General features: G+C 43.2%; 1 protein-coding gene across 1 annotated transcript; it reads left to right on the top strand.

The window, feature by feature from the left end:
- Positions 1–17,213: 17,213 nt before the first annotated feature.
- Positions 17,214–60,489, top strand: LOC140727217 (guanylate cyclase soluble subunit beta-2-like). The gene is made up of 16 exons (XM_073044483.1): positions 17,214–17,261; positions 19,967–20,040; positions 21,336–21,430; positions 22,430–22,590; positions 24,697–24,796; positions 25,865–26,049; positions 31,434–31,530; positions 33,483–33,586; positions 35,077–35,293; positions 37,129–37,449; positions 41,208–41,356; positions 43,550–43,696; positions 51,610–51,764; positions 52,486–52,682; positions 53,493–53,588; positions 60,341–60,489. The coding sequence occupies exons 1-16, from the start codon at positions 17,259–17,261 to the stop codon at positions 60,487–60,489; spliced, it is 2,250 nt and encodes a 749-aa protein (XP_072900584.1). The 5' UTR covers positions 17,214–17,258.
- Positions 60,490–61,798: the final 1,309 nt, after the last annotated feature.

The following is a 61,798-nucleotide window of genomic DNA, read 5'->3' on the forward strand; positions in this document are numbered from 1 at the left end:
GGCAGCATCTATAGATGCTGCGTTCCACCAGCATTTTGTGTGTGTTGCTTGAATTTCCAGCATCTGCAGATTTCCTCGTGTTTGTCTTAGATTTACCTTATTTTTAAAAAAATCTACAAAAAATACATCAATGAGATTACAGTAATAATATTTGCACTTGATACTTGAACCTTAACTTCCATGTGGAAAGAAAGGACCATCAGCAAACTTAGAATATAAAACAAATAGTGTTGATAATTGAACAATACAACACAGGACAGGCTCTTCAGCCCAAGATGTTGTGTAGAGTTAATTAAACCAATGACTACTAATTAATGTAATCCTTCACCCTGCATATTAACCATATCCTTCCGTTCACTGTATATTCATGCACCTTTCTAAGTGACTCTTCAATCCTGCAATGAATTCCATAAATTCACCACCTTCTGGATAAAGAAATGGTAAAGAAAATCTCTGTTCTAAAGGGACGTCCATATACTCTAAGGCCATATTCTCTGGTTTGAGACTCCTCCACTATAGGAAGAATCTTCCCCATGCCCATTCTGTCTAGCCCTTTCAATATTCAATAGGTTTCAATGAGATCCATTCATTCTCCTAAACTCCATTGAAGACAGGCACAGAACCATTATGTACTGCTCATGCGTTAACCCTTTCATTCCCAGGATCATTCACGTGTATCTCTTCTGTATGTTCTTAAATGCCAGCACATTGTTTCCTAGAAAAGGGGCCCAAAACTGTGTACAATGCACTAAGTGCAGTCAAATCAATTTGTTATAAAGCCTCCGCACTATATCCTTGCTTAAATATTCTAGTCATCTTGAAATGAAGGCAAACACTGCTTTTGCCTTCCTTACTATTGACTCAACCTGCAAGTTAACCTTTAGGGATTTCTGCACAAGGACTCTCTTTTGCTCTTCTGATTTCTGAATTTTCTCCCCACTTAGAAAATAGTCTACACATTTATTCCTTCTAGCAAAGTGCATGACCATACACTTCTCTGCACTATATTTCATCTGCCACTTCTTTGCCCATTCCCTTAATCTGTCTAACTCTTTTTGCAGTCCTCAACACTTCCTGGTCCTCCACCTACATTTGTATGATCTAGGAACTTACCACAAAGCCATCAGTTCCAGCAACCAAATCATTGACATATAACATGATAAGCCGCAGTCCCAAAACCAGTAGTCAGCAGCAGCCAACCAGAAAAGGCTCCCTGTATTCCCATTCTTTCCCTTCTGTCATTCAGCCGATCCTCTGTCCATGCCGGTATCTTTCATAAGTCTTGTTTAGCAGACTTATGTACAGCTCCTTGTCTAAGACCTTCTGAAAATCTGAGTACACAACATCAATTGACACTCCATTGTTTATCCTGCTTGTTATTTTGCTCAACAGATTAATCAAGCAAAAGTTCCCCTTAAAGAAACCATGCTGACTTTGGCTTATTTTATCATGTGCCTCCAAGTACCCTGAAACCTCAGCTTTAACAATGGACTCCAGCATCTTCCCAACCACTGAAGTCAGACTAACTGGCCTATAAATGTGTGTTTGTTTGCCTCCCTCCCTTCTTAACGAGTGGAATGACATTTACAATTCTCCAGTCCTCCAGAACCATTCCAGAATCTAGTGACTCTTGAAAGATCATTACTAATGCCTCCACAGTGTCTTCAACCACCTCTGTCAGAACCCTGGGGTGTAGTCCATCTGGGGCTCAGGTGGCTTATCTACTTTCAGACCTTTCAGCACCCCAAGCTTCTCCTTAGGAATAGTGACTATGCTCACCTCTGTCCCCTGACGCTCTTGAATTTCAGGCATACTGCCAGTGTTTTCCACAGTGAAGACTGACACAAAATACTTATTCAGTTCATCTGCTATTTCTTTGCCCTCCCTCATTACTACCTCTCCAGCATCATTTTCCAGTGGTCTGATATCCACTCTCACCTCTCTTTTACTCTCTATATATCCAAAAAGCTTCTGGCATCCTCTTTTATATTATTGTCTAGCTTACCTTCATATTTCATCTTACCTCTCCTTATTGCTTTTTATTTGCTTTCTGTTGTTTTTTTTAAGCTTCTAGCTTCCCACTAATTTTTGCTATATTATGTGTCCCCTCTCACCTTAAATGCAGACCACCTGGTATTGGACATTTCACTCCTGGGAGAAAGAGACTGGTTGTCCATGCCTCATACAATTTTATAAGCTTCGATCAAATCTCCACTCAGGCTCCACCGCTCTAGAGAACTTGATCACATTCTCAGCTTGGGGCTAGGAGGTCGTAGGTTGTAGGCCAGATTCCAGGTGAACCCTAGTGTGTGCTGAATGTCTTTTTGATGTGCATTAACCCTGTGGCCGTCTGCCCTTTCTGCTAGATGTTCTTATTGAACAGTGGAATGGAAATTGCAAAGAGCTGATGCGAAGCAGGTATGGATGTCTCGATACACCTTGCCAACCAGGGCAAGAGGGTGCTGTCCTACCACAAGAACATCTCCACGACTGTCTGCTTGCACTTCCTCTCTGCTCCTCTAGCAGCACTTTGACTGGTTGATGTAATGAGGTTGGGTAGGACGTTCCCTGATGGTTGGGCCACTGTTCTGGTACACAGTGTCCACGAAGGAACCCAAAGGATGAGATTGTTTGGCTATCTCAGCCTGCCTCACATTTGGCCTGTATGTGGCATTGCGTTACACAAGAGTGTAATGTGTGCAGCTACATTCAAAACCCTACCCGCCTTCTGGAGTTAAACATTACCTGCCATCTAATGAAATAACCTGAGAACAGCCATAGCCCTTTGAGTCTCCTCTGTATTGAACTAGATCTTATTTTCCTGTACCCGAACTCCAGTTACCTATCTTCGTTCCTCAATAATCTCCCTAACTGCAGCCATCCCATCCCTGAGTATTGCTGTTTTCAACACACCTGATTCAAGTTGTTGACATTGTAGTCTTGCAGAAATGGAGGGATTTTGCATTGGGGTAGGTGGAGGTGGATAGAAATTATTTTGGGTGGGAGGCTGTGAACAGGGTCACAAACTAATCCAAGCTGTAGCTGCCTGTTGGATCCCAGGACGTTGTACAAAATGACAAAAACTCAGTATAACAGGATAAAGAAAATACAATTTCTGCTAATTACCCAATCTGAACTCTGAACGGTAAACTCTGAAGCCCATAGCTCTGCCACAAGTAGTCCCAGCGATAAGAAGCTAGACTGACCTACCTAGAGCATTCCCTAAGCTGGCCCCTGGTGCCCAGGCCTAGTATTGTATGTGCCTTGTGACCTGACGTCAGTCGGGCAACAACCCTGGCATGTTCCAAGCCTGGCATTTGGTCACCATAATGGCTGCTCTAGAAGCCTGTCTGTGTATGTCCTGAGTCTGGCACCAGGGTGGCTTGAGAACCAGAGTCCAGGGAAAAGACCGGCAGCGCTGGGGAGCTCTTCCCTCAATCTTCAACTGCATTGTCCACAGTTCCTCAGATCTTCACGTATCACCAGCCTTTCATGTAAACAGTGATGACATCACCAACCGTTCCCACTGGGGAATTGTGCAATTTCCCTTCAGATGAAGTTTTGCAAGAGTTGAATTTATTGCCAGATGTACAGGTATACGTATGCACAGGTGCAATGAAAGCTGATCTGCATCAGCATCACAGGCTCACCGTGCATTACATAATATGGGAGCACTGTCTCATTAAATCCTCAGCAGATTTCCAGACCTCCCCTCACTTTGTCTGAAGAAGCAACATGGCCCTCGAGTGGTGTAGCTCAGTTTGGTGTGTTCCTTGCACAGTATCCCCCACTCGTACTCCTCAAACACTTCACTCGCAGTACCCTTCCAATTTCTTTCACACTATAAAACCAACATAGTTCAGCCAATAAAATTCCGGTATTATTCTGGTAAATCTGTACTCTGTCCCGTTCCACACCCAATATTTGTGGCTCAGCCAGTGTGTATAACACCAATCAATTACCTCATTCCAGCTATGAGTTCCATCCAGCAGACTAATCACATTCCGACATCAGACTGTCTTTCAAGAGGCTGAACCCTCACAAGGCGACTGTCCCTGATGGAGTACCAGATAGGGCTCTGAAAACCTGTGCCAACTAACTGGTTGGCGTGTTCAAAGACATTATCAACTTCTCATTGCTACAGTCGCCACGGTTCAAAACGGTAACAATTTTACCGGTACCGGCCCAAGAAGAGCAGGGTGAGCTGCCTTAATGACCGTTGTCCAGTAGCACTCACATCGACAGTGATGAAATGCTTTGAGAGGTTGGTCATGACTAGACTGAACTCCTGCCTCAGCAAGGACCTGGACCCACTGCAGTTTGCCTATCGCCACAATAGGACTGTGGCATACGTGATCTCATTGGCTCTCCATGTGGCCTTGGATCACCTGGACAATTCAATTACCGATGCCAGGATGCTGTTTATTGTCAACAGCTCAGCACTTAATCCCATCATTCCCACAGTTCTGATCGAAAAGCTCCAGCACCTGAGTCTCTGTACCACCCCTCTGCAACTGGGAGCTTGACTTCCTAACCTGTGCGGATTGGAAATAATATCTCCACCTCTCTGATAATCAACACTGGCACACCTCAGGGACGTGTGCTTAGCCCACTGCTCTCCTCCCTATACACCCACGACTGTGGCTAGGCACAGCTCAAGTGCCATCTATAAATTTGCTGATGATATAACCATTGTTGGCAGAATCTCAGATGATGATGTGTGGCCGTACAGGAGCGAGATAGACCAGCTCGTTGAGTGGTGTCGCAGAAACAACCTTGCACTCAATGACAGTAAGATCAAAGAAATGAGTGTGGTCTTCAGAAAAGGTTAGATGAGGGAACACACACCAATCCTCATAGAAGGATCAGAAGTGGAAAGAGTGAGCAAGTTCAAGTTCCTGAGTGTCAGTATCTCTGAGCATCTACCCTGGGCCCAACATATCGATGCAGTTGTAAAAGGCAAGACAGTGGCTATATTTCATTATGAGCTTGAGAAGGTTTGGTATGTCACTAAAAATACTCAAATTTCTACAGGTGTACCATGGAGAGCATTCTAACTGGCTGTACCTCCATCTGGTATGGGGGCAGGGGTGGGAGGTGGTACTGCACAGGATCGAAATAAGCTGCAGAGAGTTGTAAAACCAGTCAGCTCCATCATGGGCACTAGCCTCCGTAGTATCCAGGACATCTTCAAGGAGTGATGCCTCAGAAAAGTGACATCCATCATTAAGGACCTCCACCACCCAGGACATGCCCTCTTCTCATTGCTATCACCAGGAAGGAGGTACAGAAGTCTGAGGGCACACACTCAACAATTCAGGAACAGCTTCTTCCCCTCTGCCGTCCAATTTCTAAATGGACATTAAACCCATGAACACCACCTCACTACTTTGCTATTTCCTATTTTTGCACTACTTATTTAACTGCTTTATATATATATTTACTGTAGTTCACAGTTTTTTCTCTCTTTTATCACGTATTGTATTGTACTGCTGTCACAAATTTAACAGTGTCATGACATTTGCCAGTGATATTAAATCTGATTGTGATTCTGATTCTCTGGGTGATTGCAAACAGCAGGATTACATTATTTTAGCACTGAGGGAGGGCCACGTGGTCCGAGACCATATGCATTCTCTTAGGAGACGTAAAAGAGCCTAAGACATAGGAAGAACAAGTGAATTCCTCTGGTATCCTGACTGAGAGAGCTTCTTCAGAAACCACCAAGGGAAGGTTATCAAGTTACCTCAATGCTGTTTGTGGGAACTTTGACATTCCCAAGTTGTCTGCCTACCCTTGCTACATTCTAATGCTTCTAAGGTGATTTGTGACTGCAAGGTCCTTTGGAATATTCCAAACCTCACATAAATGCACCTGCTTCCTTTCCAAAGATTTTTGTTATTATTTGGAGATACAGTGTGGTGACAGGCCTTTCCAGCTCACTGTAATGAGCCATTCTGGCCCAGTGATTCTGTGCACCCCACTTTCAATTATCCTACTAACTGGTATGTCTTTGGAATGTGGGAGGAAATTGGAGCAGCTGGAGGAAGCCCAGATAGTCACAGGGAGAAAGTACAGCCCCCTTACAAACAGTGGTGGAATTGAACCCCGTTCGAAGGCACTGTAACGGCAATACATTAACTGCCTCGCTACCCTGCTGCCCCAAATTGTTGTTACCATTGTAATTCAGCATATCAGACACAAGGAACTTCAGGACATTCAGTGGAATATAGCAAAAAACACAAGTCCTGAGCTTCCTGCCAGAGGCAATTCTCCCTGACAGTGCATACCTCATTACTATCACAAGAGGTCTGTCCTTTGTTGGCAGCACTGTAGACATCGCCATAAATATTTCAACAATCCAACAATATTTAAGTTACATTTACTATTCGTATACTCAAAAACTGCCTCTGGACCCAGACTTTTATTTCAGTGGTGTCAATACTTCTGATCCTGACATAGCAGAAATGGCATGTGAGCACCCTACGAAACCAGATTGTTGGTTAGAGGGCTCTTTTGTTTAAATGGACAAGCCTCATCCTGTAACACTGATCCTTCCCAATCAGTGATTCAGTGATCCCTTAATTATGGATTGGGAAGACTGATGTGGCAGACAGACTTCACTAAATCATGTGTCTCTGTTGCACACATCCTCCTATTATTTACTGAGGATTCATTTGAATTAGATCAAGAGTGAAGTCCTATTTCAGCAACATGGAGGGTTTAGGCTGATACTCCAGTCCTGAGCAGAACCAGAAGGTTAGAAGTTCCACTCGGTGACCCAGAGAAAATTTACAAGGATGTTGCTGGGACTTGAGGAACTGAGTTATAGGGGAAGGTTGAAAAGGTTAGGACTTTATTCCTTGGAGCACTGAAAATGAGATCATAAGACCATAAAACATAGGAGTAGAATTAGGCCATTTGGCCCATCAAGTCTGCTCCACCATTCAGTCATGCCTGATCCTTTTTTACCCTCCTCAGTGCCACTCCCTGGCCTTTTCCCCATATCCTTTGATGCCATGTCCAATCAAGAATCTATCAATCTCTGCCTTAAATACACCCAATGACTTGGCCTCCATTGCTGCCCGTGGTAACAAATTCCACAAATTCACCACTCTCTGGCTAAAGAAATTTTTTCCACATCTCTGTTTTAAATGGATGCCCCTTTATCGCGAGGCTATGCTGTCTTGTTCTAGACTCCCCCACCATGGGAAACATCCTTTCCACATCTACTCTGTCTAGGCCTTTCAACATTCGAAAGGTTTCAATGAAATCCACCCCCCCCCATCCTTTGAAATTCCAACAAGTACAGGCTCAGAGCTATCAAACTGTCCTCATATGATAACCCTTTCATTCCCAAAATCATCTTTGTGAACCTCCTCTGAACCCTCTCCATATCCAGCACAGATTTTCTTAGATAAAGAACCCAAAACTGTTCCAATACTCAAGGTCAGGCCTCACCAGTGCCCTATAAAACCTCAGCATCACATCCCTGTTCTTATATTCTAGACCTCTTGAAATGAATGCTAACATTGCATTTGCCTTCCTCACCACCGACTCTACCTGCAAGTTAGCCTTTAGGATGTTCTGCACAAGGACTCCCATGTCCCTTTCCATCTCAGCTTTTTGGATTTTCTCTCCATTTAGAAAATAGTCTACACATTTATTTCTTATACCAAAGTGCATGACTGTGCATTTTCCAACATTATATTTCATTTGCCACTTTCTTGCCCATTCCCCTAATCTGTCTAAGTCCTTCTGCATCCTACCTGTTTCCTCAACACTATCTGCCCCTCCACCAATCTCCGTACCATCTGCAAACTTGGCAACAAAGCCATTTATTCCATCATCTAAATCATTGATATACAGCATAAAAAGAAGCGGACCCAACACCGACCCCTGCAGAACAGCACTAGACACTGGCAGCCAATCAGAAAATGATCCTCGCTGCCTCCTACCAATCAGCCAATGTTCTAACCATGCTAATTACTTTCCTCTAATACCATAGGTGCTTAACTTGGTAAGGAGCCGCATGTGGCACCTTGTCAAATGCCTTCAGAAAATCCAAATATGTAACATCCACTACATCCCTTTTATCTATCCTACTTATACCAACGTGTCTCCTGCTCCACTAGAGGCCCGAATATACTTGACCACTGCTACACAGCAGTCAAGGATGCCTACCGTTCCGTCCCACAACCTCACTTCGGAAAATCGGACCATCAGGCCGTACTCCTCCTCCCGGCTTACAAACAGAAACTGAAGCGGGAGGTCACGATGTCAAAAGTGGTGTCGCTTTGGACAGAGGAAACGGATGAGGTTCTCCATGACTGCTTTGAATCGGTGGACTGGTCAGTATTCAAGGACTGGGCAGCTAACCTTGATGAGTACGCCTCAGCTGTCACGGACTTTATCTGGAAATGCGCAGAGGACTTTGTGTCTCGCAAGACGATCCGAGTATTCCCTAACTGGAAACCTTGGATGAATTATGAAGTCCAATCCCTTTTGAAGGCAAGAGCTGCAGCTTTTAGGTCCTGAGATACCAGTTACTACACAGAATCCAGGGGTGAACTCCGGAAAGCCATTAAGGGCGCCAAGAGGCAATATCGAGCCAAGTTGGAAGCCCAGGCTAACCAGAGGGATGCCAGTAGACTATGGCAGGGTCTAAATGAGATCACTTGGTGCAAAGAAAAGGCTGGGAATATCAATAACTGTAGCGCTTCTCTTCCTGACGAACTTCATGTATTCTATGCAAGATTCGAACAGAAGAGGAGCATCCCACCCCCTCCGGATGAACCGGACCTGGTGGCATCAAGATTCATCGTCACTGATGAAGACGTTAGAAGAGCCTTCCTGAAGATAAATCCAAGGAAGGCGATGGGCCCAGATGGCGTCCCGGGACGGGTTCTCCGGGCTTGTGCAAGCGAGCTAGCTGGAGTGTTTGCTGACATCTTCAACTGCTCCCTGCCTCAGTCTAAGATCCCCTTATGTTTTAAGAAGGCAATGATAATCCCGGTGCTGAAGAAAAGCAAGGTGGCATGCCTGAATGACTATCGACCTGTGGCTCTGACATCAATTGCTATGAAGTGCTTCGAGCGATTGGTTATGGCACACATCAACCATAACCTACCGGTCAACCTCAACACTTTGCAATTCGCCTACCAGAGCAACAGGTCAACGGCAGATGCCATCTCTCTGGCACTACATTTCTCCTTAGAACACCTGGAGAATAAAGACGCATAGGTAGGACTCCTTTTCATTGATGACAGCTCTGCCCTTAATACCATCATTCCAAATAAACTGATTCCTAAGCTCCGGAACCTGGGTCTCAGCACTCAGATCTGCAGCTGGATCTTCAGCTTCCTCACAGACAGGACCCAGGCTGTAAAGATAGGGGACAAGCTCTCCTCTACAATCACTCTGAGCACCGGTGCCCCACAAGGCTGTGTACTCAGCCCCCTGCTGTACTCACTGTACACCCATGATTGTGTAGCTAAGTTTCCATCGAATGCAATATATAAGTTTGCTGATGACACCACAATTGTAGGCCACATCTTGGGTAATGATGAGTCTGAGTACAGAGACGAAATTAAGAACCTGGTGGTGTGGTGCGAAGACAATAACCTATCCCTCAACGTCAGCAAGACGAAGGAATTGGTTGTTGACTTCAGAAGGAGTAGCGGACCGCACAGCCCCATCTACACTGGTGGTGCGCAGGTGGAACAGGTCAAAAGCTTTAAGTTCCTCGAGGGGAATATCACAAATGACCTGACTTGGTCTAACCAAGCAGAGTCCATTGCCAAGAATGCCCACAAGTGCCTTTACTTCCTGAGAAAGCTGAAGAAATTTGGCCTGTCCCCTAAAACCCTCACTAATTTTTATAGATGCACTATAGAAAGCACTCTTCTAGGGTGCGTCACAACCTGGTATGGAAGTTGTCCTGGCCAAGACCGGAAGAAGCTGCAGAAGTTCGTGAACATAGCCCAGCACATCACACAAACCAATCTTCCATCCTTGGACTCACTTTACACCACACGCTGCCAGAGCAGTGCTGCCAGGATAATCAAGGATAAGTCCCACCCAGCCAACACACTTTTTGTCCCTCTTCCCTCCGGGAGAAGGTTCAGGAGCTTGAAGATTCATACGGCAAGATTTGGGAACAGCTTCTTTCCAACTGTGATAAGACTGCTGAACATATCCTGACCCAGATCTGGGCCATACCTTCCAAATATCCGGACCTGACTTGCACTACCTTACTTTCCCTTTTCTATTTTCTAATTATGATTTATAATTTAAATTTTTATTGTATTTACTTCGACTTGTACTTCAGGGAGCACGAAGTGCAGAAACAAATATCACTGTGATGATTGTATGCTCTAGTATCAATTGTTTGGTGACAATAAAGTACTTGTATTTGTATTAAAGAATTCCAACAGGTTCATCAGTAAGATTTTCCCTTGAGGAAACCATGCTGACTTTGTCCTATCTTGTCCTGTGTCACCAAGTAGTCCATCACCTTGTCTTTAACAATTGACTCTAACATCTTCCCAACACTGAGATCAGGCTAACTGGCCTATAATTTCCTCTTTGCTGCCTCCCTCCTTTCGTAAAGAGTGGAGTGACATTTGCAATTTTTCAGTCCCTGGAACCATGCAAAGTGAGGGGAGATTTGACAGAGGTGCACAAAGTTATGAGGGGTAAAGATAGAATAAATACAAACAGGCTTTCCCCACTGAGATTGTGAGACTAGAACTAGAGGTCATAGGTTAGGGGGTAAAAGGGTAAAATATTTAAGGGGAACCTGAGGGGGAACATTTTCACTCAAAGGGTGGTGAGAGCGTGGAACAAGCTGCCAGTACAGGTGGTGGATGTGAGTTCGATTTCAACATTGAAGAGGAATTTGGATAAGTACATGGATGGGAGGGGTACAGAGGGCTACAATCTAGGTGCAGGTCGATGGATCTAGAAAGAATAATACCTTGGCAAGTATGCGATGGGCTGAAGGGCCTGTTTCTGTGAAGTAATGCTCTATGACTCAATGGTCCATGGTAGTGTGTGACATTGGGAAAAGGAAAGCTCCAGGATGCCCTGGACAAGAGTTTGCCTTCAAACACACTTAAAATCACATTATCCAGCTGTCGGAAGTGAATGAACAGCCGGTTTTTGGCCGAGGTCCTCCATCAGGACTGGAAAAGAAGTGTGAAGGGAGGGGAAGGAGTACAAGCTAGAAGGTGAGAAGTGAGGCCAGATGAGTAGGGAACAGGGAACGAAGTAAGGTGGAAAAGATAAAAGGCTGGAGAAGAAGGAGTCTGATCGGAGAGGAGAGTGGACCATTGGAGAAAAGGAAGGAGGAGGGGCAACGGGGAAGGAAATAGGCACGTGAGGAAAAGAGGTAACGGGTGGTCAGAGTGGGGCATAGAAGAAGAGTGAAAGGAGGGAGGGAAAATTACCGCAGCTTGGACTGTCAGACAGTAGTAGAGATCACAGAATGGAAGCATCATGAGAGGGTCTCACTAAACTCCCGTCCAAGAGAATATTGCACTTCTTCAGGGTAGGCATACCTCGAGGCGATGACCCCCCTCACTCCCCCCCCGTGATTTCTGCCTTGCCAACTTCTGGTGATTTTTCTCTCCCCTTTCCTACTTCATCAATTCCCCATTTTGGCCCTCCCTTACCACTTCTCGTCTCCTCACCTGCCTATCACCTCCTCCTGGTGACCCTCCTCCTTCCCTTTCCCCTTACGTTCTACTCTCCTCTCCTATCACATTCCTCCTTCTTCAACCCTTTACCTTTTCCACCTATCTCCTCCCGGCTTCTTAACTTCATCCTCCCTCCCCCACCTACCTGGCTTCATCTATCACCTGCTAGCAGGTATGCCTTCCCCTCCCCCTATCTTCCCCGCTTCCTTTTCATTCCCGATACGATCACAAGATATAGGAGCAGAATTAGATCATTTGGTCCATCGAGTCTGCTCTGCCATTTCATCATTTCCCTCTCAGGCCCAGTCTCCTGCCTTCTCCCCATACCCCATCATGAATCTATCAACCTCTGTCCCAATGACGTGGCCTGCTCAGCTGTCTGACTAAATAACTTCCTCCTCATCTCCATCCTAAATGGACACCTCTCTATTATGAGGCTGTGTCCTCTGGTCTTAGACTCCTCCAGCAGAGGAAACATTCTCTCCACACCCACTCTATCCAGGTCTTTGAACATTAAATAGGTTTCAAAGAGCTACCCCCCCCGCCCCGTTCTAAATTCTAGTGATGAAGGATCTCGGCTTGGCCCGAAACATCAACTATGTATTCATATCCAAGTATGCTGTCTAACCTGCTGAGCTCTTCCAGCATTTTGTGTGTGTTGTGCTGGACTTCCAGCATCTGCAGAATCTGTGGTGTTTATCCAATCATTGTTGTTTCTGGAGTCTTTCTGTGCATAATTCAGTTGTTGCATTTCTTAACTTGCATTAATGCAAACAGCATTGATGCCGGGTCTTTGTCCAAAATGTTTTCCACTCTTCTGCATTGATGTATGCTGCTCGACTAGCGAGTTCCTCCAGCAGTATTTTTTTGCTATCACACACTGCCCGAGGAATAGCAATGCCACACTTTCACCACATGGTGTCAGCACATTGCTCAAATAGAAAACCATTCAACAAAGTGTGCAAAGCAAAACTACCTTCTACAAGGGTCAAGTCAAGTAAAGTCAAGTCACTTTTTATTGTCATTTCTACAATAACTGCTATGTACAGTACATAGTAAAAATGAGACAACATTTTTCAGGACCATGGTGTTACATAACACAGTCCAAAAACTAGACTGAACTACGTAAAAAACAACACAAAGAGAAAAAAAAACAACTACACTAGACTACGGACCTACACATAAAGTGCACAAAACAGTGCAGGCATTACAATAAATAATGGGTGTACACACTCAAGGGATTCTGCAGATGCTGGAAATCTGGTGCAAAATACACAAAGTGCTGTAGATGTAGATCAAGAAAGGCAAGAGAAGTGTCAAAAACGGGCCAGGTAAATTTGAGGGCAGGTTGGAAGTTGGAGGCAAATGTGATGAAATTGCCAAGCTGAGCAAGGGTGCAGGAAGCAGCACCAATGCAGTGTAGTGGAGAACGAGCTTGGGACTGATACCAGTACAGCTTGCTGCATGGGCTGTTTCAGGCAGGCAGGGCTGGGACCAATGCAAGTGCTTATGGCTACAGCTTTGGGCTGGAGAAAGCGAGAGGAGCTGAATGAGAAGTTGTGAAGAGTGCTCTGCCAGATAGAGCAGGGTGACGATAGAGGGGAACCGGTTGAGTGGAATTGGATGCAGAGGCAAGTGGGCCCCCCCCAGCACATCATTCTCTGCAACTTCAGCTATCACCAACAGAATCCAGCCACCAGGTACACCTTCTCCTTCCCTCCTCTGACCACTTTCCACAGGGATCACTGCCTTCAAGACTCGCTTATCCGCTTGTCCCTCTCCACTGTTCCCCCTCCTGACACTTTTCCCAATATCAGTGGTAAGTGTGACATCTGCTCCTACAACTCCTCCCCCATCACCCTAAGGTGCCTTCCAGGTGACCCACAACATCAGACGTGAATCCATTGGTGCCATTTATTGTATCCAATGCTCCTGGTGCTTCCTCCTCTACATTGGTGAAACCTGACACAGTGTGTGGGACAAGTTCATTGAGTATCTTTGCTCTGTCCACCCTAATGGCCAGGATCTCCCAGTGGCCAGCCATTTTAATTCCACTTCCCATTCCTACAACAAGTCTGTCCATGGACTCTTCTACTGCCAAGTTGAGGCTAGACCCAGATTAGAGGAACACCTTGGCTCCTCCATCCTCCACCCCATTTGTTTTCACTTATTCCTTTGGGTCCTTCACCCCTTCTCTTTCCCCTCCCCTGTCCTCATGACTTGTCCATCACATATTCCTTCTTCCCTCTTGCCTACTGATCATTCACTCCCTAATAATATCAGCACCTTTTATGCATGCTTTGAAAGACCATAAGACCATAAGGTATAGGAGCAGAAGTAGGCCATTTGGCCCATCAAGTCCACTCTGTCATTCAATCATGAGCTGATCCAATTCTTCCAATTCCACTCCCCTGCCTTCACCCTATACCCTTTAGAACTTATCTATCTCTGCCTTAAATATACTCAATGACTTGAAAGGGAGAATAAAACTACCCCTGTGTGAATCCCTGCAGTAATCTCCGTCTCAGAGGCTGATGTCAGAACATCTTTCAAGAGGATGAACCCTTGCAAGTAGTTAGGTCCCAGTGGTGTGGGTCACAAAAAACCTGTGCCAACCAACTGGCAGGAATGTTCAAGGACATCTTCAATCTCTCACTGCTGCAGTCAAAGGTCCCTATCTGCTTCAAAAGGCCACCAATCATACCAGCAGCCAAGAAAAGCAGGGTGAGTGCCTCAGTGACTATCCCCCCTCTTGCACTCATGCCTACTGGGATCAAGATTTGGTATGACACCAAAGAATTTCTCCAGATATACCATGTGGAGCATTCTAACTGGCTGCATCACTATCTGGTAGGAGGGGCCACTGCACAGGATTGGGAAAAACTCAGCCAGCTCCATCATGGGCACTGGCCTCCCCAGCATCAAGGACATCTTCAAAAGGCGATGCCTCAAAAAGGCAGCCTCCATCTTTAAGGACCCCCATCACCCATGCCATACCCTCTTCTTATTACTACCTTCAACAATGAAATACAGGAGCCTGAAGACACGCATTCAATGTTTTAAGGACAGTTTCTTCTTGTCTGTCAACAGATTTCTGAATGGACAATAAACTCTAACTCACTAATCTTTCTCTCTTTTTGCACTACGTATTTAATTTATTTTATATACCTATACCTCTTGTTGCAGTTCATAGTTTTTATTATTACATATTGCACTGTACTGCTGCCACAACAGATTTCACATTATACAGTATGTCAGCCATATTAAACCTGAATCTGATACTGATCCTCCTGTTCTCCACGTTCTTCCCTTTATCATCTGGTTCCTGTCCTCTCCTATCAGATTCCATCTTGTTCAGCCCATTACCCCTTCCCCCTACCACCTCCCAGCTTCTCACACCATTCCCACTTCCCTCTTTCTCCACTTACCTACCTCCCCCCTCTGACCTGCATTCACCTACCTATCACCCACCAGCACCTGCTCTTCACCCTCACCCTACCCGTTAATCTGCTTCCAGATGTGACGAAAGTTCTTGGTTCCAAATTTTGACTGTTGATTCCCCTCTATAGATGCTGCCTGACCCACTAAGCTCCTCCAACTCTTTTTTGTGCGTTGCTTCAGCAAGTGTGTTCCTTCACTTGGGAGGGGTTTGGGGGTTGCGGTCTTCCATTATTCATGTCTCCTTTAAACTCTGGGGAAAGGATCTATTTTAATTGGGTGTCAGTCATAGATCTTATCAATAAATCCTTGGATAACCTTATTATCAAAAATATGGCGAGGGATTGTTTCTAAGCAAAATACAGCTCTTTTTCAACTTCTCAACTTATTAACTTTTGCAATAAATGATTATAGCATTGTTTAATTCCAGCTTTGTGTGACTGTGCCATGTTATGATTCATTTATCATTATCTAATTTCAATACTATTTAACATTATACATTATTATGGTAGTGATGGATGGAGATATTTCAGCATTGTAGTGTTAATAATACGTGAAGTTAAATTGCGTTAAAACACTTGCTTGTACAAGTGTGACTATTAGCTGTATTCCATTATGCTGTGTAATGGTTAATGTTGGACAAGCAGCTACTTACAGTGTTGTTGGATGCCATTTTCCAGCAGCCTCTCTGACCCTAGTATTGCCTATTGGAGCCATGTCACGACAGTATCACAATTGGTCAAGAAGCAATATAATTAAAAAAAAAAACACATGCTAGAAATCTGAAACAAAAACAGAAAATTCTGGGTGTATTCAGCAGATCTGGAAGGAAGAAGCGGTGGATGCTTCAGGTTGGAAAGTAATTGAAGCATGAACTTGAGAATCTTCAGCACCTTCCGTCTTCTATCACAAACTGTGGTATAGTTTGCAGTTTCTCATACCTGGACTTTCAATTTTGTGCTTTATATTCTGTGCTTTCCACTCGTTTTTTGCCGTTTGCACGAGTTGCATTTTTGCACGGGGTGGGGTGGGGAGGGGGGGGGGGGTTGGTAGATAATTTTCTTTGAACAGGTTCCATGGATTTCTTTGTTGTGTGGCTGTGCGAAGCGAATCTCAGGGTTGTATACTACATACATACTTTGATAATAAATGTACTCTGAATCTAGTATTGAGTGATTGTAACGTCGTTTATTTGTAGGATTTTGTTATTAAATATAGTTCGAGTGGGACATCTACTGGGCACAATTGTAGTGTTAATTATAATATTAGTTTATTGCAATATTTGATTATAACACTGTTTGATGATATTAAGTTGTATATTTAGTACTATTTATTCCGCGGTCTGAGAGTTACATGAATTGAGTGGATCCTGGTAGCGCCGCAGCGTTGAATGATTCTGTCATGGTATGACTACAGGTAAAAACAGATACGATCAAATGTTATTTGATGTGGCGCTTTAGCACTTCATCGTAATATTGGTTAAATTACTTTGCAGCGTGTGGTATTATTTGATGGCTAGATTTTCACTGTAATTATTTTAATTATGATATAATTTAGTTTTAATTTTGTCTTAATTTAAATAATATTTTCATTATAATATTGCTTCAATTGCACTATTAATTTAATGATAATATTGTTTAATTAGTTTAATTATAATGTTCGAATTATTTTTAGTACAAATTGCCGCAAGCAAATTCTGCATTCAACCTGTGCCTCACGGTATTCGTGCCATGGTCCTGATAAAGCTGGCTACTGGCTTCGATAAGTTTGAAGGTTTTGGCGAGGACTGGCCGTTCGCGAAGAGCAGGAGGGGCTCCGGAATTTCTGCTCTGCGGTAGTTTCACCAGGGTGGTGGATCCGTACCCGGTTTAAAGACACTTTGAATGGGCGATATACGCACAAGGGAATGAAAGCCGGCCTTCCTCACGCCTCTTTCCCCAGCAGGTTGTCCCATAGCGAGGAAACGCGCGCTGAGGGACACAGTCAAAGCAAGAGGCGGAGAAAGCGAGAGAGGCAGAGCAAATCTGAAGTGTTGTCTGAAGAGCGGGAACGCGATTTACCGTTTAGTCCACTCTACTCACCCACGGGCCTGAGGCAACAGCGCGGCGGAGAGCGGACGACATGGTACGTGTAGCTCGACTCTCATGTAGACCTGTCCCAACTTCCAATTCCCGCTCTCATTCTCCCCCACCCACCCCCGATTCCGACTAGGGTTCTCTCGACCTTCCTGCCCTCGCAGACGGTGGTTTGTGTCGTTTAGACCACGGGCTGGAGCCCGGAGCACAGGGCGCGGTATTAACACAGATCGGTGAAAGGTTAGGAGAGCTGGTTCAGGTCTCCTTCAGTCGGTACAAAGGCTGAGTGAAGAAGGCACGCTGGAGGGGGACATAATGGTGGTCCATCGTTGAATATCTGACTAAAATAAATTATCTGCAGAGAACCAGCGGGAAGTTTCAAATTGTCCAAAACTGCACTGTCAACAGTTGATTCACAAACAACGGGGTCCGCTGGTGTGTAGTCCCCATAAGATTTACACTATTGTTACTTGCACAATCTGCACCAACGTTTCAAGCGTTGGATTTGGCGCAGCACACGAAGAGCGGGAGGAACTCGGCGGCTTCGCGATTCCAGCGCCTGCAGTCGCTTTTATCTCTAATGTTAGATTTGGTCTGGCGGGTTAGTTTATCCAGCCTACTTAAACTGGAAGGTGTCCACGTCAAGCGAAGCCAGAGTTACTTGTGCAAAGTAATTTCCAGAAAACACAAGGAGGTATTGAGGCTGAGGGCTTGGAGTTTATTGATTAGTTTTGAGGGGATGATGGTATTGAATGCTGAGCTGTATAGTTGATAAAGAGCATCCTGATGTTTGCATCTTTGCTGTCCAGATGTTCCAGGGTTGAGTGACGAGCCAATGAGATGGCATCTGCTGTAGATTGTTGTGCTGGTAGGCAAATTGTTGCAGATCCAAGTCGCTTCTGGGGCAGGAGTGGATATGCTTTATGGCCAAGCTCTCTAAGCACCTCATCGCAGTGGATGTAAAATGCTGCTGGACGATTGACGTGGAGGCAGGTCAACACGTTTTTCATCGGCATTGGTGTAAATAAAGCTTGCTTGGAGCAGGTGGGTACTTTAGACGGCCGAAGGCTGAAGATGTCAGTGAACACCCCAGCCAGCTGATCAGCGCAGGCCTTTAGTATTTGGCCAGGTACCCTGCCTGGGCTGGATGTCTTTCCTGGGTTCACCCTCCTGAAGGCTGCTTACACCTCAGCCTCAGAGACTGAAATCCCAGGATTATCGGGGGCTGTGGGAGTTGGTAAAGTTTCTTCCGAGTGTTGACGGTCAAAGCGAGCATAGAAGGCATTGAGCTCACTTAGAATCGAAGCGCTGCTGTCGCCCATGTCACTTGGTGTAACTTTATAAGAGGTGATTATATTCAAGCCCTATCACAGCTGTCGAGCATCCTTCGATGATTCAGGTTTGATCCGGGAGTGCCACTTCACCTGTAAGATGGCTTTCCGGAGATCATTCCTGGACCTCCTGTAACTTTCTTGGTCGTCAGACTTGAATGCCTCTGATCTGGCCCTCGGCAGATTACTGATTTCACGGTTCATCCAGGGCTTCTGATTGCGGATGTGTCTGAATGAGTTCGTGGGGACACCCTTGTCTTTGCCTAGCTCCATCGCAACTCCGGCAGATTGTTACTTTCACCCTCCCGCGCCGCGTCGTCAGGGTCCTTCTGCCGACCGAATGCTTCGGCCACTGTGTGCTTTCAGGCTGAGGTGCGGATCGTCACCGCCCTCGTTTCTCTTCAAATCCTGCGACCAGTTGCTTTAAATCTGTGCGACATGGTTTCTAATGCTTGTGTGGTAGGAAATGGATTCTCCTTGTTTACTGTATCTAGACCCTGGTAGATTACCATGGACCATTTCAGTTAAGTCTCCTTTCAATAACCCCAGCCTCTCCCATTTTTCCAGCACCTACAACTTTCCAGCACTGAGAACATAACCTCTATCTCTTCTGCACCCTCTTTCTTGTAATGTGGTGAAAACAACACACAGAACTTAAGCTGTGGCCTCACTACTGTTGCAAACAGTTGTAGAGTTTTTACGGCAATATGTGCCATCGATAGATCCACATCCCTGTGGAGAACCAGTTAATGAAGGAACTATCATGGAGCGATCACCCACACTGACCTGCAAGGTTCAAGTCCTTGCTGTAAGGGGTGTGGTGTTCAGTCATAAAGCACAGTCAATCCAACACGTACAAACAAGCTGGATGAACTCAGCAGGTCGGGCCCGCAGCATCCGTTGACTGCTCACTTCAACAGATGCTGTTCGACCTGCTGAGTTCATCCAGCTTGTTTGTACGTGTTGATTTGACCACAGCATCTGCAGTGTACTTTGTGTTTACAGTCAATCCAAGTAGCTGGGTTGTAATGGATAAAGAACAGGTGGATGAGAATGGAGCACAGGAGCCTGAATCTCTAAACCACCAGGTCCAGGAGCAGCTACTGTACTTCCCTGTTATCATCGGGTCCTTGAATCAACCTGCACAGCTCAAAACCCACCCCAGGAACACAACACAATGGACCATCTGGACTTTCTCTGACTACTTCTGTTTTGCACTGTTGCTTTGTTTCTGCACAGGATTTTTAAAGTTTTATATAATTTAAGTATAATCTATGTTCCCGGTTCTCTGAGTCTATATGACTGTGACGTAAACAAGTTCTTTTCATTTGTGCACATGACAATAAACTTGACTTGATACAGTTATAATGTAGTCACAGAGCTAACACAGTGATAGACTGATGCTTAAACATTTTGTTTTCAGTATGGATTCATTAATACCTGCCTGAAATCTCTGCTAGTGGAGAACTTTGGTGAAGACACATGGGAGGCCTTGAGGTGTGTACTAATAATTCTGTCAAAGGCTTTGATGCTGTTCTTTATTGATTGTAGGAGCCATTTTGACTGAAGTTACTGGAAATGGAGCCTCTCGTGGAAAAGGGTCAGGTGATCTGTCCTCATTCAGTTCCCATTATTGCCAAAATCTGAGTTCTTCCAGTCAGTATAGACTAGCACTGTCTGTGTGTGGCACCGAGACCTTGGCACCCACAAGCTGGAGATTTTAGGCCATTTCCTTCAAAATAAAAGCTTGGCAGAAATTTTTTTTAACTTGCGTTGAAATCCAAAGTGGGAGTCGAGGTTTCTTGCTGTGATTGTGTTTTTTTTTGGCCCAGTTTTTAGCCAATATGTAACAGCCAATTCTAACCAAATCCATTTGCTGCTGCTGGTGACCCCCACGGATCTGATACACTTGAACGATGCACCCTCAGTTCCCATAATGATTGTTCAAAACGTTGAAGATACAGTATGCATTCAATCCTTTATTAGCAATTAGCAAACATACAATCTTGAAGCGATGAAACTTAAGCATTGCCCAAGTGTAAGTTAAGTGTAATTGAGGGGTCAACTAAAGATACGACATCCGTCAGTCTCCAGCTGCAAACTGGCATGAACAAAGCGTGAATATGTAACTTATTCCCTTTGCTTTTACCACACCCACATTCATGTGACCAGTTACCGTAAGAAACACACAGCACAATGCAGATAGAGAACAGACACATGGCTCCTACACGATGGATATTTTATTTGGAATGATTATCCCTTCAGGAAGACATTGTCTTAAAAAATAACCTTTTGATCTCTGGGCCAGGCATCAGGGACGTGGTTAAAATAAACAGATCCCCAAAGGACAATTCAGCAGTGAAGTTCTATGGGGACAGTGAATTGTTGAAGGACAGGGTGCTGCAACAGCCTTGAGTGGAATGATTGTTTATTTTGCTACTGTCATCCAGTGACAACTCTGTAGTTTGGGCTGCGACTACGTCCAACGGGTGGATTTGTCCATTGAACTAAATCAGCCAAAAGAACTATTGACATTCCAAGTGCAAGACAGTAATTGTTTTAAATTATACTCTATGGTGAAAGGAACCAGCAAAAAAGGTTCTGTTCGGTCGAAAGGATCAGTCACAGAAGTCAAAGAGCAATGTACAGGACAGATACCAGCTAGGTTTTGAACAACCTGCTGTGCACTTCCACCACTTGCTCTTTTAGTTCCAATCTCCTGTTTTCTTTAGCTGTCACCAGGGTTTTCCATTTATTTAAGTTCTTCTTCCTCACAACCCTTTTCTTCCCAGAGCACAGGCTGAAGTTCAAGACACCTTTATGACCTACCAGGTTTACGATGACGTTATCACACTGAGTCTCCTGCACGCATCATCTAACATGCTCAGTAAGTCACGATTGCCGAGAGATTGGGAATGCAGTGCCTATGTGAATGGATGTGTTAAAGTGTTGTGTGCAGCTGAGTATAACACAAATTGCAGTTTGTCAGGTGTACAGAGAGCCACATACAAAGTAAAGTTGTATGGACAATACAAAATGTACAGATTCCAGTGCAGATAGGTGTTGATTGTGTCAAGTGCAAAACACCTTCAATAATCCATGATTGTTCAGCATCGGGCTCACCAGGTGATCTTTATCAGTAATCCCCTTCTACTCACCTGGGCCCTGGTTAACTCATTGCCTTTAAACTTACTCAGTTCCCACTTCCCACGTTCCCCTTCCATTCCCAGAGACTCAGTTCACATGCTTCCCTAACAGAATATTATCCAATAGTTTGGAAAATCTGTCAAGACTGCAGATACTCCAACCTGGAGCAGCAAACAATCTACTGAAGAAACTGACCAATATCCTAACTCCTTCTCTGCCTATGCAGTAACGGGTAGTGTGGGAATGTATGAAAACTCTGCATCTGAGGTTCAGGTTCCCAGATTTCAATGGAACAGAAGCAGAGTTTGATACCCATACGTACTCTCTCTGATATTTAGTGCATGAGATACTTGTACCCCAATGGCTTTTCACTCACCGTTTAGGACATTAACAATCTACAGATATACAGATGAACTAAACTGTACGATAAGCTACCTATGCATCTATTACCTCTTAATGAGTGTCTGGGTGGGTGTCCTTCATTGACCTTGCCCTGTTGACAAGCACTTGTTCTTGGCAATAAGTATGAGCTTGCATGTGTCACACACTGATTACACCTCCCCAGACACCGAAAAGTCACCAGCCTATCACTCCACGTCACCCTCAGTAAGACTCCACTGTATTTTCTGGGCTGCGTTAAAGTACGATTTTTTTCAAAAGTGGAGTTATAAAGTGAAAATTCACTGGTAACCCAGTAGTAGTCAAAGTGGTAAACTAAACCAGATCTTCTTACTCACAGACCTATCCACTGAGGTGCTTTTGAAACTCTTTGGAGGATACTTCTTCACTTTTTGTAAGGTGTCTGGCTATGACAGGATGCTACGCACATTGGGAGGATCACTAATGGAGTTTATTGAAAATTTAGATGCCCTTCACAGCTATCTTGCACTGTCGTATCAGGTAATACACCTTTCCACAAGCACTGTGGGTATTATCCTTTGGGCTAATAATAATTGAGGCTATTTTACTTTTATTACTTCAATTTGAAACTGTGGTTGATAGAAAGTTTAAAAAATACGCAGACACTAGAAATCTGAAACAGAACCGAAAATGCTGGAAATACTCAGCAGGTCAGGTAGCAACTGTGGGAAGAGGTTACAGGGTCTTAATCGGACCCATCTGATGAAGCATCTTCAACCTGAAATGTTAACTGTTTTTCTCTCTATGGCTGCTGCCTGACCTGATGGTTGTGTAAATTGACTCTGAGCACGGAAAACATATTTATACCTCTACGATGTTTTGTTTATGAGCCAAGGTGTCTTATACATTCTCAGAATTGGAATCAGAATCAGGTTTAATATCACCAGCATATGTTGTGAAATTTGTTGTCATGTGGCAGCAAAATATTGTAATACATAATAATAAAAACTAAATTACATTTATATATGTGTTAAATTAAGTAAGAAGTGCAAAAAACTAATGAAGTACTGTTCATGGGTTTAATGTCCATTCAGAAATTGTATGGCAGCGGGGAAGAAGCTGTTCCTGAATCACTGAGTGTGTGCTTTCAGGCTTCTGTACCTCCTGATACAAGTTTTAAGAGCAGCCACTAAAAGAAACGTGACAGCCAATTTGCATCTAGTAAAGTTCCCACAAAGCAATGAAATACATGAGCAGAAGAACCTTAATTAGAAATGCTGTTCAGATATTAATATTGGTATGAACACTGGGAAGATCTCCCCACTTCTGCTTCAAAATGCCCTGTACTCTTGGCCTAAAGCGCAATCTGAATGTTGCTGGGCCACGAAGCGTCTGTCACAACATGTTCCTAGAGTGGGACTGCACCTTCTAACTGCTACCACTGCTGACAAGAAGGGACAGAGCATTAAAAACAAGAGGCCACAGGTTGGAGCCGAGATGACAGAATCTAAAGGGGAATTGAGGTGTAAGGTCTTTTTAACACAAGGGGTGACCAATCTCTGGAATTACTATGATTAAGAGGTATTTATAGGGGCACCTTAACAGACAAGGATTAGAAGAATATGGAACTAACACGGGTAAATGGGCAAAAGATTTGGCATGGATATGGTGGCCAAAGGACCCATTTCTGTAATGTACAACTCTGAGGATGACTGAAATTCAATTAACTGTGGAAAGGGGGAAAGCACCCAGATAGACAGGTAGCATGTATGGAGAGAGAAGCAGAGGTTCTAGTCTTGTTCGGGGCAGCTATTTTGGGTGATGATGAGGAATGTTGGTCCTCGTGGCCATTCAGCCTACTGCATCATTAAAACCAACATCAAATTAGTTCTGTTCTCCTGCCCGTTTTTTCACTTCCCCTACACATTTTGCCTTGCTTGCAGATATACTTCCTGTTAGAGCAGATCCCCCCGTCGGGCACCTGCCTAACTGGAAAGCTTCAGCTGCAGTCATTCAGTGTGGGCAGCTCACTCACACCACGCCCAGCTGACTGCCCCGGCACCAGCCTTCGGTCACGGTGAATCATCGCAATACTGAGCGGTGAGAATTCCATTCTCAGCTTAATTACCAGAATCTAGCAAATGCAATAACGTTGCCTAGAGCTGATCTGGCACGTTCACAGAGTTCAGGTAATCACCAGGGCTGAGATATTTCACTTGCTCTACTATCAATGTTCCAGGCTGAACTGTAATGGAGCCAATAAAAGTATAAAGAGAAGATTTTAAAGTCCAAAGTGAATGGTTCAATTGGTACATTTAATGTCAGAGAAATGTATACAATATATATCCTGAAATTCTTTTTCTTCACAAACATCCACAAAAACAGAGGAGTGCCCCAAAGAATGAATGACAGTTAAACGTTAGAACCCAAAGGCCCCCCCAGGTACAATCAGCAGCAAGGCAAAGACCCCCCCCACAAGCAAAAAACATCAGCACCCTCCACCGAGCATCGATAAAGACACAGACTTGCAGTACCCCAGAGTGACAAAGAAGTTATTTGAAGTTACTGTGCTGAAAGCAAGTTGCAGAATGCATTTGCCGAATCCAATGTCTGTCAATAAAACGCCCAATTTTATCTGGTTAACAGGCAATGAGAGCACCGTCTTTTCGAGTGGAAATGAGGGACAATGGAGAGATGTGGCTTCATTATTATTCTGACAGGAAAGGTCTCTACCACATTGTCCCAGGTATTATCAGCTGCTATTTAACACCCCTTTGCACCCATTTTTTTAATGTTGGATACAGGAGAAGCAAGGCCAGTTATTGATACCAATGTTGGAAAAGTATAAGGCCATTCAGTACATCGAGCTGATTCTACATTGAATCTACACCTCAGAGACCTGGTGACTCTTTTGTGTCTTTATGTTACCCACTTCATCAAAGGTACTTTATCTAGGCAAGTTATCCCAACGCCCTTCCTGTGACTTTGGAAGAAATAAAGTAAGAAATTGTTATTTTGACTGGCTACTTCCTCTCCATTCTTGAGCCTGCAAACAAAGATTGTGGTGAAAATAGGAAGCTGGGACCATCAAATGGGCCGTGAGTCCTAATGTAAACAAGGCGGAGTGACCGTTGCACTGGATAAGGTGATGTATACCATGTGGTGTTAGTGTGCACTTGATGGATGAGGGATGCCATCAGCTGCTGCCCAGTGGGTTAAAAATTTGTCCCCATTTTTTGGGGATGTGTTAAAGGCAACTTGGCTAAATGGATTACAGGCCAGATTGGAAATTGGAATGCAGACAGGATGAAGGCAGCATTAAGGCATTATTCAGGCAGGATTGCAGGTTGTACTGCAACTGATTTGTAGGCAGGATTGCAGGCAGGAAGGTATGCAGGATTGCAGACTGGATTGTAACTAGATTGTAAACGGGATTGATTGCAGATTGCAGGTCTGATTACACATTGGGTTTCAGGCTGGACTGGAAACAGAACTGTAATCTGTTTACAAGACAGATTTTACACTTACAGCCTGTTTACAAGGGTAAACTGGATTGCAGACTATATTGCTACTTGCCTGGATTTTGCCCCAGTTGTTACCTGGCTGGGTTGCTGTGGGAAGCCAGGGTTATCATACTTGTTGCTCCTCAATGAAGTGTAAAGCCAGTTTGTGAACTGCAAAACACTGGAGGGAAAATCAAATGGGGTCTATAGAAAGGCTACTTCCTCCACGTGCTGAGGGACCAGTATGGGGAAAACCCTGCCCCAGTGTGCAGATTGCATGTCATTTTTGTTTTAAACATCCGTTCCTTTAGGGATAATAGAAGCCGTTGCAATAGACTTCTTTGAAACAGAGGTGGAGATGGAAATCCTGAACCGGACAGAAGAGGAAGAATGCACAGAGGAAAAGGAGCATGTGATTTTCCTTGTTGTCCAGAAGAAACGCTCAAGGAGAAGGAGGGAGAGGCTGGAAGGCAACTCACAGTCCACAGGGAAGGAGGTAGATCTTACATCTTTTGTAGCATGGAACCAAATCTGTGAAAGCAATTATTCTTTGGGAATAATGTCCCAAAGTTATTATGTGAATCTTCAGCAGATCCACTTGTTTTAAGTCATGCAATCAAATGTCATTCAAACTCTTCTGCCTGTGCTGGGCCTTTGAAGGGGCAGCCAATCAGTTTTCCTTCTCTGCTGTTTTCATTCCTGTAGCCAAGAATATTTACCCCTTTCAACCAAATATCAAATTGACGTTTGAATGTTATTGAATTGCTTCTGCCTCACTTTCAGGCAGTTTATTCCATGCCACTAGTTTGTAGGTGGAATAATAGCTCATCAAGGGAAATTCTATACAAGTACCTTCAGGCTCTGTATATTGATAATTATGACATAGAGCCTGCTGTGGGTGTGCTCTCATGATTAAGGAGGCTGCTTGACTGCCCTGTTGCAAAAGCTTTTAACGCTCTTTAGAAATATTCAGATAACCACATTAAAGATTGCCTCCAGGTTATGTCAGGGTTCTGTTCCTGAGAACTGTCCATGAATCTAACAGTTCATAAGAAGGATATGAACAAGAATAACACGTGGGGCAGGATCACAGAAACTTCTGTAATGTGAGAGTGAACAAGTGTGGGAGGAGTGGCCGTCATTGAGTGAGAGAGTGAGACTGCTCGCTGCTCCCCAGTTTTCCTCGACTCCACCTGGCCCCTGACTGCTGAAGTTCAGAGGGAGGATATGGAGAGGCTGGGCAGAGAAAGTGTGGAAATGTCCCATTTCCAGCTAACAGAAGATTCCTGCAACCCTGTAGCAGCTGGCAAATCCATCCCCATCCATCCTACCCCTTTCCCAAATATGTAAGGGCTGTCCATAAGCCGGGGGATTCACTACCCAGGGAGAACCTGTAGTAAAAAGACACAAGACTCTATGGTCACATGTGCAGTTATATAGCTGATGCCAAATAGATTAAACTGCTTCTGATGGGAGTATGTGTAAAAAGTAATTGTGATTTCTGAAACAGTGGGAATTATTTTGCAAGTCAAAGCCCATCGCCTATTGTGGATTCTGGTTATTAACTCTACAATTCCTATTCCATAAAATTTACCAAATGTAGCACCTTCAATTGGCAAATAAGATTTAAAAAAATTATTCCCTATGGTTCTTTATTGTGAGAGCATTAAATTGATGTCACTCGCAGAAGAGGGAGAGGAAACAATTTTTCAGAGTGTTGTTGGAAGGGAAGAGGTACAATTTTTAAATAGGTTGTTTAGAATCAAATTTATTATCACTGATGTGCAGTATATCACATGAACTGTGTTTTGCAGCAGCGATATGGTGCAAGGTCATAAAATTATTATAAATCACAAAATAATCTATCCAAGAAAGGAATAAAGAGGTAGTTTTAACAACACACACAAAATGCTGGTGGAATGCAGCAGGCCAGGCAGCATCTATAGGGAGAAGCACTGTCGACGTTTTGGGCCGAGACCCTTCGTCAGGACTAACTGAAAGGAAAGATAGTAAGAGATTTGAAAGTAGGAGGGGGAGGGGAAAATGCGAAATGATAGGAGAAGACTGGAGGGGGTGGGGTGAAGCTGAGAGCCGGAAAGGTGATTGGCAAAAGGGATGCAGAGCTGGAGAAGGGAAAGGATCATGGGACAGAAGGCCTAGGGAGAAAGAAAGGGGGAGGGGAGCACCAGAGGGAGATGGAGAACAGGCAGAGTGATGGGCAGAGAGAGAAAAAAAACAACTAAATATATCAGGGATGAGGTAAGAAGGGGAGGGGCATTAACGGAAGTTAGAGAAGTCAATGTTCATGCCATCAGGTTGGAGGCTACCCAGCCGGTATATAAGGTGTTGTTCCTCCAACCTGAGTGTGGCTTCATCTTGACAGTAGAGGAGGCCATGGATAGACATATCAGAATGGGAATGGGACGTGGAATTAAAATGTGTGGCCACTGGGAGATCCTGCTTTCTCTGGCGGACAGAACGTAGGTTCAGCGAAACGGTCTCCCAGTCTGCGTCGGGTCTAATATACAGAAGGCCGCACCAGGAGCACCGGATGCAGTATATCACACCAGCCGACTCACAGGTGAAGTGTCGCCTCACCTGGAAGGACTGTCTGGGGCCCTGAATGGTGGTGAGGGAGGAAGTGTAAGGGCAGGTGTAGCACTTGTTCCACTTACAAGGATAAGTGCCAGGAGGGAGATTAGTGGGAAGGGATGGGGGAGATGAATGGACAAGGGAGTCGCGTAGGGAGCGATCCCTGCGGAAAGCAGAAAGAGGTGGGGAGGGAAAGATGTGCTTGGTAGTGGGATCCTGTTAGTTTTCATAGGTTTATGAACCATTCAGAAATCTGTTGATGGAGGGGAAGAAGTTGTCCCTGAATTGTTGAATGTGAGTCTTCAGGCTCCTGTATCTCCTCCCAAATGTAGTGATGAGACGAGGGGATGTCTCAGATGGTGAGGGTCCATAATGATAGACACTGCCTTCTTGAGGAATGAGCACTTCTCCTACAGAACGTTGCTGTCAGCTGCCAAAACCATGCCATTGGCAAAAAGCATCATTCAAAACTCTTAATAATTAATTACGTTTTACATTTACAACTCAAAACACTAGAAAACATTTAAACAATTAAATAGATTTAAATTCAATTTGTTAAATAAAAAGATACCTGTAAGTTACCATCTTTCATTGAAATTAAAGGAGTGGATGAACTAGCATCAGATGGACTCTGGTATACGTTCACCAGGTAGGTTTGAAATTGTATGTAAAACCACAAGAAGCAGGAGTGGGAGTAGAACAGTCAGCTTCTACAGCCTGCTCCATCATTCACAAAGATCATGGTTCATCCGGTCTTGGCCTCAATTCCACCCTTCCTCTCTTTCTCCATACCCATTGGCTCCCTCTTTTTCAACTCTCTGTAGGGCTCATTCAATGACTCTGTCTCTACAGCTGTCTCACTTCAAGAACTCCAACGATTCACAATCCACTGAGGGAAGGACTTCCTTCTCATTGCCAACTTAAATGGAATCGTACCCCTAGTTCTAGATACCCCGTTAAGGGAAACATCCGAGTGGAACATAACAGCTCCTCTCAGCACCACTCCACCAGTCCCCCCAGAATCAGATGTTTCAATAAAATCCACCTCATACTGGATAGACGCATCTTGCCTGACCAATCTTCAGATGTCAAGGAATCAACCAAGCAAGCTTTCCCTGCACTGCTTCAGTGAAGCATGTTGTTCCTAAAATATGGAAACCAAACTGTAGACTCCAGATGCTGGGAAACTTCACCACATCCAGTGCTGGAACATATCAGAAAGAGCAACAAGAAGCTCTCAGGAAAATTGGGGCTTCAACCTTTGCAATCACAAACTTTCTGACAGTTATATCAGGAACTGCCAGAACTTCACAGCAAGTTGATACCCAATATTTTTTAAAGCCTTTTGATTTTTACCTATGGCTCCCATTACTGTTCTGTGGAATAAGGTCAAGTTCAAGTACAGTTTATTGTCAATCAACTGTTCACATGTATATTGCCAAATGAAGCAACACTGTGGCTTCATGCGTGATGAGACCTGGGTGGGGGCAGGGAGTTCAGTAGTCTTCTGGCCTGGGTGCTAATGCTATGATACCTCCAGCCTGATGGTGGGGGGGGGGGGGGGTCAGAAAGATTGATAGACAGAAGGGAGGCATCACTTACAATGCTAAGGGCCCAGTGTACACAGTGCTCCTGATAATTATCTCTAATGGGTGGAAGAGAGATCCTGATCATCCTCTCAGCAGTCCTTGCTGTCCTTTGTAGGGTTTTGTGGCCAGTTGCCTTGCAATTCCTGTATTAGATGATGACACAGCTGGTCAGAACACTCTTGATGAAGCTCCTGTAAACATTGATTAAATTAGTTTGGGGGGGGGGGGCGGGTGGGGTGAGCCTCACTCACCTCAAGTTTCTCAGGAAGTGAAGATGCTGCCGTGGTTTCTTGACCAAAAAAAAGTGGTGTTGAGGAACCAGGTGAGGTTGTCTGTTAAGGGCTCTTCCAAAAAATCGGTGCTTACAACTCTCTCCTTGGAGGATCTGTGTATGTGCAGAGAGGAGTAGTTGGCTCACAGCTTTCTAAAGTCCTTAGTTAGCTCTTTGGTCTTGTCCACATTGAGACTCAAGTTGTTATGCTTGCACCATTCTACCAGGCGCTCTAGTTCCTCTCTGTACACTGTTTTATCATCATTATTGCTGAGACAACCACTGTTGTGTCATCAGCAAACTAGATGATACGGTTGGAACTGGGTCTAGCAGTGCAGTCATGCATCAGCAGTGTGAACATCAGTGGACTGAGCATTTAGCCAGGGTTGGAGTGCCAGTAATTAGTGTGATGGAGCTAGAGATGTTTCTGTCAAAATGGATTGACTGTGGGCTTTCTGTCAATAGGTCCAGGATCTAGGTAACAGCAGTGAGAGTTGTTGAGACTCAATGAGAACAGTTTACCAACCAGCTTCTAAGGGGTTGATCATATTAAATGCCTAGCTGAAGTTAGTAAACAGAATCCCGGTATATGAGGCACCATTTTCCAGGTGGGACAGGACAGAGTGGAGTGCAGAGGCAATGGCATCATCAGTGGATCGATTTGACTGATAAGCGAACTGGAAAAAGCCCACTGTTGCAGGAAGCTGGGATTTAATGCAATCCATAACCAGCTGTTCAAAGCACTTCATTATTGTTGAGGCCAGTGCAACTGGACGATGGTCACTGAGGCAGGTTACTGTCATCCTCTTGGGCACTGAACACCGAGCTGCATAGTCTCTGTGAATAATGCTTTCCTCTTGGCATGGGAAAGCACAGCTCCTGCTGATCTGAGAGCTTTCTTATTCACCAATCTGAAGGAAGCATTCCAATCTCTCAGCTGTGCTTGGACTTCTGCAGCCATGGCTTCTCACTTTCCCTCACATAGGTGTGTTTAATAACACTGGCATTCTTGACGCACTTCTCTCTGCAGGCAGACACAGATCTCACCTATTCATCAATGTTAATGTGATGGCCGTAGGTACCCACTCCTCTGAACGTGTTCCAGTCCGACCAGGAGTATTCTAGAACCCCTAATTCCAGAATACTCCTGGTCAGACTCAGGGGGATTTATGACTCTGGCAGCTGAGGGGTAAACCACCTTCTGCCATTAGTTAATGCAGACCGTTACATCAGGGGTTGAAAGCCAATAGGGCAAACCTTTCGGAGTCAGACTGGCAACATAGATGACCTGCCTGTGGTGGATTCTGCTCACTCTATCATACTGATTTCATTCTAGTTGGAAGTTATTCTAACAGGAAGTATAGTCACTGAATAAGAACCGGGCATCACCTCTGAAGGAACTAACATACTGCCTTACTATATACACAGGACATTGAGAAGCACCTGATCAATCGTGCATCGTCTCATAGGTCGGGGAGAAGGACGTACTGGGACATTGTCAGGAGTGTTGTGAAATTAGGCTATGGTATGTTCTTTTATATTTAATGATGGTAAATTAAATGAAATAAATCATGGATAGTGCACTTCAAACTCATCAGTTTTTTGCTCATTATTTTGTATTTTGAATTTCTAAGAATGTTTAAGTTTAAGAAATTTGTGATAAATTATTTAACCAAAAATAAAAGGATATATTATTGACATTGCTCAGAAAATAGAGTTAACATTTTTTGTATTTTAGTCATAACTATACAGAAGGCCATTTGGCCCATCAGGTTTATGTTAGTGCAGGGAAGCAATCCCCATCAATCCCATCTCCCCTCTCCTTATTTCCCTGTAACCCTGCAACATGTTCTCTCTCACACATATCCCTTTGATTCTCATACCACCAACCCACATGAGGGGTAATTTACAGTGGACAATTAATCTACCTTTGGGGAGAAACCAGAGCTCACGAGGAAACCTCGTGGTCACAGAGGGAGAATGCGTGAACTTCATACTGCACGACCTGAGATCAGGATTGAAGAGTGAGGCAGCATCTCTACCAGTTGTGCCACTTCAACTCAGGATTTTTTCCTTCTCACATGTCCATCTTTCTCATAAATGCATTAGAACATCAGAAACACAGCTTATTGACTTCCTTCTCAGATGTGCAATCCTTTCAATCTAACTTGTTCCCCCCCCTTAGTCCTTCATCTATCTACTCTAATCCTGATTACCGATATGGTTTTGCCCTATTTATTAATTCTAGAACTGAATTCTGCAATCCCTCAATAATGTACTGAAGTGTATTCACCAGAAAGAGAAATATAGCAGCCACACTGTACACACTTCTGAAATGAGTGACTATCTAGCAAATCTGCTTTTTCTAGATTCTAGCTGGACCAACCACCCGACTATCTGGTACAAAGGTAGCTCTGGCCCTTTGACCTATGGAATCCATGCCAGCCAATTACCCATTTCTGGAAGGACCATGAATACATGAAGACAGCTAAACTGACACACATGTTTTGGTCTTGTTCTATACTGGAACAGTTTTGGAAATCAATTTTTTCTACAATCTCAAAAGCACTTAAAATTAATTTGCAACCTAACAAATTAACTGTGCTTTTTGGAATAAATCCTCAAAATATCTGCGGTATTTCTTTGTCTGACCAACATGTTATTGCGTTTGTTACATTGATAGCTAGGAGGGCCATTCTGTTGAATTGGAAGGATATGTCGGCTCCCACTCTGTCACAATGGTTCTCTCAAGTGATGTTACGTCTTAGTTTGGAGAAAATTAGAAGTCAAACCTTCGAACCTATGTTTGATTTTGAGAAAAGATGGGGTTCATTTGCTCGTTATTACCATTTGAGTTAATTGATAGATTTCCTCCATGACCTAATTGTAAATTTTGGTATAATTTGTTTTTGTTGGCGGTTTGATGTTTATCTTTAGAAGCTTTTTGTACAACGCATGGCTCCGGGGTTGAACACCTAATGGGTTCTTTTTTTTCCTCACCTTTCTTTGCTTTAGTAGGGCTTTTTTTCTTTTCTTTTTTTTTGTGTCACCATATTTTTCAATCTTTAAAACATTACTTTTTTTCCTTTGAGACATTGTAAGTGTTACCTGCTTCGATGTACTCTTGTTACTTTGGATAATAATAATAAAGAGATTTGTAAAGAAAGAATACGTGAAGACAGTGAACAGTAGACGCCAATGGGCATCATCTGCACTGTGATGTTCTCCCTCAGTGTTGCATCAGCCCAAAGGTAAAGATGGGACCTTTGAGACATCCCAAACAAGTCCACCTGACACTGAGTTAAGGAGCAAGCTGCTAATTAATATGCCAACTCTTCCACGGCAGTGATTTTACAGTGATGAGCATAATGAAGTAATTACCTTCCATGTAATTGGTTCCCTATCACAAAAGAACTGCCAAGAGCCAGAAATGTGTAAAAAAGTTTACTAACCACCCAGATGTATTATTATCACCAGGTAACTTGCTGTACTCCTTTGAGCCAGTTTATCCGGAGAAGCTCTGGATCGACAACAAAGCTTTCTGTGACGCATTCCCTTTCCATATTGTCTTTGATAAGGAGGTAAACCTTTGTGTCTTGTTCCTAAGCTATGTGTTGTCAGGTTCAGAAAGTGCGTGCGGACATCCTCCAATTGTAATCAACTGGAGGTGGAAGCGAGACCAGATGAGATGCAGGAAAGTAACTGAGGTTTGCAAAAGGAGTTTGCTTGAGAATGTGAGTCAACACGGTGGCCCAGGTTCAGTTCAGGCAAGTGCAAAATTATGCAAGTCTATCAAGTCTATGCAAGAAGAAATGTGATAAAAGTGACTTTGACCTTGGAATGATTGTTGGTGTCAGATGGGGTGGTTTGAGTATCTCTGAAACAGCTGATCTCCTGGGATTTTCACACACAATAGTCTTTAGAGCTTACAGAGAATGGTACAAAAAAACAAAAATGCATCGAATGAGCAGTAATTCTGTGGGGGGGGGGAACCCTCGTTGATAAGAGAGATCAAAGGAGAATGGCCAGGAAACTGATAGGAAGGTGATAGTAACTGAAATAACTACATGTTATGTCAGTGGTGTGCAGAAGAACATCTCTGGATGCAGAACACTTTGAATCTTGTAGTAGATAGGCTCCAGCAGCAGAAGACCACACTGGGTTCCACTCCTGTACCTAATAGAGGATGAGGATTCAGCATCAAACACTGTAATAGCTACAGCATGGTGTATTAAACCCCCCAGAGACTGGGATATGATGGAATGTAATCAATCAAAGCAAGAAAACTGAGGTCATAAAGTGAGATTTGGATGGTTTGGGGTTTACGGTGCAGAAATATTTAGGGAAGGAGGATGGTGGAATCTGAGCCTTTGAATATTTTGAAAGCAGTGGTAGATAATAGATAGACTCCTGATGGCAGTCTATCTACCAGACTGATGGGAATGTAGAGTTAAGGTTACAGTTAGATCAATACTAATTAAACAGTTACAGAGCTAGAACAACTTAATTTGCTCCTAATTCACATGTTGGTATGAGAGAAGGACATAATGAGCACTTTTAATGATGACAGAATTTCCCAAAGGGTTTCTTAGCCAATGTAATATTGACAAATGCATCAGACATTTCAGACATAGCAAGGCTCTGCAGTCATCTAGTGGTTTGAGAGATCGCCTTTGCTTGTTCTTTAAGCTGGCGCTGTAGGATCTTTTGCATTCACTTTAGGAGCAGCCTTGATTGCCCTCTCATCTGAAAGTCAACGTATCTGATGCCACTGCATTGCTCCAAAATTGCACAATGAATTATGTTCCTGAAGTGGAGCTTGAACCCATAATCTTCAGGCTGCCACTGAGGTATAGCCAGTGCTAAACATCAATGGCCTTAAAATGATCAGACGCACTCAGTACGTTGCTCTGTGATTTTTGTTGTTGGTGAGTTGCTCTAGCAAACCCCTTGCGAGGGTTTTGATTGCCTCAACTGAAGATTGATTCATATTGAACACTAGAAAGACAGATTAAAAGTTAATTTCTGATTTCTCCAGCTAAGGGTAAAAATTAATTTCTGATCTCTCCAGCTAAGGGTGAAGCAGGCAGGAGTGAATATCCAGAAGTATGTGCCAGGGTTACAAATGAAGGACGTTAACATCGACGAGTACTTCACTATCACCCATCCAGCAGTGCCGTTTACCATTTCCAGCATAAGAAAGTTTATTAACAGCCAGTTTGTACTGAAAACTCGGAGAGAAATGATGCCGGTGTCTTGGAGAAGTCAACCAATGCTGAAACTCAGAGGTATGGCCATCCAGAACAGATGTAGGGGTGTGGATGGGGACTAAGGAGATGAAGAAGGCTGCAGTGATCTCGATAAAACCCCATGGCAGATGGACCACTACCAGACAATGTGGTGCTTGTTCCAGGCTCTCATATTCAAATGAGGTGCCCTATAACTGCAAGGACTGCAGACGAGGGCACAGAAGAACCAAGCCTAATCTAAGTAATGAGATTTCCTCCTAAAGCCACATGGGGACACTGCAATTGTTGTGAAAGCATCTCAAAGATTACAGCAACACACACACAATTCTGGAGGAACTCAGCAGGCCAGGCAGCATCTATGGAAGTGAATAAACAGTTGATGGTTTGGGCTGAGATCCTTCTTCAGGAAGAAGGAAGATACCAGAATGAAGAGGTGGGAGCAAGGGGAAGGATGCAGATGGGAAAGATCAAAGCCTGGAGAAGAAGGAATCTGATCGAATAGGAGAGTGGACCATAGGTAAAAGGAAAGGAGAAGGGAACCCGGGGGAAGTGATAGGCGGGTGAGAAGAGGGTAAAAGGACAGAGAGGGAATAGAGGAAAGGTGGGGGTGGGGGGTGGAATTCATTTGTTTACCAGAAGGTAAAGATTATAAGTTATATTTTGCATGTAACATTACATTATAGTACCAGATGGGATAATCAGGATTACATTCTCTCTCTAAATGTCACTCTCTATCCCCTTCCCTCCCTCTCACTCTTCCTTACTTTTGGTCTCTCTTCCCATCTCCCCTCTCTTCTACTTTTCTCTATCTCACTTCTTTTTCTGTCCCTTCCTCTCCCTTTCTCATTCTCTTGCCCTCTTTCTCTCCCCCCACACCCTTCATCTCTTTGGCTCTCTCTCTCTCTCTTCTATATTTGTCTCTCTATTCCTCATCCTTTCTCCTCATTCCCTCTTTCACTGTCCTTTCTCACCATACTCCCTCTTTATCATCTTTCCTCTCTCTCCCATTCCCTCTTTTTCTTTGTCCTCTTCTATCTCTCATTTTTCTGTCCTCACTTCCCCCCTTCCCTCTCTCTCTGTCTTCTCTCCCATTCCCTCTCTTTCTCTGTCCTCTCTCCCGTTCCCATTCTCTCTCTCCCATTCCCTCTCTTTCTCTGTCCTCTCTCCTCTCTCTCTGTCCTCTCTCTTGTTTCATCTCTTTCTCTGTCCTCTCTCCCATTCCCTCTTTCTCTGCCCTCTCTCCTCTCTCTCCCTCTGTCCTCTCTCCCGTTCCCTCTCTTTCTCTGTCCCCCCTCCTGTTCCCTCTTTCTCTGCTCTCTCTCCTCTCTCTATCTCTGTTCTGTCTCTCATTCCCTCTCTTTCTCTCTCCTCTCTCCCATTCCCTCTCTTTCTCTGCCCTCTCTCCTCTCTCTCTATCTCTGTCCTCTCTCCCGTTCCCTCTGTTTCTCTGTCCTCTCTCCTGTTCCCTCTCTTTCACTGTCCTCTCTCCTCTCTCTCTATCTCTGTCCTCTCTCCCGTTCCCTCTGTTTCTCTGTCCTCTCTCCCATTCCCTCTCTTCCTCTGCCCTCTCTCCCCTCTCTCTATCTCTGTCCTCTCTCTCGTTCCCTTTCTTTCTCTCTCCTCTCTCCCATTCCTTCTCTCCTCTCTCTCTGCCCTCTCTCTTGTTCCGTCTCTTTCTCTGTCCTCTCTCTTCTCTCTCTATCTCTGTCCTCTCTCCCGTTCCCTCTGTTTCTCTCTCCTCTCTCCCATTCCCTCTCTTTCTCTGCCCTCTCTCCTCTCTCTCTATCTCTGTCCTCGCTCCCGTTCCCTCTGTTTCTCTGTCCTCTCTCCTGTTCCCTCTCTTTCTCTGCTCTCTCTCCCTCTCTGACGCTCAGGGCAGATGCTGTGGATGGGATCCCTTCAGTGCATGATCTACTTGTGCTCGCCACAGCTGCGCTGCCTCCAGGAACTGGAGGAGAGGAAAATGCATCTTGCTGATATTGCCCAACATGACACCACCCGAGACCTCATCCTCCTCAACCAGCAGCGGCTGGCTGAGATCGAATTGTCCAATCAGCTTGAGCGTAAGAAGGAAGAGCTTCGGATCCTGTCTAAGAACCTGGAGGTGGAAAAGAAAAAGACCGAGGTGCTGCTGTATGCCATGCTGCCCAGGCATGTGGCCAACCTGCTGAAGGAAGGCAAGCCAGTCGAAGCAGGTAATACTGCCAGGAATCGAGAGTTACATTTGTATCGTGCCTTTCACTCCTTCATGGCTGTCCACATCATTTCATGACTAGTGAAATACTTCCTCAAGTATAATCATCATTGTAAATCTGGGAAATATGGCATCAAATTTTCAGTCATGAAATTCCCACCAAGGGCAAGAGGCTGATTACTCTGTCTGAATGATAAACTTTGTCAGTGACGAAAGAGTAGGATTTGTTAGAAAGGTCCACGGGATTTTTTGACTTTAGTATGGGAGGGAGATTCACTGATGGCCCACCTGACAGAGCAAAGTTCCTCAGAGCTACACAGGGAGTCTGGGTAAACTAAATTACCAGCAATAGTGAATTCATGGAGTGTATAAGATACAGTTTTTTGGATCAGCTTGTTAAGAAAACAATAAGGGAAGGGACTGGTTTTTGTCTAATATTGTCTACGGGACTGAGAAGAAATTTCTCCACGCAAAGGGATTGCAAATGTCTGAAATTCTCTAGCCGTGAGGGCTGTGGTGGTGCAGTCAACTCAGTGATTCAAAGTTCAAAGATCAAAGTGAATTTATTATCAGCAACACGTCGTCATATACAACCCTGAGATTTGTTTTCTTGTTGGCATCCTCAATGAATCCATAATAGAAAAATAACCATAATAGAACCAAAGAAAGGCTGCACCAACTTAGGGTTCAACCAGTGTGCAAAATAAAATAACAAACTCTACAAATATAACAAGAATGAAAGAATAATAATAGTAATAAATAAATAAGCAATAAATATCATGAACAGGAAATGAAGAGTCCTTGAAAGTGAGTCCATCAGTTGTGGGAACATTTCAATGATGGGGCAAATATAAGTTATCCCCTCTGGTTCAAGAGCCTGATGGTTGAGGGGTAACAACTGTTTCTGAATCTGGTGGTGTGAGTGCTGAGGTCCCTACACCATCTTCCTGATGGCAGCAGTGAGAGGAAGCATGAGCTGGGTGGTGGAGGTCCCTGATGATAGATGCTGCTTTCCTGTGACAACGTTCCATGTAGATATACTCAATGATGGGGAGGGCTTTACTCGTGATGGGCAGGGCCATATCCACTACTTTTTGTTGGGCTTTCAGTGTAAAATATAAAGTTACTATAAGTTACAATTAGAAATATTTAAAAATATAATGCAAAAAGAGAGCAATGAGGTAATGTTCATGGGTCCATGGACCGTGGAGATATCTAATGGTGGAGAGGAAGAAGCAGTTCCTAAAACTTTGAGTGTGCATCTTCAGGTTCCAGTACCTTCTCCTTGATGGCCATAGTGAGAAGACAGCATGTTCCGGATGGTGAGGGTCCTCAATGATGGGTGTCACCTTTTTCTGGATGAAGATGTCCTTGATAGTGGAGAGGTTATTGCCCATTATGGAGGTGGCTGAATCTACAACCCTCTGCAGATTGTTTTTTTTTGATCCTATGCATTAGAGCCTCCATATCAGGTGGTGATGCTACCAGTAAGAATGCTCTTCAAGGTGCATCTGTAGAAATCTGCTGGAGTCCTTGGTGATATACCAGATTTCTCAAAATCCTAATGATGTACAGCCACTTTTGTGATGGCATCAATATGTTGGGTCCAGGATGGATCCTCTGAAATGCTGAGATCCAGGAACTTGAACCTGTTCACCCTTTCCATTGATGATTCCTTGATGAGTACTGGTGTGCATCTCCTGACTTCCCCTCCCTGAAGTCCAAAGTCAATTCCTTGGTCTTACTGATGTTGAGTGAAAGATTGTTGTGGCGACACCATTCAACCAGCTAATCTCACTTCTGCATGCCTCTGCGATACCATTTGAGATTCTGCCAACAACAGTTGAGTCATTTGCAGATTTACAGATGGCACTTGAACCGTGTCTAGCCATACAGTTACGACTGTAAAGAGAGTAGAGTAGTGGACTAAGCATCCATGTTGATTGTCAGTGAAAAGATGTTACTAACAATCTGCACTGACTGTGACCTCCCAATGAGGAAGTCAAGGATCCAGTTGCAGAAGATGGTACAGAAGCCCAGGTTTTGAGGCTTGCTGGTTAGTACTGATGGGGTAATGGTGTTGAATGTTGAGCTATAATCAATAAACAACAGTAGGTGGACCAAGGCCAAATGGAAAGCCAGCGAGATTGCATCCACTGTAGATCATGGGTTTGTAGGTTTGTGAACCATTCAGAAATCTGATGACAGAGGGGAAGAAGCTGTTTCTGAATCATTAAATGTGGATCTTCAGCCTCCTGCACCTCCTCCCTGATCTTAGTAACAAGAAGGAGGTGTGTTCTACATGGTGAGGATCCTTATGAAGGAGGCTGCCTTCTTGCAGCACCAGCTCTTGAAGATGCCCTTAATGGTAGGGAGGGTTGTGCCCATGATGCAGCTCGCTGAGTCTATAACCTTCTGCAGCCTCTTGCAATCCTAGGATGTGAACAGTCAGAAGGCTCTCCACTGTATATCGGTAGAAATTTGCAAGAGTCTTTGGTGGCAAACCAAATCTCCTCAAACTCTTAACGAAGTAGAGCCACTGGTGTGTTTTCTTTGTGATCGCATGCCGACTCTCCACAGACGTTGCTTGGATTATTGAGAATTTCCTGCGTTCTTTGTTTCATTTCAGATTTCAAGCAGCTGCTGTGTTTACATCTCTGTGTTAGAGTATTTCTTTTATTCTCCCATTTTTCCACTACCACTTGCTGTTTACATTTCCATCAGATCATTAGTTGCAATTAGCAAATCTTGTGTCATCCAGTCTCTTGGTCTGCAACCTATTAGCCTCTGTATTGACTACTCCTTCCTAGCAATTTTTTTATCCCAATTTTTCCTAGTTTCAGTGATAGTTGATTCTATTTATCTCATCATATACTAGATGCTCCCCTACTGCTGAATATTGCCACCTTCTTCCATTTTTATTTCTGATGTAATATAGTTTTTACCTCTAACCAACTTATCCCAATTCACAATTATTGGAAAATGAGCAGGCATTACAGTATCAAAATAGATCATTCATGGTAGTCAAATGGTCCTGATTTCAGATCACCGTTATAACTGAAATGTTATAACTTATAACTAAAATGTTAAACAAAATTGAAAATTTTTTATAAATGATGTTTGTTCTGGGATTGCTCATTGCAGTGTCCAGGAATTTAACACATAATCCCTGTTTAATCCTAGCTGTTGGGTCTCATTTGAGGGAATATACCCACAGGATTGAGAGTGAACCTAACAGACAGTCAATCTGAAATTAGATACATAAGACCGTAAGAAATAGGAGCAGGAGTAGGTCGTCTAGCCTGTCGAGCCTGCTCTGCCATTCAATAAAATCAAGGCTAATCTGGCCATGGACTCATCTCCACCTGCCTGCCTTTCCCCCATAACCCTCAATTCCCCTGCAAATGACTGCAAAATTAAAAATACGTACATTTGCCATCCTGCCTTCTGGTCTGTGCAGCACTTAATAGCTCCATCCACTCACACACTGACCCAACTTACCCCTTTTGCATGTGTCTGTGGTGCTTATGTTTTAAGCTTCTCATAGTGAGTTTTTCATGCTTTTGCAAGTAAGCTTTTCATTCTACCTGTTCTTACACATACTTGTGCATATGACAGTAAACTCAACTTTGAGTTGGCCTGATGTGCCCCTCATTGTGACAAATTTCAGGCCAGATGATTCAGGCTTCCTTCCGAAGTTGCTCATCAGCCTCTGCATAAGTGATGGTGGTTGTGACACACATCTGCCTTTCTCTTCAGGGGACTTCAACGAATGCACCATTCTCTTCAGCGACGTGGTGACGTTTACCAACATCTGTGCTGCTTGTGAGCCCATCCAGATTGTCCGCATGCTCAATTCTATGTATTCCCGATTTGACCGCATAACGTCGGTCCATGATGTTTACAAGGTGAGTCGGATGGCATTGGCGCCTAACCCCAAAACTGAATCCCCCTCGGTAAAATGTCAGGTGAAAAGGCATGCCATTAGCTAACCAAAAAAGAGAATATTAATGGTACCATCAGGACCTCCCATAATGGAATTACTTGATCACATTGCACAGGACCATCACAAAAGGGACAGCATGGGCCCATTGTGCCCATTTTAGAGCTCCTCAATTAATACCCTGCAATCCTTCCTTTCCCAATAGTTATTCAATTCTCTTCTTAGAGTTGTTGAGTCTGCTTGCAGCTGCCTTTCAGTCTTTGCAATCTGCATTGTAAATATTCTTCACACAATGACAAAAAATAACTCTCCATCTCTCTGCAGGCTTTTTGTGGAGTTGGAACTTTCCTGCCAGTTTCAGTAGTGAATCTTCTTGCTCAATTTCCCATTTCCAATCATGTACCTGAGGGCACTGTGATCACGGGAAATCTGGGCTCGTGGCCACTTTCCCTTCCATCTCTGGTACGAGATTTCTGGACACCTTGGACTTTCCAGCTGTCGTGTTGGCTTCATCTTTTGTGCTGTGTAGCAGCAAAACTAAAACAAAAACCAAAACAAAGCAATAGCTGCTAGCCTGCGACCGCTACGGAGTTATTATACTTGCATGGCGCACCCCCAGCTCCAATGATTGCTCCAAAAGTCCAATCCTTTATTAGCAATTAGCAAACATGAATTTAAGCATTATTTCAGAATTATCCTAGCAATCAGGAAAAGATACAAGCGCTGCTGGTCCCAAGCTACAAACTTCCTCGAAATAAACAGGAAAACGTAACTTATTCCCTTTGCTTTTACTACCCCCCCGCCCACTTATGTGACTAGTTACCATAATAAACGTAATGAACGCACAATACAGAATATAAATTAGATAGAGGGCAGATACGTGGTTCCTACACAGTGTTTAATCTGATAAACATGCTGTTATTGGGGATTGGAGTGCAAGGCTAGAGGTGCTGTTGTGACCCATGCTGGCTAAAGAATGCATTGTTACCCCTCCTGTTACTTCCAGCATACCTCTGGGTTAGTCTTCCTGTGACCCACCAAAGTGTAATACCTCTTTCAATTGAACTGAGAGAGATGTTTTGAATATCACTGAATCCCCACCCCCAGCTGCATCAGTTGTCAAGGCTGTTATTGCTGTTAAATGTCTTTTACAAGCACAAACTTCCAGTGTAGCTCAGGACCTGTAAAAATACAAAACATGCAAAAAATATTTGAAAGTTAAATGACTAATAGTAACACTCACACTTAAAAAAACCCCTAAAATAATTAATCTAAATACTTACTAGCAAGGCTTATATTTCTCCCACTGAGAGTTGGGGAAGCGAGGTCTGTGCTGGTAGAGCCCATGAGTAGCTGAGGCTGGTGACCTACTGGGAGCCTGGGTGCATAATGGACTTTGTTCCAGGAGGAACCCAGTGACAAGCTTATCTGCTGGGTGATCAGGGCACATCAGCAGAAGGTCTGATCCATTATCTACTGCAGACATGGTATGTGTGCATATTTGACAGGTCACTGAGGTACAAAAAAGTATAAATCTGTTTCAGATCTGGTGTTGGGCAGTACCATTCCCAAACAGGATGCCCAAATGAACTTAAGCTTAGGCTTCACTTTTATCCCATAGGCTAAATGCTATTACTTGAGAGATTACATTTATGAGAGATTAATTATGTTTTCTCACAATACTAAAAGTTCTTTCTGTCAATAAGACATCTTTGAATTGTTGTTACTGTTATAACTGGAGGCCGACTGGTGCACAACAAACTCTATAAGCAGCAACATAATGGTAAGCAGGTACTCTTTTGTGGTTTGTCTGAGAGTTGGATGCTGGAAGGATGCTAGTTTTCTTTCAAGTAATGCCTTGAGATCCCCTATGTCCACTCAAACATAATGTCTCGCTTGAAGGGCGGCACCTCCATCAGTGCTACACCTGCATCGGTCATTCCATAATTACGGAACTGCAGAATGCAAAACCAATAGTAAGTCCTGATTAGCAGAAGAAAATGACAAACTTGTGTTTGGTACACTTGTGTTCCTGAAATGCTACTGTTGCTGAAATTATTAAATGAAGTTCTTCCATTTGGATTAAGGTAAACAAATGTTGCTTATGAGTAGCTGTCTGGTTTTGAGGGCAAATTAATATGTTTTTGGTTCTGTGCAGGTGGAAACAATTGGAGATGCCTACATGGTTGTCGGTGGGGTTCCAGTACCCGTAGCAAGCCACGCAGAAAGGGTTGCCAACTTTGCCCTGGGAATGAGGATTGCGGCGAGAAAGGTGAAGAACCCAGTTACTGGGAATCCAATTCAGGTAGGGAAACAGATCCAAACTGTTCTGCAGATTGCCACTTACATCAAGATAGGGTGAGACATACAGCTCATGAAAAGGGAGCAGTTGTGGGTTTCAGTCCATGGTTGTTGCTGGAGAACAGGGGTATTTCAGCAGTATAAGAACAATAGCGGCATTATAAGTTCAACACTTAGGAGTGCATGTCCAGAGCCAGGGAAATGGAAGTGGTGAGTAGGGGAAATGTTTGGGCTGAAAGTCCAGCGATATAGTTTCCTAAGTTTTACCAGGAGATTTACCAGGATGCTGCCTGGTTTAGAGAGTATGGATTATGATCAGAGATAAAGGGAGCTACTCTCTGGAGAGAAGGAGGATGAGAGGAGACATGATAGAGGTATACGAGATATTAAGAGGAATAGATAGAGTAGACAGCCAGCGCCTCTTTCCTAGGGCGCCACTGCACAATGCAAGAGGACATGGCTTTAAGGTAAGGAGAGGGAAGTTCAAGGGGGATATTAGAGGAAGGTTTTTTACTCAGTGATTGGTGCGTGGAATGCACTGCCTGAGTCAGTGGTGGAGGCAGATACACTAGTGAAATTTAAGAGACTACTAGATAGGTATATGGAGGAATTTAAGGTGGAGGTTATATGGGAGGCAGGGTTTAAGGGTTGGCACAACATTGTGGGCTGAAGGGCCTGTACTGTGCTATATTGTTCTATGTTCTATGTTCTGTAAGTTTCCTGCTGCTTCTGTCAGAGAAATTTTACATTTTTGTTGCCTGTCACCCTCCCAACACTGGCTCCAGGCAACCCTTATAAACTGAGGCCTGAAAATAGGGAAAGGTTGCAGCTTTCCCAGCAGAGCTGCCAAGGATAGTGCAAAGTACTCCTCAATAACAAGTATATTGCTTGTCGGGGGAAACAATTAACCAGGGGAAAGCCACAGTGATCAGGTCTCTGGCACTGAGTCTGGCTCTGTGGCTCAGAAGGGAAGAGGGGAGAAGAGGAGAGCACTGGAGAGAGGGGATTCAATAATTGGGGAATGTTGGATTCTGATGCTTTAATCCAAAGTTCTTTCAGAAGTCAGGAAAAAGGCACAAAACTTGTTAATAGAACAAAGAGAGAGTTGAAAACAAAAGATCAAAAGTCAAAAGATCTAAGAACTAAGATGGTGCTGGCCTCGTGATCAGCTCTTTCATGCTACAGAGATGTGGAAAATTCCATTCAAATTCATAATAAGAGACAATCAATGAGAAAGCTCTTATTCAAATAATGCAGTAGCAAGAGAAATATCCAGAATCATACCAATATAACCACTATGGGATATATTAAACAGCTGTATATACACACTGTGGCCACTAGGAAGCATAGTAAGCAGTTACTTGTATATATGTAATTGTATAAATACAAGCAGACAATTAATTGTTAAACTTAAGAAAACAATTTAACAGTGGGATCCAACATTTAGAATCATTACATCTGAAAATTCAGAGGCAGAGAAGCTTGTGGTCTTTATGTTAAATATAAAATTATCAAAATATATGTTAAATATAAAATGATCTGAAACTTAAGTTCTGAAAATTCAAAAGGAATATATTCTTCTAAGTATTCATAGGATTGTGTCATGGTTGGGTAGGTTAGTAGGCACTCTTATGCGAGTTTGAACTATTCTATAAATGATCAACTTTAAACAAGTGAAAAAGATGTCAATTATGATAAGGCATATTAATATGAATAATATAACTCATAATATTGAGCAACTCCAGCTTCTGAGACTTAAGTGAATCCAGTCAAAGAAATCCCATCCATCAGATTGATGTGTTTTAGCTACTTCTTTGCGGAAATGATAGACAATTAGTTATGTCTTCAGATCCATCAGGTATGTAAGTACAATGCTCCTTGCCTATAGCCACTAAGGGAAGATCTAGTGCCATATAATTTTGAAGAACCATCCTACACAAGGTGACCATTTCTGCTGTTACATTCCCCAAGGCATCGGCAGTGTCATTGGCTATTCTTTATAAAGCTGCAGCAACATTTTTAATCTTTCTTGTACTTTGTGCAACACTATAAAATTGAAATAAAATTGATGCAAAATGATCTTCTGAAATGTCGTTTACTTCTCGACTCAAGGTAAAAGTAAGGAGTGTGTATGTCTCATGGGAGGAAGAACATACCCTAATTAACAAGATCCTAACCAATTACGTGGAAGAGAGTTGTAGGCACCATTTCTGCACATTAAGTACTATTGTTCCATGAACTTAGACCATTTCTTATTACATGGCAGGAGCTTTGTTGAATTGTAATATTTTTCTGATTGCTAATGAAAATTCCCAAATCATTATCCTTTTTAGTATAATATAAAGGTAACTGCATGAGCTATGCCTTATTGAAATGGTACCTTCTGAACTCAAACAAAAGGTGGCTTTTATAGTGAACACATGAAAAGATCTAATAGCTTTGTCATGATATAGAGATAATACAGGAAAAATGCATGAGTAGTCAGAATGATATGATTCTCTAAATCATATTGATTACATTTACATAAATGATCCAATTTAAGATGGTACATTGTGGGTATACTGGCATCTCCTTTGTATCTCCCATTGTATTCTTGTAACTCCCTTGAGAATAATGAATTATAGGCATAATGTCAATATCACCGTTGCTGGAATGTTTAATAAAGAAAGTGTATGTTTGTTCTGGAACTGCAGGAATACCTAGCATTGGTGAATATTTTAGAGTGTGCTGTATATATTGACATACCCAGCTAGAGGCGTTAATGGCATCAGCAAATTCATGTGATACTCACAAGTATACATTGAGAGACATCTAAACTGGCTCATTGTAAGAAGGGAAAATATAACAGTAAAAAATAATAGTAGAATAAACTTCATAATGTCTAGTAGTTGTTGACTAGCTTGAAGTCTAGTGGCTGGTTAGTGATTTGCTCACTGTCGCCCAGCAGCGCAGGCACTGTGTTAGAGATTACTAGCAGAGTAATCACAGTGCATGTTGCCCTATCTGAATAGCACTTTAGCTCATTTGGCTGGTGTGTTTCCACTTACTTTTGCTTTCTACTTTTGCTGCTGAGCTAGCAATTAACATCACCTGATAAGGACCTTCCTATTGATCTCCCAGTGATGCCCTATGTGGTTTCTAAATCAGGACCCACTCAACAGGAATCAGGGTATGTCCTCCTTCTGTTGGATCACTCCAAATGGCAGAAACCTGTTGAGAAACAGACCGTACAGTTTGGGTTAATTTCACACAATAGTTAACTAAACTGTCTGCCATAATGTGTATATCAGCTTGTCTGAGATCATGGACTCCTGGCAGTGACATAGATGTCTTGTTACTACCTTCAGCAGTATTAGTTTGGTTTTCTTGCTTGGGATTACTCCGATGTTACATAAGACCATAGGAAGAGCCATAGGGCATGGCAACCTTCCTCATCATACTTAGTCATTGTCATTTTTGAGCGGCTTTTACATTTTAACACAGCAACTTCTGATGGCAATTGTATGACATCCATAAGTTCTTGTACTAGTTCGTCATTCTAGACTGGTGTTCCTATGGCTCTAAGAAATCCTCTTTGTCTCCATAAGTTTCCAAAATCATGAGCAACTCCAAAACCATATCGAGAAGCAGAGCAGAGATGGGCTAATCTTCCTTCTGCCAACTTACAATCAGAGTTTTCAGTTCTGCTTATTGTACAGAATCAGTGGCCCATCCAGCCACTCAAATTATTCTCTCAATCAGTGTACAGGATCAGATCTGGGTTTGATAGAGGCAATTCTTTGTAGTAACTTGCATCTTCATGGCAGGTCACTGTTCTTGCAGTCATTTTTGTCATAGTCTTCTATGTCCAATGGTAACAATGTAGCTGGATTTGCTGTACCTCGGTTAAGACTGGCATCCTGTAGCTGTGTTTCTCATTGACATACAATGAGACACACAGTGGTTTACTTGTGTCAGGAATTCTTAATGCAGGTACAGTACACAACGTCACCTTTAAAGTTTGAAATGCTTTCAGTTGTTCTTCATTAAGAATCACAGGGTTGTCTGAGGACTTACTGCTTTCAGCAGGTTGTTGAGTGGCTGAGCAACAGTTGCCACTGGAGGGTTTAGCTTGTCAATACATTGGTGGGCAATGGTTTCATCTTCAGTCCTGCATATCTTCACTTTCTTTGCCCTTATTGGAGCAAGCTGTGATATAGCTGTCAATCTTTGCCCAGACACAGAACAGCAATTAGGAGAGTCATAGTCTGTGCCAAAAACACTAACTGTTCATTTCCATAGATGCTGCCTGACCTGCAGAGTTCATCCAGCATATTACGTGTGTCAATCTTATTGCTTCGTTACCATCATCCTCACTTGAGTTGCTAGTAACCGCTGTACAGTCCATGTCATGTCCATCCTGTAGTTCTACGGAGTTCAGATGGCGTTGCTGTCTGAGGGCACTGTTCAATATAGGCTGTAATTCCTAGTTCAGATGCCAGCACTATCTCGGGAAACTGTCTGATGTAGGGCATGTTTCCCAGGATAAAGCGCCAACAGTAGCATCATAGGCCACATCAAATGAGCACCACCAGCAGGTATCCACCGCTGTTGGAAGTGGACTCGGTCTGCTTTGAAACTCCATACACTGCACTTCGGTTCAATTACCCTATAGTTTTTTTTTCGCTCGTTCAGTTAATGCAAGGATTTGTTCTTTAGACTTTTTACTCTCTCTTTCCTACTGTTTTTATAGTTCATCACAAGTTTTGCATTTCTTTAGATTAGTAAAAGACTTTACTCACCCCATTAGTTCTTTAATTCACTCATACATTTGATCAAACTGACCATGCGATCTTATCTCTAAATCACTGACAGCCATTCCAGGTTTTACTTTTCCATTGGGCATTATCTGGTTCTCAATAAATTTAACATTGTCGGTATTTTTTGGCCAGACTTCTTCGTCTATCTTATCAAACTGAGATGTTTTATTCAGGTAAGAACTCTTAGTAGGTTTCACAACTTTGGGCATTGTTTTGTTTCAATCTTAATTTGTACATCTTTTTGTTACTTTGACCTTGATCTTGAAATATCAGTAGATTGTAACTAAATAGATTGTCCAGTTACCGAAACAGATTGCCCAGCAGCCAAATAGATTACAAATCACTGGTGAGACCGCACTTAGAGTATTGTGTTCAATTCTGGTCACCTCATTATAGGAAGGATGTGGAAGCTATGGAGAGGCGCAGAGGAGATTTACCAGGATGTTGCCTGGATTGGAGAACAAGTCACATGAAGCAAGGTTAGCAGAGCTGGGGCTTTTCTCTTTGGAGCATAGAAGAATGAGAAGGGACTTGATAGAGGTCTACAAGATTATGAGAGGCATAGATAGTGTGAATAGTCAGTACCTGTTTCCCAGGGCACCAATAGCAAACACCAGAGGGCATATGTACAAAATTAAGAGAAGGAAGTTTAGGGGAGACATCAGGGGTAAGTTTTTTACACGGAGGGTTGTGAGTGCCTGGAATGACTTGCCCAGGGATGGTGGTGGAGGCTAAAACATTAAGGATATTTAAGAGCCTCTTGGACAGGCACATGGAGGAAAGAAAAATGGAGAGTTATGGGGTAGTGTGGCTTTAGTACTTTTTTTAAGGATTATATGGGTCGGCACAACATGGAGGGCTGAAGGGCCTGTACTGTGCTGTAGTGTTCTATGGTTAACTGAATAGAATGCAACCGTTGGGTCATCTTGCGACTGATGGGTCGCCTTGTAACCAAACTAATGGATTGCAACTGACAGATTGTGCAATTGATATCTTTACTAGGTAACAATAGATTGTCATGCAACAGAAATAAGTTGTCCTACAATTGAAATGAATTGCAAACAATATTTTTATATCTGTTTTTCTGTTCAAAATAGTAATGTAGTCATCCTCAATCTTAATTTCTATCCAATGATATTGAAGCCAGAACTAAGTTTTCTCTAAGATAAATTGGAACAGAAGAAGTTCTTACCCCTTTTGTTTAGACACTGAATAATTTCCACTTTGTCTGTGATTATTCCAAGTCCTTAAACTTTGCAATATCCCGCTGACTATGCCAATTGTTGGATTCTGATGTTTTAATCCATAGTTCTTTCAGAAGATAGGAAAGAGGCCAATAACTTCTTGTTTCATTATAGTTTTATTATATGCTAATAGAACAAAGCAAGTGTTGAAAATGGACAGTAATGGAGAGGGAATAGAGGGAATAGATTTTTTAAATTGCCTTAAAATGATATTGCTAACTGTATAGACCTCAGATGTAGTTGTGGTTCTCAGCTGTAGCAGAGTGAAGCGGAAATATTTGATGGCTTCCATTGGAGCTGCTTGCACGAGTCACCTCCTGGGTAAATTCCTGGGGAGTGAAGAGATTGCCGCACCTCTGGCAATGATCTTTGCATCCTCAATGACCACAGGAGTAGTACCATAGGGTTGGAGGATGACAAATATTAATCTTGGGAATTATAGACCAGCGAGTCTTACATCAGTGATGAGCAAACTATTGCAGAAAGGATTTATGAGCATTTAGAGAAGCGTAGTCAGATTCAGTATAGTTAGCATGGCTTTGTGAGGGGCAGGTCATGCCTCATGAGCCTGGTTGAATTACTTGAGGATGTGACAAAGAACATTGATGGAGGTAGAACGGTGGATACAGTGTGCATGGATTTTAGTAAGGCATTTGTCAAGGTTTCCCATGGTAGGCTCACATGGAAAGTCAGGAGGCATGGGATCCAAAGAATACTGACTGTGTGGATTCAGAATTGGCTTCCTCATAGAAGGCAGAGGGTGGCAGTAGATGAAGCCTATCCTGCTTGGAAGTTGGTGAGCAGTAGCATTTCACAGGGATCTGTTTTGGGACTTTGTGGTCCAGATAAATGACTTGGATGAGGACACAGAAGGGTGAGCTAGAAAGTCTGCAGATGATATGAAGGTTGGTGGTGTTGTGGATAGTGTAGAAAGTTGCCATAGGTTACAATGGGACATTGATAGGATGCGGAGCTGGGCTAAGAAATGGCAGATGGAGTTCAATTCAAGGAAGTGTGAAGTGATACACTCTGGAAGGTCAAACTTGAATGTAGACCACAGGATTAATGGCAGAATTCTGAACCATGTTGGAGGAACAGGGGGATCTTGGGGTCCATGGCAAAAATTATTCCTTTGTTCAACAAAGGTAATAAGGATAATCATGGGAATTATAGACCAGGATTTAATTTTGACTTTAGAAAGTCCATCCATTCAGATGGTAAAATGATAAAGATTTGGCCCAGAGTTTGCACAAGGCTGTCTTGACCTCTCATCACAAACTTCACTGGGATACTGGAGGAAATCCCCAGGGAAACAGCCAAGTTGGCAATTCTAGGTGCTTTAAGACTGCAATTTCAGAAGGAGTTTGGAGCTCTCCAATCAGCTTTGGCAGTTCTAACAGGAGTGTATGACCCTGTCTGATGCCCATAACTCAGGACATAAAAGTGATCATTTTTCACCTGAGACTGACAGTTGGGAACCAATGATATCACAGCTAACTGGTGTAACGTCCTATAGTATTACAGCATGCAAACAGGCCCTTCAGCCCTATTCCTCCAGGCAGACCAATATGCCTATCTAAGCTAGTGTCATTTGCCTGCATTTGGCCTGTACACTCTAAACCTTTGCTATCCATGTACCTGCCTTAATGTTCTTGAATGTTGTAATTGTACTTGCTTCAACTTTCTAAGTTGTCCCTCAGGTCCCTTTTAAATCTTTCCCCTCTCACCTTAAACCTATGGCCTCTAGTTTTTGATTTACTTTTTTTCTGGGAAAAAGATTGCATACATTTATGTTATCAATACTCTTCATGGTTTTATATTCCTCCCTAAGGTGATGTTTCACTTTAAATTCTTTCTCTCTTTTCTAAAATCAGATCCGAGTTGGCATTCATTCTGGACCCGTCCTGGCTGGAGTGGTAGGACAGAAGATGCCGAGGTATTGTTTATTTGGTGACACAGTTAACACTGCCTCAAGGATGGAGAGCCATGGATTGCCAGGGAAAATCCATCTCAGTGCATCAGTGAATAGGTAGTTCAATCCAGCAACTCTGCTCCTGCTTCAACTCCACCTTGGCTCCCATTACCCAACTTCAACTCATCTAAAACATTGCTGTCTGCACATTGACCTGGTGCTCGCCAATTCACATTAACTCTCTGATCAACACAGGCTCAAGTTTTAATTTTCTCAAATCCTTTCATGGGCTACCCTCCTCACGACGTTCATCTTCTCCAGTTCTGCTGTCTTCCAATTTCAAGATTGGGATTGAGAGATTTTAGGGTACTGTGAGTAAGGGCTACAGAGAAAGTGCAGGAAGATGGAGTTGAAGTAGAAGGTTGACCATGATCATATTGAACACCAGAGCGAAAGTCCCACTCTTGCTTCTATTTCCTATGCTCAGTTGTACTTCAGCAATCACTGTCCTCTTCCACTTCTTGTTAGTTGTGCATCTATGATCTTAGGTTTTTTACCACATAATACCCTTACAGAATTATTTAAAGAGAAACAAGTTCTTCCTCATTTTCTGGCTACTGCTCTTTCCTCAGCACTGTTGAAATAGTTTATCTGGTCATGTTATTGGTGGTTATGGAATGATAATGTGTGCATATTAGATGTGGCAATTCTCATGAATGACTACACTGCTTTGGAACATCCAAAAGTCATGAGGGGCACCGTAAAATCACAAGTCCATTATTCCTGGTAAAATATGTATATAAGGGTCATCTAACAACACAAATTGTTGTACTTACAGAGCACTGCAGAAGAAAGGTTTTGAAATAGAGGAAAGGGGGGCGATAACAGTGAAAGGCAAAGGAAAAATGATCACCTACTTTCTTGTCCAGAACCTGGGTGCCACAGAGGAAGAAATTATGGGACAACCATTGACAGCCAATGAAGAGAATCCTAACCAAACTGCTGAGAGCAGCAAGGGGAAATCAAACCATAATGGTGAGTTTAACTGGAGGTGTAACAGGGCTGACATACTTCTGAAAATTGTACACAGAGGCAATAGAGCTCCAGCATATTTTTCTCCAACACATTGTGGGTTCTTCAGGAGCAGGAGTTAAATAAATAATCAGACTTGTACTGGGCTTGAATGCCACGAGACTTGGCAAAATGCAAAACTTCCAACATCCTGAAACTTCGTATCTGACACTTAGTCCATGGATCATCTCAAAGATGTTACAGTGAGATAGTACTTAAGCAATGTGTACTGGATCCATTTGAAATTAATCCACCTGCCTTTCTTTCTCTATTTAAGGCCTCTTTGTTAACTTGCCTTATTGGAGTCTTGTTGCACATAGGTGTAGACAGTTTCATCAGTCTGATCTCACTCTTGTTCTTCTGACCTGGAACTATTAAGTCCCAACTGTTCTCCTTAATGAGAGTGTTCTCTGCTGTAATCTTGACTGCATTTTACATACTGCCAAAGGCAAGATAGAACTGATGTATTGAAAATGTCATTTTATAAAATGCATTTTTCCTAATACCTCAGAATAGAGTTACAGGCATTGATTACATTGATTGCATGGCAGTGATATTGCTCAAAAATCACCAATTAATTGGAAACTGTGATGAATGTAGATTACAGTTTAGAAGGTGGCTCACCACCACCTTTCCAAAGACAGTTAGAGATGGACAGTAAATGCTGGCCTTGCCAGAATCCTGAAATGAATAGAAAAAGATTGCTTTTTACATCAATGGATAACATAATCAGTAATTAATGGTTTCAACCCTACCCTGTTCTTCAAATTGCAGATCAAAATAATAATGATGATGAAGATTGTAAAACCATTGTTGCTATGAAATACGCTGACAGTGAGGATGAACCTGCAAATGGCTGCACACTTTCTGGTAATTTGCACATACATTATACACATACAATACAGTGCAATACAGTATATACAGCTATATGCCCTACAGCAAGGGTGCCTAAGACTTTTGCACATTGCTGTATTTTTCAATGTGGAGTGGAGAGTGTGTTTGTAAATCTGGTGGGAGCAAAGGATGTTGGAAATGGCAAGAGTGGAGCGCTGTGGACAGGTGGCAGAGGAGTGCCAGAGGCAGGGCATGGCATGGGTGCAGACACACCCAGCCCTGGGATATCAGGCAAGGTAATCTGATTTCAAACAATTGGTTTACTGATCATTATAGAATATCTCTCTGGTTTTTCCCACTCCCTCCCATCTCCTTTTCCCAACCATGATTCCCCTCTCCCTGCCCCCTTTCCACTCTCAGTAGAGACCTATGTCAGAACCACATTTATCATTACACACGTCATGAAATTTGTTTGCTTTTTTTGCAGCAGCAGTACAGTGCAATGCATAAAATTACAATACTGTGTAAAAGATTTAGGCTCTCTAGCTATACGTATATATCTCTCTAAGACTTCTGCATGGTACTGTAGCTCGCATTTAAGCTATTCACCCAGATTACAAAGCATCTGTTCACAAAGTAAGAAAGATTGTAATTATTAAAATTATCCAAACTATTAAAAGGTCAAAATGACATAGGTCCCAAGAGTCATTGTGATCTCTGTTCGTTAGATATTAAAATTGGCAGACACAAAAATTGACAAGAAAGGAATGGACTAGCTTTTGGAGGAGGCCTTTATATCTAGAGAACTGTAATAGAAAAGGAAAGAAGTTCACCATAAAGCTGAACAAAACCTCACATGGCATGTTGTAACCAATTCTGAGCATTGCTAGCAAGGGTGCAGAGAAGGATTAGCAGAATACAGCACTGTGGTGATCCAGGTTGAACCCTGGTCTTTGGTTTGTGTGAAGTTTGATGGTTTCCTCCAGCATCTTAAAGCACATGAAGCGGTAGGTCAAATGACCATTGTAACTTGTCCCAAGTGCACAGTACTCTGGTAAAATCTAATGGAATAGAGAAGGATGTGGGGAGAATAAAATGGATGCATTGTGATTGTTGCAGACTCAGTCCATCTAGCAGGGTGCTACTGAGACCACATCCTGCCCAATTCAGCACTGCACAGCAGAATGAGGCTGTATGAAATCAGAGACAAAAGCTTGGGTTGCTGGTGGGAGCAAAGAGAGGTTTGGCTAATTTTGGACAGTAAACAATTATATTCAAAGAAAATGAGGGAAGACTGAATGACCTTGGGCAGGGGAAGGCAGGATCTAACATGGGTTTAAAGAGCAGATAACAGTGCCTTGATGAAGTGCAGTTTACAAGGGATGGAAGTTCAGAGTCTCCCTACAGGCTTTAGAAGCTGGGAGAGGGTCCAGAGTAACAAGAACTGATCTGCCATAACCAAACCCAAAACTCAGAGAATTTCCAGGGTGTAACTCTTTTGTGGTATAAAAGACAAAGCTTCCAGCACATTACGATGGAACTTCAGGGCACAGTGATGCAGCTGGTGAAGTGGTTTCACTCAGCTCCAAAGACACCGGTTCAATCCTGGTTTTCGGATGCCACCTGTATGGACTTCGTATGTTCTCCTTGTGACTGTGTGGGTTTCCTCCAGGAGCTCCAGTTTCCTCCCACATTCCAAACACGGGAGGGTTGGTAAGTAATTGTTTACCGTAAGTTCCCTGTGTGTAGGTGAGTGGTGAGTCGTAGAACTTGCAGTCAGTTGATGAGAAGGTGGAGACTAAACAGGATTAGTGTAACAGGGTGAGGTGTATGGGGTGTCCAGGGAGGGGTAGCACCTCTGGAAAAGGGGCTTGTCGTGTCCATTTTGGGGCAGCTCATTCACCTTTTGGCCCCACTAACAGTCAGCTCTCGTCTGTGGCTCCAAGTAGTTGTTTGCATGCGACAGCTGTCACATTGTAGTACACCAGTTTGACAGGCGGGTTAAACCAGGTGAGGGTGACCAATGTGCCTCGTAACCCAAGAGATAGGGACATGCCTGTCCTAGCATGTCAAGTCAAGTCCGGTGGAGAGCGAAGGGCATGACAAGGCATTAGTCACAGTCATCCACTGCAACCAAGGAAGCCCCCCAGTTTGCAACGACTACTTGTACCATTAGACCCGGACTTCCGAGGTCAAGAGAGTGGAACTGCCCCAGTGCAAAGGCTTTTCCACTATAAAAATTCTCCCGCACGGGTTTCCTGTCATTGTTGGAAATGTTGTACAACCATTAGTGTAACAAGATGCTTGATCTGCACTATGTGGGCTGGAAGGTCTTTTTTCTCATGTTACTTGACTCTATGACTGTCCATCTTCTCTCCCCTATTTTCAAAACTACTGTGGACACATTTAGATGAAGTTTAGTATCCTCTTTAATACTTGCAGTAGCTAAAGTCAATTAAACAAATATACAGTAGATATCAAATTCCAGTCCCCAAAATGAATAGTGTCATGAAGTTGTCCAAAACAGAAGCAGGCACCTTTGCCCTCTAACTACACGCCCACCATCAAGTACATTTATTTATTGTCAAAGAATGTAAGAATTATACAACTTTGAGATCTGCTTGCTCACAGGTAGCCACAAAGCAAGAAACCTGAAAGAACCCACTTTAAAGAAAAAAATAAAAGACCAACACTCGATGCACAAGAGACAAAAAAACAAATCATGCAAACAAATGAAGCAAGCATCAAGTTCCTTTGTCCATTTTATTCTCTCCACATACTACAGTGGCCAATAACCTGCACAGCCTTGGGATGTAGGAGGAAGTCAGATCACCTTGAAGAAATCCACGCAATTACTGGGAGAACATGCAACACATTTCACACGCACACCAGTGATCAAGATTGAGCCTGGGTTGCTGGAGCTGTGGAGCAGCATTTCCACTAGCCACCCTTCATTAGATGTTTGTTTATGTTAAACTTCCATACAGGCTGTGGGTGAGATGTGGAAGTTTGTTGATATTTCACAAGTGACAAAAGGCCATGGATTAAAAAAACACAATTGTTTTAAATTAATTTTCATTTGGATGGGAATCATTTTTAAGGTATTCAGTTTAGGTTGTCAGTATCTCAGAATCAGGTTAAAATCACTGGAATATGTCGTGAAATTTGTTGTTTTGAGGCAGCAGTACATTGCAATACATAATAATAATAAGGCTATAAATTACAATAAGAGATATATATTTTTAAAATTAAACTAAATAACTAGTGCAAAAAGGAGCAAAAAATATTGAGGCAGTGTACATGGGTTCATTGTCCATTCAGAAATGTAATGGCAGATGGGAAGAAGCTGTCCCTAAAACATTTAGTTTGCGTCTTCAGGCTCCTGTACCTCCTCGATGGTAGCAATGAGAAGAGAGCATGTCCTGGGTGATGGGTGTTCTTAATGATGGATGTTGTCAGGAAATGCAGTGGAGGCTTGATCCAAAAGCAGATTAGCAGAGACGAGTCAGCAGATAACAATAACCTTAATAACAAACTGCAAAATAACAAGCCATGAGGGGCCACAAATAAAAGAGAACAGATACTGAAGCACTGTAGCGTAGCAGTTAGTGTGACGCTATTACAGCTTGGGGCATTGGAGTTTGGAGCTCAAGGTAAGGAGTCTTCATATGTCCTCCCCACAGAATATGTGTGTTTTCTCCATGATCTCTGGTTTCCTCCCACAGTCCAAAGACATACCTGGTAGATTAATTGGATATTGTAATTTGTTCCATTATTATATTAGGATCAATATGAATTGTTGGGGTTGCTGGGCAGTGTGGCTCAAAGTGTCAGAAAGTCACAAAAACAAACACAGCAGGCAGTGAGGTAACTGAAGGCTAGGAGCAACTTGTTGAGGCTGACTGTTTCACTGGGGGAACAAGGACTATGGATGAGAGCTAGAGTTAAAATGGCTGCAGAAGATGAATGAGAAATGAGAGACAGGTGACACCTATTAAATGAGTGGAAACTAACAGGACCCATCCTCCTAAAGCCAATCACTGACTGCCCAGGACAATCTGGATGGGTCCAGTGGAACTCCTTGATGAGTGATGGATCCAAGATGCAAATAGATGGTACCCTAGACCTCTCCTCCAGTCTGTACCCTTCCCAGTTGACCAGGTACTGCACAACCCTTCCATGGTGATGTGAATCCATCAACCGGCAAACTGTGTACACTGGACCACCTTCCACCATCCTAGGTTCTGGAGGTGGAGGCTCAGGTGGGACAAGTCAGAGTTCACCCAGTCAAAAGAGAGAAGAGGAAGGCAATCTTGGCTCAGTCCGTAGGGTACAGAGACCGCTGGAGTTCAAAATGTAAGATGTACTGTGACAGAGAGTTGGGGAATCATATTGGGGATCCGTCGAAATGTTTCGGCACCAGAATCTGGGGCTCAGAAGGAGGAGGTTGACTGCCATGGGGTTGCTGAATCAAGATGAAGAGTTGGAAAGGAATGGTGAGCAGATGGTCAATGGTTTCCTGCTGCGTCTGGATCATGTGCTCATGTCAAAGAATGACTTCCTTCAGGCAAGCATACTCTTCTGGGGTCAACAGAGGGTTTGCTCATCCTGTCAAGAAATGCAGAGGAGGCTGACCCAAAAGTAGAGCAGTAGAGGCAGTTCAGCAGGAATGCTAACTTCAGTAACAGATTGCAAAAATAACTGGCCTCAAGGGGCCACAAAAGAAGACAGAACAGAGAGAAAGAGGTATCTGTCTGTGGAGGCTTGATAGATGCTGCTGTCTTTTGAAGATGTCATTGATGCTGGGGAAGCTGGTGCCCATGATGGAGCTAGCTGAGTTCACAACTTTCCTCACCAGGAGACCGGTTGTGGAGGGCGGTACAGAGGCCCAGGATTTGAAGCTTGCTGATTAGTACTGATGGTATGATGGTCTTGTACGTTGAGCTGTATTCAGTAAACAGCAGTCTCATGTAGACATTGCTATTGTCCAGATGATTTCTGATTCTGTGCAGTTGCCCCTCCATAGTGGACACCCAGTTAGTATGCTCTCCATGGTACATCTGTAGAAATTTGAGAGTCTTTGGTGTCATATCAAATTTCTTCAAACTGCTTGTGAAATATAGCCGCTGTCATGCCTTCTTTGCAATTACATCAATGCGTTGGGCCCAGGATAGATCTTCAGAGATGTTGACACCTAGGAACTTGAAACTACTCACCCTTTCCACTGCTGATCACCCGTTGAGGACTGGTGTGTGTTCCCTTGATTTCCCCTTCCTGAAGTCCACAATTAATTCCTTAGTCTTGCTGATGTTGAGTGCGTGGTTGTTGTAGCAACTCCGCTGAACTAACTGATCCATCTCACTCCTGTATGCCTCCTTGTCACCATGTGAAATTCTGCCAACAATAGTTGTGTCATCAGCAAATTTATAGATGGCATTTGAGCAGTGCCTAGTCATAGTTGTGGGTGTAGAGAGAGTAAAGCAGTGAGCTAAGCAGACATCCATGAGGAGAGCCAGTGTTGATTGTCAGTGAGGAGATGTTGTTTCCAATTTGCAATGACTGGATCCTTGACTTCCTCACTGGGAGACCAGTTGTAGAGGGCATTACAGAGGCCCAGGTTTTGAAGCTTGCTGATTAGTACTGATGGTATGATGGTCTTGTATGTTGAGCTGTATTCAATAAACAGCAGTCTCATGCAGACATATTGTCCAGATGATCCAAGACCGTGTAGAGACCCAGTGAGATTTCATCCACTGTAGACCTTTTGGTGTAATAGGCAAATTGCAGCAGGTTCAGGTCCTTGGTTAGGCAGGAGTTGATTCTGGCCATGATCAACTTCTCAAAGCACTTCATCACAGTAGGCGTGTGTGCAACTGGGTGATACTTATTGAGGCAGCTCACCATGCTCTCCTTGGGCATTGGTATGATTATCACCCTTTTGAAGCAGGTGGGAACCCCTGACTGCAGCAGTGAGAGATTGAAGACGTCCTTGAACACTCCTGCTAGTTGTGCAGGACTCCACCAGAGGAAGCAGTGCTTTCAGTTGTCTATAGTTGGAGCACTGAAATTCCTTCCCTAAAGGACTCAATCTTACTACCTTCTCTAATATTTGCACTAAAATTCAGCAATTTAGCCAGCTGTACTAAAGTATGCGGCAGGGTGTTAAATCTGTCTGATCTGGCTCTTGTGAGGCTACTGTGGATTTTTATGTTAAAGGGGCTAACAAATGCAAGTTGTTACTGCTGCTTGAAACTTGATTAATATTGTTTTGCTCCATTTCTAAATACAATTCCACTGCTCACTTGGCCAACTCAATCAAGTAAAAAGCTCATTTTCTTTATCTACTTCCTATCAATCAAGGGTTCCCCAACTTTTTTATGCCATGGACCAATAGAGTTAAGCAAAGGGTCTGTAGACCAAGGTTGGGAAACACTGCTTAATTTACTCTAATTGATATTGTGCAGCTGATAATTAATTCTGTGATTTGTGCTTAAATACACATGATAACTATGATAGCTGCAAAATTATCTACCCAGTTGAGGCCAAATCAATAATATATTCAAGAAAGAGTAAGATTTGGCTTTAAAGGCTAAAAGTATCAAGGGTTATTTGGGAGGGTGGGAGCTGTAGTTGGGCAGGATCATGAAAAACAGAGCAGGTTCAAAGTGTCAAAATGGCCTACTCCAGCTGCTACTCCCTTTGAATAATTCAGTACATGTAACATGAGTATTTGACTTACATTTTGAGTTAAAGGTGATTGTGATCATATTTTTATCTTCATTATGAAGGTGGAGAGGTCAGCAGATCCAAGTGTAACAAGAGCCCAGAGAATAGTGCAGAGTCTGGGGAAGAGGATGGAGCAAAGTCGGGACTGGACCTGAATAATGAGCATCTCAATACGGAAAATGGAAAGTCAGAGTTCTGTGTCATGTTGTAAACAGATTACAGCCTAAAGCCAACTGGGACACAACCTTAGTTTTGTTTTCATCATGATTTGTGTTGAAAATATAAAAAATAGGTGGAGTAAAACATTTTCTGGAGCATTGAAGCATAGAATGTTTCACCCAGACATATTTCTATTGGTTTTCACCATGCAGTTATAAATGTCTTACACATTTCTGTACTGTTTTAGCCACAAGGCTTTTACTCACTCAGGTGTTCTGTGGAAAATCAATAATAAACATATAGAGCAAAAATAATAAATATATTATGCAATGGATTACACTAAAGCAACCAATAAAATGCTGGAAGAATTCAACCAGTCAGGCAGCATCTGTGGAGGGAAATTGATGGACAGTTGTCATTTTGGGTCAAGACCGGTCATCTGAAAAAAATTACAGTCTGCATTCTGGATTTATTCTAACTTTGACAACAGTGTAGTTAGTTTCATGTTGTTCAGCAAGATGCCAGCTAGAACTGGTTATTTCCTTCTTCATAGGTGGTCCCCCAATTTTGAAAATGATTTACTTCTGCTCTGGTTCTGGAGGTTGAGGTGACTGATGAAGCCACTGTGGGGACTGCAGACTCTTCCACTGCTGAGGTGGGTTTTGTACTAAGTGGGTTTGATCAAGTATAAATACAGACAGGAGATACAAGAGACTGCAGATTGCAGAAAACTAGAGCAACACAAAATGCACAGGAGTAAATCAGCAGGTCAGGGAGCATCTATGGAGGGAAATGGACAACTGTGGTTTTGGGTCAAGGTGTTTCATCTGGACCAAAGGGGGAAATAGCCAGAATAGGAAGGTGGAGAAAAGGGGTAAGCAAGAGCTAAAACAGATCCAGGTGGATCAGCAGATGAGGGCAGAAATGATGGTCAAATTTGGGAGGTTATAAGGTATATTATAAACTATGAAATGTACACCATCCAGTATATATATACAGGAAGGATTTGTCACCTTTTGCAGTACAGGCAGTCCCAGATTGCAACAGATTTCTAATCCTGAGAAATGTTAGTAACTGAACTTTTCGTAGGTAGATGAAGGAAAACAGTGTGTGGAGGAGGATCACAGAAACAGCTGGGACGAGAGCATGAGGAAGCCTGGAAACAACAACTGCGAGCCAGCCTCATTGACTCAGTCCTCCCAGCTCTGCTCGGCTCCACCCAGCCCCTGCCTGTTGCTGTTCAGGTGGGAGAAAAAACACGTGAAAATGCCCTATTCCCACCTGGCAGAAAATACATGCAGACATGCAGCAGTTGGCGAGTGTAGCCCCATCCACCCTGCCAGTCTCCCAAACGCTTATTC

Source organism: Hemitrygon akajei, chromosome 5 (assembly GCF_048418815.1).
Source record: "Hemitrygon akajei chromosome 5, sHemAka1.3, whole genome shotgun sequence".
Lineage (NCBI taxonomy): Eukaryota > Metazoa > Chordata > Chondrichthyes > Myliobatiformes > Dasyatidae > Hemitrygon > Hemitrygon akajei.

Bases quoted from the DNA above. Each gene is read 5' to 3' on its own strand.
- LOC140727217 (XM_073044483.1), top strand. The intron at 26,050-31,433 runs GTAGATCTTACA...CTATATACACAG, and splicing joins CACAGTCCACAGGGAAGGAG to GACATTGAGAAGCACCTGAT. The intron at 31,531-33,482 runs GTATGTTCTTTT...TATTATCACCAG, and splicing joins TGTTGTGAAATTAGGCTATG to GTAACTTGCTGTACTCCTTT.